Genomic DNA, 54,341 nt, shown 5'->3' with positions numbered 1-54,341 from the left:
TTACTACTGCCTCACCTCACTCTCCTGCTCCCTGAAATAACGTTTCAAGCTAATAAGTCTACTTCTGCACTAGTGAGAAAAAATTGGAGCCTTGGAAGATTTATTAGCATCAAACAAGGTAGCTGGACAACGGTGCTGGAGTTGTAGGGGAATATTTTGCAATCATCTGACTGCTGTCCCAGGAGAATGGACTGGTCTTCACAATGGCCTTACCCAGCTGTGCCTGAGGTTCAGGAAATGGCTGTGTCCCAGTGGTTTGTCCAAACCCTCCCTCACTGTTATGTCCCTATCTGTTGTGATAACCGTATCTGCACAGGATGAGCAAGGATGCCTTGGTCAAAGAAGGTTAGTGTCAAACTACATGTGTAGGTCAGGGTATCATGCAAGTTGATTTCTACTGCAGTAAGCAAAGCCAGGACACAACAGGAGCCAAACCCCTGGTTAAAATAAAGTTTTTCCTGAGTAAAATTTGTAGTTCAGGCTTTTAATACAAACCAAGAAAAATATGTTTGACTCAGCACTAGGCTAGCTATTTTAAAAGCTTTGAACAACACCTCTGATGTGAGTGACCTTGAAGAAATTTTGAATTCCTACCGTGGCTTTGCAGGGTGGTTTCCTAGGAAATTTCTAGCAGTGGTAGCAAAAGCAGCAAAAGCAATTCAGATAAGCAAATAAGTAGATACAGACCTGCCTTTTTCAGAGGGAGTAAAATGTAGAGCCAGAGAAAGAATGGAAGAATTCCATGTTACCTAAATTATAGTACTTATTGATAGATAAGGTATCATCAAGACATTATTAATTTCTGAGGGACAATAGTGTGTAACATTGTTATATATCATAACTATAGTGTATAACAACCATAGCAGCTTTTGCTGATGGGCCTCAACTTGCCACGAGGACAGGCAAGGTAGCCAGCTGCTTTTTATTCTCTCCCTCTGCAAGCACATTGCCACAGACTTTCTCCACTTCCCACAGTGATGCAGGTTGCTGCCCTCCCTCCTGGCCAGGGCAACCATCCACCGTCCTCCCCAGCCTCCTGCCACTGCAAGGTTTGGGTTTCTCTGATCCTGCTGCTCACTCCTCACCTCACAACTCTTTTGATAAAGTCCCCAGTATATCACCTTGCAGCCACTTAATAACCTTATCAAAATGGTGTCTTAAACATACCTTTGTATAAAGAATAGCAAAGAAATATTCAGGGTTGATTCCACCTCCAAAGCAATTTTGGAAAAAGTATCTGCAAACACTGGCAATATCCACTTAATGGGTTTCTTTTTGGACTCATTGTCACAAAAGTATTTCCTTCAGATACTCCTGCATGAGCATGTCAAATTTTGGTAATGCCTTAGAAAGTGCGGGAATATTTCTGAAGGTTTGCTTCATCCTCTTCCTCCTGCGGCCGCCCCCGGTGCCCTGTGAGCCCCAGTGCCAGCGATTCCTGACGGACTGATAGGCAGTGCAGGAAGCCCTGAGGGAGCCTGAGTTCATACTGATTCTGGGCCTTCTGGACATTTCAGATAACCTCACCACAAGCTCGAGCTGACTTTTCTTTGGTGGTGGTGGTGGTGTCCAGCAGTCCACACTGCTCAGCTGTTATCAGTTCTGCTACTTGATTCGCAGGGTGATTTACAAACTTTATTCAGCATGAGGAGTATGACTGATAAACAGATGGGGTCAAGGGTCTCTTAAAGAGACATGATTATAGCCCCGTGACAAAAAGTTGCAGACTTTTGAAGACTCTGAGGTATCAGATGTCATCCTAGGAACATGTTGACCTGCTCATTTTAAGAGATGCTGTCAATGAAAATTAACTACCTGATGCTTTTCCTTGTTCAGTGCTGTAAACATTTCATATTCATGGTTCATATTTTCCTGTGACCACACATTATACCTCCTTAGCAGTAATGAACGGCACTTGTTGCATCCACAGCCATAGGGCCTCAGAGCTTTTTCAAAGAGTGGTATTTTGGTTGATCTTCAAAATCCTCTAAGTACGGGATCTGTCTGCAGCATCCTTTAGTTTAATACATCAAATATGAGGTAAGAGGCAAAGGCACTGACTGGAAACTGGAAACACAAATATCGGGGTGCCCCATTTTCCTTTTTAAAGAGGTTTAAACCCCTCTTGGTTTCTGCAAAGGTTCAGGGATCACACCACCTCTCTCTGCAAGGCCTGAATGTGGCAGCTTGTGGGATGGTATACGGGCCTTAGAGAGCGCCGTCTGGGGAGGCGCAGCTCAAGCCCTACAACAGGGGAGCAAAGGGGCTCCTCTTCGATGTCCTTCACGTTTTAAAGCTGGCTTTTGTGTGCACTGGGTGCCATGGCCTCTCCCCTGGCTGCAGCAGGGCCGGAGGGCCAGCGCATCCCCGACACCACGCTCAGGGCAGCGACCAAGGCCAAGCTGGACATCTTTGAATGCGCGTGTGCCCAAGACATGGGAAAGAGAAAGTCAAAAGAAATGCCTGAGTCAAAGGTAGATTGAAATTCAGATACAGAGGGGGTTTAGAAGAGAAGGAAAACAAGAAAGATGAATCATTAAATGAATAGCAGCACACAGAAGTATCTCTTTTCATGCCCCACTTACCAAACAATGTGATTTTCTAATGAGAGATCATGGGACAGACCAGAGGCGAGCCAACAAGTGACTTACATAATAAGTTTACATTAAAAGATGAGATGCCAAAACACCCTGTAACAAGGATACTAGAGAACAGTTTTAATAACATATTCCAAACTTCCTGAGGTTGTTTATACCTTACTTCAGACTGATTAAATACTTTTTCTTACATGTGGACTGATGTGAAATACCTTTCAACTACTGCTAAAAGATCTGGGTTTAGAACACATACTTTTTCAGCTAAGAAGATTGTTAAGCACCTCAAGAAAAAAGCCAGTCAATTAAAAGATTCAGGTTATATTCCAAAGCATTTCCTTCTATAAATTACCATCTCAAACAGGAAATTAACTATTACTTTTAGAATAATTTTATGGTATATTTGCTCTTCTGCAACTTTTTCTTTCTCAGACATTAGAAGTGCTCTGGAGATCAATGAAGATCATGAAAGTAATGTCTGACCAGAAAGAGGGACAGGTTCAATTCTGCATCCAGATGTATCCTCATGCGAACCCTACTGACAGTGGCATGAAGTTCAAGAGTTACAACTAATAATCAGACACAAAGTCATTAAAACTGAAGCTAGTTACTAATGAATGATTTGTTTGGTAAGCCATATGAAAAAAGATGGTGTTTTCAGTACAGATCCTAGAAGACAGATGTCCACATTTCAGAAATTACTTCCAAACTGGTGCTACTTGGCACTCTCAGAAGAGAGAGAAAAAAAAGATTTGAAAGAACAGTCTTCATCTAAAAACGTGTTTATGTCTGAATTGTATTTACCTACTATGGCCTGTGAAATTTTGAAGGAAAGAATCAGTTCTGCATATGTGTTGTTGACTAAGGCAATCTTCAGACCTCAGAAATACTTGAATGCATCTCACCTGAACTGATAAAAGCCAAAAGAGAATGCAGCTAGTCTTAGTTTTAATTCTTCTACAGAGTGCTGCAGCCCTTTACCCCTGCATCTGTCCACTTCCTTCCAGCTCTTCTGATTAACTGATTTTCCCCAAAGTTGCCAGGTGAGGATGCCAGCACAAAGGATTTAAAATGTCCCCTGCAGGCTCAGGCTTCTTTAGCACTTTTCATGGTCCTTTGCACAGCTCAGAGACTGGAGAAGTTTCCACACCCAAAGGGGAACTCCACACAGCCTCAGGCTTGGCATATATTCAGAGTGAAGGAAAACCCAATGCTGCCCTGCTTTCCTCTGTACAAGGAGGTTCGTAACTGTGCCCCTTCCCCAGGAGACTGTCTCATCCTTGCAAACTGTTACACAGCACTGAAAGGCTTTAGCCACCTCTCCCCTTGGTGTGGTCTCACTTTGCACACTACATTGAACGTGAATTGCTCCAGAGGGAGAATTACAGTGCAGTGACTGGGGCACCCAGGCGGGAGCTGGGACACAGAGGACCATCAGTGCTAATAAATATTTAATCTTTGTATGCAAAGTGTAACAGCTTCATTGAGAGAGACTCTGCACCTGCCAGCTCTGCTCAGCCCAGAGCCTGCTCAGCAAGGGCTGCAGGAAGACGAGGCTTGAAGCAGATGGCAGAGTTGAACTTGGATCACCCAAACCATAAGCATGTGCTTTAGTCAATCTGTACATTCAGCCCAATTAGTGAGTAGTGCCAGATCTGCCAAAGCCACATTTTTCTCACGATTGATCAAAACAAAAGAAAACATCTCACCCAGGCTCACCAGTCAGTCTTGCTGCTGATCACGGCCCCACAGGCAGTGCCAGTGTTTCACAACAGTCGCTTTCTTCAGCTGTCAGTGTGCATCCTTTAGACATCAGCAGGAAATAAAGCACAGAACTGGAGACAGGAAATTGTTTAATGATAGAAATTGGCAAAGACAGGTGTAATCCTCAAGCTACATTTAGCTCATTTTAGGAAATACACAGGTATCATTTTGACAGCACATTTTTAACAAAAAAAAAAAAAAAAGGTAAAGATTTACATGGTTAGATGTTCTTTTCTTAGAGGACCCTGCCCTCATTCTGTTGGTAAATTGATTGCCAGTCAGCTGGGATGTGAGTTCTTGTGAAATCAGCCTAGAAAAGGACATTTTTAAATCAGCTTTCAGTGCCTTTTAATACTGTTGTTGAACGGCAGCTATGGTGTGGTACAGATTGAAAGAAGTCTGTTAGTACCTGCCCTTGATTTCACAGGCTCTGCATAAACACCACGTTTGCCTCTGATATTGGCCTTTCCTTATCTACAGCTGCTCTGTTGCTGCAAACTTTGAGCCAGGTTTAACTTTGGTTCATTTAATCTCTAGCATCTTCCCTGTCTGTGGACTTGTCTCTGCTCTTTTCCAGCCTCTTCTCATTAGCCCAAGACATTCAGCTTTTCTTCTCAGTTCCCCGTTTCTCATTAATTTATTTTCCAAGAAGCAAAAAGTGAAAATAATTATACAACGAAAACTCCAGAAGTACCAAATTAAAACCAGGGAGCTGATTTGTGTCCTGAGAAGACTCCAAGGTCACAGTCCTCTACTGCTCCTCATTGTGACCAAGAAGCCTCCTTGACAGCTTCGATGCACAAAGAGAGAGCAGCTGTAGGGAAAAAAAAAAAAAGGACAAACATCACCCCTCTCCAGCTGTGCCTTCACATACACAGACAAATCCTGCTAGGAAATGACAAGGAGCAGCTGAAGGAAATGGACTTCAGAGATACAAAATGCTCATCACTGCCTCTCTTGGAATGGATGAGATGAAAGAGGAAGCGTCAAATCCAAACCAGACCCTGCATGTACACCTGTGCTTGTGTACACACAGCCATCTGAACCTGCAGAAGATGAAAAGCAGATGAACAACTCAATTTGATAAGGGAATATAGCTATTTATGTTGTTACATGCTAATGACTGCACATAGGACAGAGTATAAACCTGACTTTTTGGAAATTAGAGAGATAAATAGAAATTAATCATGGCTTTCTTACAGTTCTGCTTTATGTGTGTGAATATCTGAGACTGAAGGCAGTGCCTGAATATCCTATTCAGTATAACTCCTGAACTTTCTTTCAACTTTATTCAGATTGCTGCTAGTTATTAAAGCTCAACTGGCATATTCTAGAACTATTTAGCAACAGATTCTGGGATTCTCATTTTTTTCAAGTTACCTGCAAATTGAAAAAGAAAAGAGAAAGGATTTTTTTTTTTCCCTGAAAAAGCATGTGATCAAGTATACAATTCTATTTAATCAGCTCAATGCTGGTTGTTTTCCCTCAGAGTGAATTTCTGGAGAAGCCCTGTAACCTGTGAGTTCCCATGGACTTCTGGCAGGATAGTAGGACTGGTGATGGGCTGTGTCAGATTCCTTTGCGATGGATGGTGAAGTCCCAGCTACTGGAATCACAGATTGTTCACTTCCATTGCATTGCTAGCACTCATCGTTAAACAACATCATGTGAAACGAGCACAAACTTGAAAGTCCACCAAGTGGAACTGAGAGAGCCCAGCATGTTTTCTCTTGATTTTAAATCTTGCCTTGGAGGATCAGCTTATGACTCCTGTTTTTTGGTGAGGCAGTGCTTCAGATTTTTTCTTGAGCACCACAATAATTTTGCCACCTGGGCATTAATCAGGGCTAATAAGGTCAGCCAGAAAAGAGCAGATTGCCCACTATGTAATCAAGACAGACTTTGAGTCAAAATCTTTCTATGCCAGTAAGAATATTTCTAGACTTGTACTAGAAGATGAATGGAGATAAAACAGCAGATGAGGACTTTTAAAATAACTCTTTGATAATATTTTTGAAGCAGAGATGAAATATGCCTTCATTTACAAAGGATTGTAGAATAGTCATGAACTGAGGAACTGGAAAGGCTATTGGGACACTGGTGCATATTGTCCATTTATCGTTTTGGTAGTATGGTTTCTCTGCTTTGTCTCTTCTCCAATTGGCACATCTTGCATCAAAATGCATATTTTTAAAGACGCAATCCTACTGAATTCCTCCACAATTACTGACATGTACAGCCCTTCAAAATCTGTAGGTTTTACACCCAAGGCCAATATGTGATTCAAAGTATTGCAGTGAGCATGGAGCAAAGTACCTCAGTGAGCACTGAGCAAAGCATTTGTGTCCTCCGGAGCAGTGCTCAGACAAATGACTCGCAGCACCTGCAGGGAGGGAAGAAGGAGTCAGATTGATTTTCCAAAGTACTGACCACAGACATGTCATGGGGGTGATGTGGCCCTAAGGGAGAGGAAGGACAGGGAAGGGCAATAGTGTTGTTAGATTGTGGCTTCCATAATTATAATGTTTGCAGAATTAGGAGGCAGGGAAGCAGGGAAGATGAGTATTTATCAGTTGCCACTTTCTGCTTGTTGCAGGCTAAAAAATATTTCTGCTAATTTCTTTGCTAAACGAGCTGAGCTTGCTGAAACCTAAAGTGAGGGGATTATATGGGGACAGGACATGGGCAAGCCCACACACTGCCCAGGTAGCATCCACTTCTTCAGCTCTCCTGGGACCTTCTCTTTACCTAACATCCTTTGCTTTCATTACTCAATCCAAAACAGTAACTGCATTTTCATGCAAAATGTTCTCTGCTGAGAAACCCTTTTGAGCAGATATATTGCTTTACATTCACGCATTTAGCAGAATTTGTTATACAGAATTACTGACAAATAAGATGACATCCAAAGGTTGATAAGCTAAACCTGCATTTCAACAAACCATTTTTGATGTTGTCATGACAATGTATTGAAAAGTTTGAAAGATGTACAATTTCTGTAATAAATGAATATTCACTTTTGTTCTGAAGTAGTAGTACTTGTGCCTAGACTTTGAGTGCTTCCAATCACAGAACTACTAAAGCCAGAAGAATTCATATGGTTAACAAAAATGGTGTGTCTTCAAGATATGCCTGCTGTACTAAAAAGATTTGATCTTAGCCTAGGCTGTGGGTCATGTGAGATAGATAATAATTGATTTTATTCTTTGTTTTATTTATTCCCTTTTTATATTGTTTATATATTTTTAATTTTTTTTTTTACTATCTTCTTTTTTCCAAATTCACTAAAAAATTAGGAACTTGCAAAAATTCCCAAAATTTGGAGTGCTTGTCTATTCAAAGAGAGAAGATACAGTTAAATATATATAAATATGGACAATCCAATCTCATGACATTGCATCAAGTTCAACAATATAATGATATAAATATAATAATCTGACAGTATTTTAGTTGCTGCGTGGCTACTTGATGTAAAACTCTAGGTTAAATGAAGAATGAGTGATTTGAGGACTTGACAGGAGCATCATTTGTCAGCTGTTCACATCTAGCCCAGGCTGCCAACGGAGTAGGGGTAGTAATGGAACTATCACTGCCATTACTTTCTGGCAGCTGTTTGATTGGAATAGAATGAGACAGTGGCCTACTCCCTTTGTTTTAGGTTACCCATCCCTCTGTTCTCGAGACAGTGCCAAAAGAGGTCTCAGACTACTCCCTGTAAGAAAGGTGTTAATGTACAAATCTTGGCGAGGATGTCTCGAGTGATGGTAAGCACATCTAACCAGATTCAAGCCAGAATCACAACATCCTCTGAGCCCTAAAGGAGCCTCCTTCAATGCAGTGGCTTCTTTTAAAGGGTCTTGGTGATAACCTCAAGGCTAAATCCTTAATTGTCCCTTTTGGTGATCCAGGAGTGTCACACTTTTGACTTACTAGTCTTGATTAGAGTCTTGCCCAATGTTCCAGTGGGAGTGGGAACAGAGATGCTTTGTCCTGGGCAAGGTGACAGGGTTTAATCCCTGCTAGCACTCTAGGGTGTGCCATATTATGATGTTTATCCTGTCTAGTGCTTACATGGTATGGCTCCCTCTCCTACCACCTACAGCTGTACAGGGGTCCTTCTACCTCCCTCACCAGCAGCAGATCCTGTTATTGGAGAGTTCCTGGAGCAAAGCTACTGTTCCCCCCACACCATGAATCAGACAGGTCTCAGCAGTAGGGACAGCAGTATGTGTGTGGCTGAGAGACCTCATCAGGAGCCTAAGGACAGCATAATAGACAGGCTGCTGGAATGAAATATATAGTATGGGAGAGAGAAGAAGACAGGGAAACAGTTTGCCATGAGCTCCATCACCACTGCTTAGCAGACTTGTAAGAAAATTCTTTTTTTTCTACTGACTCAGTACTCTCATGCGCCTCCTGCTCACTCCCTGGTGAGGGAGAAGAAGATAACCTGTGCAGTATTGTGACAAAATTCGGTGCTGACGCAGCTGAGCTCCCCTGGCTGAGATGGTCTCAGGATTGATAAGTGGCAGGCTGACGATGTCTTTTATGAGGCCCGTCCACATAGCTGGGAAAACCAGGCAGCGCTGGAAGCATCTCTGACCGGTGTTAAGTTTTAAGGTTGTGGTGGGGCTCAGAGCCCTCTTTCACATTACTCCTGAGCCCTAAAGGTGAGGTACCTGTGGGCAGGGAGCAGCTGGCAGGCAGATCCGTGCCCACATACAAGCGTTCTGCTCGCACGTTTGAGCGCTTGTGTCAGGGACCCTCTAGGAAAAGAAGGCTCTCACTGGCTCCCAGAGCCGACTGCCACAGGGCAGAGCAGGGGAACAAAATGCATCTTTCACACTTGGGTATCCCTTATCCACAGTCTGAGCAGCAACCCAGCAGACACTGCTCTCGTGCCCCTGTCCTCTCCCAGCATTTATTTGGATCTGCAGGAGGGAGGAAGTAAAAGTAAATTTCAACCGGGTCAAAAAAACCCAATAGCTTGCTTTTTAGTCCATAGCAAAAATGGAATTTTCAGGAAAAAATCTGAATACCAAAATATTCAAGCCAAAAAATAAAATTTTTAATTTTTGGCAGCTCAGGACAAGTTTGGGCTGCTCAGTTTTTGACAGTAAAGCAACATATATTCGCACCATTTTTTTGTCTTCTTTTACAGTATGCTGACATTTTCAAATGCATTTTCTCTCAAAATGCAGTTTGTCTTGAACATTTTCAACAACGCTTTTTCACGGTATTTAATTCTCAGGGTTTCTCACTGCCAGGGGAACAGCCGAGGATCCAGGGAGGAGCCGTGGAAATGCATTCGCTATGCCAGCTCTCCAGAGCAGCTTGAAGTGGCACTGGACCACTTCAATTCTGGCCCTTGGCAGCAGCTGGTGTTGTGCAAGTTTGAAGTGGGGCAGAGATGTAGCAGAGCTCTCAGCCCACCTCTGGGGGGAAGCTGAAAAGGGTAGGCACAGGAGAAAAGAGCCGAGTCAAATGCACCTCTGATCACAAGGTGCAGTCTTAGCAAGACAGCCGAAAAAACAGACTGTGTCATGCCCCAGCATTGTCTCTCTGCTTGTGCCAAGCCTTGCAGCCGAGAGAGAGCATCTCCTGACCAGCCCACAGCTGCAAGAGAAGCATGGACACCCCTCTGTACTTGCAGCCAAAGGCACTGACAAAGCCTCCGTGTTGCTACATTACACTGTAGCTGGAAATGCTATGCAGGGTCCTCTATACATTCCTGCTTTTGCATACATAAAAACCAAGTGCAAGCAGCTCTGACCCAGCCCAGGAGGGGTTGGCAGTCATGCCCCTCCTGCTCTTCACAGAGCAATCTCTCTGAGCCAACCAACAGGGAGACACAGTTCAAAGAAGCCTGGGAAGGTCCCGTGACAGAGTGGGAAAACACATTTAACTGAATTCACCCGTATGTTTTTACTGAATAGAAGTGTTACACCATTTTTTTTTTCCCTACAGGCATCTTTGCTCCTTCATGGCAGTCCACCTCCATCAAGTTCTAGCCAGAGGAGTTTTCTCTTCATATGCAGGGCATCAGAGCATTGCACACACATAACCGGAACTGCCACAGGCGGACACCAGGAACTACACTAAAAACAATTGAAATATGCTGATGAAATATCCCACTTCCCTGCTCATCCAGGCCATCAGACTAGAAATGATGGGGTTTCTGAGCTCCTCTGAGCAAACAGTGTGAAAATATAAGTCTTGGTTTGGTGCATGCCCAGAGTATTGAGCTAATAACACTTGTCTCATATGTAAGCAGCTGCAAAACCTGATATTTACACAAGGATTCACAGAGATGAGAAAAGCCTGCTTTTTTTTTTTTTTTTTTCCTAGATGGCAGGCTCTGGTTCAATTGGGAATTAATTTGGGAAAACCCTCTGGTTTGTATCATACAGCATGCCAGGTTAAATGACTAGAGTAGACTCTATTTTTTGTATAATTGAAGATGAGCTTTAGAGCACTGACATTGTTCCCACATCAGTATAACAGCATTTTTACCTACCAAAACACCCATCATTTTGCATGTCAAATAGATTGTTAAAAAAGGAGAGCTCTACCTCTAAAAGCACTCAGTGAATGAGATCACAAATGCACTTGGTATAAATGCAATTACACCTGTATACGCTTACTGGCAGGAGCCACTATTTTGCAGAGCTGTCTCTGGGAACCCACACATACTTGGCTTACCTTAGACATGGTGGCTGCAATTTCAAAGCTTAGAGCTCCCTTTAAATAGGCTTTTCTTAGACTTGGGTATCAGCTGGCACATGCTTCTGCTGGCAACACAAAGGCTGTTGTCTCAGCCACTCAGAAGTAACATGCAAAAGACGGCTTTTATGAAACCAGTTAGTAGAGCTGGAAAACACAACCCAGGATTTAGCTACCCAAGCCCTGCCTCAAGGGCTTGAGTATCTGATGTTTCTTCTCATTTTTTCATATTTATCAGGTGTTCTAATAAATTACATCCTCCTTCTTACAAAGCTTGCATCACTTTTGTGAGAAATGATGAAGTGGGCCATGCCCCTGCTGGCAGAGCACAACAGGGCTAATGGCAGGGATACATTGGATCCCTGCTGCAGGGAATAGCTTGCAAACTAACCTCCAACCCCCATGCCTCCTGGGGCTTACATTTTGGGGATCTTGGTTCATATATTAGGCTGGTCCCAACTATTTTTTTGAGTCTCACAAAGGCACATGAACCTGGTCCTCAGTTCAGGAGTGCTTTTAGCTCCCCAGCTAGCACCAGCCCAACACTAAAGCAACAAAAGAATGAATGCAGAGAAACAGACATCGTCTCGGGTGATATTAGGATATCTAAGGTCTCACTTCTTTAAATCATATTTTATTTTAAATCCCTCCTTCTCTCTCCACAAGAAGTAATTTTTTTGAGGCAAAAGACAGAGTGCGCTTCAGCCCTGTCAGGGATAGCAAGGCAGTTACTAGTCTTATCCTGTAAAAACATACAGTTATCACAATTGGTTCAAAGTTCTTCCAAACAAAACAGCTGGACCTGATGGACACTGTGTGTTCTTCCTATTGCTTTAAGAGCTCCAGCTGCTCTGCTTCTGCAATGGCAATACATCTGTGTTCCTGTGCAGCAAAAACAGAAAGGGTGAGGAAAAAAGCAATTTCACATATTTTTGTCTGTTGCTTCCATCTTGTGGCCAACTTAGAAAAGAGAAATTTGGGTCTTTATTTCAATAAAGTTATTAATAACAAATGAAAGGAAATGCTGGAATTTTTAGAGGTGGTTCTAATCCTTACCTCCAGTTGTTTGGATGGGAATGAACTGGGAATGGAAGTCAGGTCTTCCCTTTGAAAGGCATTGAAGATCAATGCCAGCAGAAGAAGGGGTTGGTGCCTCCTCTGCCACACACTCTGTTTTGGTATCATACGAGCTGCTGTGCCAAGGGATGCAGGACAGAGATGGGGTCAGGAGCGCAAGCCCATGAGTGCTGAACCCAGCCCCTCACCTTGCTGGAGGCAGCAGTGACAGGACTGTGGCAGAGTATGGACTCTGCTTCAGCTGCTGGCTTCATGAGCTACCCCAGATCCATGAGGTGACTTTCTCTCTTTGTTTTTGAGCCTACAAAGTCTTTTCTTTGTTTCCTTTTCATTTTTTTCTGGGGATTATACCAACAAACAGTCCCCACACCACAAGACCTCTAACAAGGGGGATAAGTTGATGGAACACAGTGATTTTGCTGAGACAGTTGCAAAGGCACCATGCCTCAGGTTTCCCGAGCCATGGGGAGGATCTCATGGTGGCTGGCTAACTTCTTTATGGCTCATGAAGCTGCTGCTTTTTGCACCACTCATAGCAATACAGAAGTTCAGACAAAAATCCTTTAACCTGCATAACCTAAGGCCATTCTCTTCCTATCCTCTTGGCCAGAAGCCTGCCCTTCTCTGCTCCTGGCACAGTGCTGCTCTCTCACAGATCCTCTTTCCTGGGCAGACTGCCTCTGCCATGTGCCATTGCATGCCCTCAGCACATTTCCAGCCAAATATTTACTGAGGCCTTGAGACAGGGAGCAAGATGCTGTGCAGATCTCATGTTGGACCCTCAGTCTGGTGGAGCAAGGGGCTAGAATTTTTCCCAAAATGGGTCTACATCAGCAAGAGGTGAGAAACTCACTATCCATGTTCCCTAGCATGGACAGATATGCTCACAGGCACACAGAGCCATGCCCTGTGCTTGGGAGAATGCTCTGTAGGCAGGCTCTTGCACAGAGAGAGATTTCAGCACCCCCACCCTTTACCCCACACAGCAGAAATAAAGACTCCATTAGTCCTTATGTCTCACACAGCTGCTGGGCTTCCAGAAGAGCAGGTGCACAGCTGAGCAGGATGTAAGGGCACAAGCACTTCCATGACTCTTTCCTGTCCCCCTGTGATGACAGGAAGTGGTGTGTGTCTGTGCACTGTTGCAGGATAAAGGCTCCTTTCTGCAAGGACACACAAGGGAGAGACAACCTACTGTAACTCTTATCTAAGACGAGGGCCCAGGAGGCTGCACCCCATTTGAATGAGGAGGGGGAGATGTTAGATGGAGAGTTTGTCTCCCAGCAAATTCACAGCAAGAACAGTGACCACCTCGAGGACAGAAGTTTGCTAACTTACCCATTCACAGGGCATTCCCAGAGCCAGCCTTGCCTGGCTCCCACTGGAAAACCAAAGCAGGCTTTTGTGCAGTAAGTGCAGCTGTCAAGTTTAATTCTAATTTCAGGTAGAAATCTTGCAAATCTTCTCAAATTCACATTCAGTTACGTACACTGTATAAAAATGATTATGGTGGGAGCACAGAAGAATACTAAAAATCTGGTCTGGTTCACAAAGGAGGTGAGTTCAGCACAAGTTCAAAAAACTGTTGCCAGGGGCCTTTCTGGAGTGTGTGCAGACCAGTAGGCATCAACCCCCAGCACACATGGTGCCAAGGCCAAAGGTTTCATCTTGTGCAGGGAGCCCAGTGCCCACCCACTCACCTATCCAGAGCTGCAGCACCATACCTGCTGTGTTTTGGGAGATGATATGGTTCCCCACAGATGTCACTTAGTATCCCGGTCATTTCCTGCCAGCACTTCCTCACTATGCCCTCTGGAAGGGCTCGGAGACATGCTTGTCATTACTGCCTGATAGCTTTGCAGAGAACTCAGAGACTTCTTGAGAGAAAAAATCCCTGAGCAAGACTTATTCTTTATAACCATATTTCAATAAGTGAGTATAGACCCCTCACATATCCTTAAATTATATAGCATTTATTGAAATATAGAGATCTTAATTTACAAGATTTTTTCAAAGACAAAATATCAACAGGGGCATTTTTGAAATACATTTTGTGCCTACCATCACTTTGCCCTTCTTCAAACATTTCACAACAGCCATCATTTTGGAAACACTTCCTTTTTTATTATTCTAAAATATAGCTTTTGGACATTCAAAGTGCAACAGTTAACGTGCCTGTGGAATATATCACAGTAAAAAACATATAAACAAAGGCAGTGATATAGCTGTCATAAATGTTTTGGCAGTATTCTAGAAGTCTATATAAAAATACTTATATACATATTGATGTATAACATCATCATATCTCACGTCCTTCATCATGTAATAGGACCATTTTGTACAAGCTGCAGACCACGCTGTAAGGAATTGGTTGGCCATTCCAAATCAAAAGCTGCATTTCATAGGATAACACTGATTGTCATTATACAATTACTGTAGCAAAAGGTTTGGGAATATCTCTTCCAGTGGCTTCTCAAAAAGTAAGCCATAAAAAAAAAAAAAAGTCCTTAATACTGTTAATATTGTGAAACTAAACAATTCATCCTCTCACACTTCTCCCTCTCAAGTAAATTCCTCTCTCTTCCTCTCCCTCTCATTCCAGTTTCCAGGCCAGCTTGTCTGATTCCAAGCCTGCGGTGAGCTGGGTTTGGCTAGACCCCTGCCACAGATGCCACTGATCTGCACAATGCTCATGAAAAGATGGGAGTCAACATTACTGTGTACCAGAAAGTGAGCCAGCTCTGGTTCACCGTTTGAGTCTAGCCTGAGATGCACTGTGAGATACAGAATGAGGCTGGTGAGGGGAAGGCAAATCTGCATGAAAATGTCCTTAGATTCCAGTAACTGATATAATAAAACATGCTGGAGCTGATTTTCAAACCCTGAAGAACACGAGGCCATGTGCAAAAATGCAGGTGAAATTACTTGCCTAATTTGAACGTGTAGTTGTAAAGACTACCTATGCAAATTAAGGCACATGTCATCTCAAGTGGCCATTCAGATATCTGGAATATCCATAGACAGTTTGTGTTTCCTCAATTCATAGTTCGTAACTGGAGGGAGATTTCACACCATCTCATCTGTCCTGGCTATATCAAGAGTCCATGTTTCACAGTTGTCCCCATACAGAGCTCAGTGACATGTTTGGCAAAAGCATGGTCCCAGGAAGACACTTGTTCTTGATCTGTCGAATGCAAGAAGTAGAGAAAGCACCATCATTCACCGTTCCTTCTGATTGTCAGTTTCCATCGGGATTGAGAATGTGGGGGCTCGCTTCAGGTCCTGTTTTCACATTTGCTGTGACCTTGTGCATGGCCTCAGCAAGGTGACGGCTTCAAACCCAGACCCAGAATTACTTGCCTGTGCAGTGTCCCACACTGTAACACTGCCCATATTGCATTTGCTTTTATTTGATCTGTAACTGTCCATAAGTGAAGTCAAGGGGACTTAACGAAGATTTTTGTAGGGCCATTTGAAGGTAAACTGTAGTTTAACATGGCAGCATGTTCTGTCAGTCACTCTTTCACACTTCCTAGGAAAATACTGCAACACAGGAATGAGTTTGCACCACATTTGCATTGGTTATGTCGTAACAGAGGCTGGGCATATCCTATGGAGTGCTTATTGCACTGAATTAAGGCAAAGTTTGAAAGTTGAGTACCAGAAAGGGTGGAGCCCTTGGCAGTGATATACTTTCTTCACACGTAAGTCTTCCAAAGCATCATATCTCAATAACACATTGTACAGTGATAGCAGTAATCATAATACTTTGTTCATGTAAGTGGTGTCAAAAACCAACAATTGCAGGCTGAGAGCAGGTTCATTTTCATGCACCTTCTTCCAACAAACACTCCTAGAAGCATTTCCCTTTTGTAGTTACTGTCGGCAAAGATAGTAGAGTATTCTGCTCCTGTTTAAACTTGAAAACTAAAACAATGTTTTCTGCATATTTATTTCTGCTTATTTGAACTCACATTTCAGGCTAGGAAAAATGTCTATATTCTTTGAACAGTTCAAATATCAAATTAAATCTTCACAGCTAATCTCAGGATAAGATTTCTTTTGGGTACCCATGAAACACTATTAACGGGGCATTATTGGTGGTTTATCATAATCTTTCATTCTCCAACATCTTGGAAATCTGGCGCTTTTTTTATTATTTAAATTTTTAGAACCTCACTTAATCAGAGGAAAACTAATTGTGTCAGTATCTCTGATTAGAAAAGCTACTCAGCTCATGAAAGAAAAAAATCTTTTTTTTTCCTCTATTTTAAAGTAGTTTTAGCTAATCAGTACAATTACCATTCTGTGTAGATTAAAAAAAAAAAAAAAGGAATTGTTTCATAAAAAATTTTGGGCTGGAAATTTCTCCCCTGCACTTAAAAAAGTGTTTTGATATTGTGCTTTTACTGAAGGACAATGGATTGTAAAATATACATTTAGTGTTACTGAAGACAGTAGTAGTATTATCTTGAAAACAGCTACCTTCTATGGTTAATAAAGACTTACTAGGTTCTAACACCTATTATAGACTGACTTTTAATTATCATTATTATTATTATCATTATTATTCCCCTTTACTTGCATTAATGGTAGAAAGTAATATGTTTCATAGTACCGGTCAGTCCCTGGTGGTTTTAGACCTTTTTGGTCCAAAAGTGGTTTTTGCATGTTCTTCAATTCACATGATAGTTCAACAGCAGCTGACATTGAGATTGAGGGAGGAATACACAAAATTCATGAATGACCTCTTCTAAAATCCATGGCATGTGTTCAATGTGCACCTCAAAAGATCCTTGAGTAGACAGTTATTTACATAATTACAATGGTGAAGTATTGCTGCAGTGAAAAATTGATCCATCAAAGTCATATGAATGCCCTTGAAACACAAAACTTGTCTGTTTGTGGCCTTTCCCTTCATCCTCCTACCAGTTGGAATGGCAAACAACATTGAGATGCTACTGAAGTACTGCAAGAAGCAACACTAAAAAAATCCATCTTCAACATGTCTCTTTCATTTAGGCCGATTCCTCTGCCCATTTCTGGGAGCTCCTTTCTACAAATCCACCTCTTCTTCACATCCTTGACGTTGCAATAAAGTGGTTTTCTCTGTGGAGTAGAAGTCCATAGACAACACGGGAAGCTTCCCTGTGTGCAGAGCTGGCAGGTGTCTGTGGGGTTACAGGAAGCTGTCCTCCACCAAGTCTGAGGAGTCGATCCCAATGTCATCCATCATGTCAATGTCCTCAATGGTCTCGTCCTCTCTCTTGATGAAGGTAGAGCTACTGGAGCCAGTTTCAATGGCACTTTCTTCAGATGTCTGTGAACTGGAAGAGACAAATATCTCAGAGATAATGTACATGGTGACTGTGGCTGGGTAAATACTCCAGTCTCTAGCAGAACTGAACACTTTCTGACCCACAGTGCAATCTTAGGTGACTATGACCGCCAGTTTCTTAGGACATGACATATCTTTTATATCAGAAGTAGTGAACCACCTTGGAATCAAAGGAGCATGCGGTTCTTATGTTCCTCCAAGCACTCTCAGCCAAACACTTGTTGGAGAAATAGTTTTATGACACTACTGTGATGATAGGTCACAGGTAAATCTAGGGAAGTCAAGTGAAAATAAGATAGCAATAACAGACAGTAACATAAGAATAACAGAGAGAGATAATATGTCTTAATTTTGAAAGTACTTTTAGGGACTTCTTTCTTCCCTCTCTTGAATAAAGCACAAAAATATACCAAAAAATAAAAAGATATTTCTAAGTTGTTGAATCCATATACTATGAAATAAGTGCTGAATTAAACCTGCACCATTCACAATTAGGGTCACACAGTGTTGTGTTGTAGTGGCATTGGTCACACAGATTGACAGGAGAGAAGTAAAAAGTTCTGGACACCCTGCTTTCATAGAAAACTATACCATAGAAGATATTATCAACAACTTCTCCCAATTTCTGGAATTTGTCTCATACAAAAAAATCAATCCTTTGAGATTTCATATGAAGGTCCAAGGAGGCAGGATGTGTTGCAAAATGTGCCCACAGATCCACCACACAACCACTGTGACTTGACCAAACTATTGAAGGAGTCCCAAAAAACACACAGAAGTACCCTACCAGCAGTCACCTTTACCCTGGCAACCACAAAACAGGCAAAATTAATTTTTTTTCCCATTGAAAACACTGTGGCCAGTCATACTACCATATTTATAAGCGACTCCCCCAATAAGTAGTTTCAACAAAGCTAAGGAAACCATCTGCAGAGCATGATGTTGTGAAATGTAAATGGACATTGCCAAACATGACCCCAAATGGTAACCATGGGCTAAGGGATCTGTAAACTGCACCTACCTGTGTCTGTTTCTTTTGCCAAGCTCATCTTCAGAAACAGGGTCAATGTCAGGCAGGGGAATGATGTATCCACTGTCAGCACTCAGCCTCTGCTCATCAAATCCACTCTCCCTGTCCTTTAGCTTGTCTTTGTTCTTGTAGGTTACACCAATGTAAGCATTGTCACAGTCCCCTCTCATGCGTGTAACAGCTGGGTGATCACTTTTCAGGAAGTCCAGATGAATCTTCTCATAGCTCTGAAAATATTCATTTCAACCCCCTCATTAGATGCTATTCACTAAGGCTGCCTTTCTTCAGATAGTCCTAGCAAATATTCTGTCCTATGAGCCAGAAACACTGAATAGAGAAGTCCAGAATCTTGCTTTCAAGGGAGAAGTGACACATAAGTTTTAGATTATGCAGAAGCAAAGCTTTGTGGCAGCACAAAGCAGACAAATAGATGTGAAAGAAGGATAGGGAGAAGGGATTTAAGATAGATGGGAAAAATGAAATACTGAATGATGGGGCAGGCACAACTTGTCCAGAGCTATCAGAAGTATGAGGGGAAAACTTGCTGATGTCAGGGTCCAAAGAAGGAGACAGGGAGATAATACGCATGGGCCAAGAAGTGCCTTTTATAGAATTATTTCACAGCCTAGAAAATCCCATGAAAATATACAGAACTAGTTCTCCAGTAGAAAAACTGAGTTGTTAGGATTTAATTAGACATGAAGAGTTCTGCTTCACAGTTAGTACTGCAGAACTGCTTCTCTCAGCAAGCTCAAATGAAGAAACCAAACGTGCAATGTCCCCGTGCTAATCACATAATTCACATAGGTTGGAATGTGTCAGTTCAGTGCTCATGGCTCTCATGGCTGGAACAATGCTTACAATTCCCTCTGATGCAGTATACAGAAAACATGGGGAAAATTACAAAGAGCAAACCTTTTTGTACTCTCCAGGCAACAAGCTCTCCACAATTTCACTCAAATGGTAGAAAGAAGGTCTTTTCTCCGGTTCACTGTTCCAGCACTTCACCATAATCTCATACCTGCAGATAAGAAGGAAAACATTTTAACCAGATGGTAGAGGAACATAATGGATCAAACAGAAACTAAAGCCAAAATTCTCTGGAGACTGGGCAGGTATGGAAAAGCCAATTGCACACATACACTTCATTAGTAGCATGATCGGGTTTGGCCATTCGGTATCCACTCTTGATCTTATTGTAGAAAGTAGAATCCACCATCATGCCAGGATATGGTGTGCCACCTGCAAATAAAAGAGAAGAAAAATACTGCTCTGTACTTGACCATGAATGCAGAGTTCCCAAATACTGTCTTCCTATTCACTCCATGAAATGTTAACACTATAATTTAACATGACATAAGAATGATTCTTTCATAGCCAGCGTTTCACATCAGAGCTATTGTCTTGATGACATTAAGCCTTTACATGAAACGCTGGCTAGGAAAGATTGAAGTAGGTACTAGTTAGAAGAAACTATCTTTACCATGTTTATAGAATGTATTGGGGACAGAGATTGAATGATACCTGGATGAGATCATCAGCCTGCATTTGGCATGGCTGAGGTCATGGATCTGCCCTGCCCATGCCTTTCTGTGGGAACTTAACCCGGATACTTGCAGTCTGGCATTATTGCCTTTGGAACCTGTAGGACCACTGAGAGTGACACAGCCTGAGTAACATATCTCATCCTGACTGCAAGGCCAAAGCCTCGGTGTAAGTCCCCTCCATAAACCACTCGTCCCAACTGGGCAGCTGGCCTTAGACAGTAGCTAACACATCACATGCGTGGGTTGTCAAAGTCTGGACTTGGCCCACACGGGCACAGGTAACTGCTATTCTGGGGCTGCAGCACCGAGACATCATTGCACTCATGCTCAGTTGTTGCTGATGTATAAATGGGTAATTCAAGCTGAAGTCAGCATGGTAGCAAGATGTTAAAATCGACCTTCTTAACAAATGTTGCAGAGGATATGCTTTGCTTTCCAAAAAGGAACAAATTTCTCAGATGGAGGAAGCGTACTATAATATTGCTTCAGAACCCTCTGCCCTTTCAAAAGAAGGATGTCCACCTAAAACTGAGCTTCAGGACCTTTACAGGTAGAGCAGTGATGTGTACTGCTTCAGTTCCTGAGCTGTCCAATCCCTCCCAGGGATATCAGGGAATAGCTATTTACAGGATCCTGTGATGCCCAGAGATTACAGGAATCAATACCATAAATAGTGGTGCAACTGTTTTTTTCAGAGAAGCAGTTATGTGACAACTTATTCTAGCAAATAATATTAGGCTTGGGGTTGCCATGGGGCAGCCATAGATACCACACAGACATGAGTAATTCTGCTGGCAGTAAATTTGGGCAGTGCACGCTTGCTGAAGCGGGCCATCCACCCATCCAGGAGGCTAATTAATGAGGCTGAGGAGAGAGCCAGGCTGTTCCCAGCTGGGAACTGTACATTGCCTGTAACTGCTATATATTGTCATAACCACTTTATGCTGCCATAAACCAACTGTGTGAACAGTGTTGACCTGGAAATGAGAAATCAGTGTCCCAGAAGATTGACATTTATTTTCATTCTGTAATGGGACTAAGACAGACTCTTTTGAAATGTGTATGAAAAGTGCTCCAAAGCAGCTGCTGAGCTGGGCTGCAGCCCTAGGCACCCTGTTGCAGAAGAGAAACATGTTCCTTCTCATATTAGACAGAAAATCAATCCTGTTGTGGCACACCAATACTTTTCCACAAAAGATTTTCACACAGTTTGTTTAGTTTTACAGAAAAAAAGTATATTGCAAAAACAAACAAATCAAAAACAAAATCCCCAAACAAATGAACAAAAAAATCCATGCCAAAACTAAAGAGAACTTTGGGAGAGTATTTCACTTCATGCCTAACACTGGAATCTGAAATCCCATACATGAGAACAACAGTGGATTTCACACATATATTTTTATATGCAGAATTTTAAATACTTCATGTAGAACAATTTGAATTGACAAAACTTAATCACTACACATAGGAAAATATTCACAGTACATACCAAGAGAAAATATTTCCCACAGCAGAATGCCATAAGACCAGACATCACTTAATGTTGTGTACAGGTTGTCAAAAATACTTTCAGGTGCCATCCATTTTACTGGGAGGAAAGTCTGTAATAAAAAGAAAGAAAGCCCAAACACACAAATTAAATAAATGCTTACCATTGCAATTGTTGTTTGATAGCCAGGAATAACATCTCTCTATAAGAAAAGTTGTGTTAACCTTGCTAGTGTTTATTTTAAATTCAATTTAATACAGAAGTACCAAGATTATAAGCAATGCTACTTGTTTCTCCCCACCAAAACTAGTTAAACCATAACTGTATTCATTTCATTACTAGCAAATGACCAGGTAGCAAATGATTGAGGGTATGATGCAAAATCTGGCACTGCTGAACTATGTCTGGTATGTCATTTTTTGACAGTTCTGTAAAAATTTATCCAGTCACAAAACCTGCCATTTAAAACTATCAGACTGTGAAGTACTAAATGTGTACTTTTTAGCTAGAAAATAGAGCTAGAAAAGTTACAGGAATTAATGATCTGAAGATAAATTGTTCTGAGGAGCATTCATCCCAATGGTCAATTGCTGTAACCAACACTGAATGGCAAGAACATGAGATAGCATTTAAAATTGACAATCTTTATTTCAGTTAAAGCAGAGCTCCAGAGATTAAATACATACACTGCCTTTGGAGACATAGTTGGAATCATGCATGATGTCTCTAGCCAGCCCAAAGTCACAGATCTTCACAATTTTTCCTTGAGCCAGAAGGACATTACGGGCGGCCAAGTCACGGTGCACACACTGTATGGAGAAAAATCAATTTGTTCAAGGACATGCTTTTTCCATGACTGCCACTGCCCTTACAAAAGGGCTGACTTTCTAGGTGCAGTGCTAACAAGGCCTTCTACTGAACAAGCTCCTGCAAAGAGGAGCAGGAAGGCACCAGGCCTCGGGACCAGCAAGGTCTCACACAGATGCATTTTAGGGGGGAGGAGGCAAAAGTGAGGTCACCCTTTCCCATTCTACCCATCATGTACTAATGATATACCTGTGCTTCTGACCATGCTGGTTTGTGACTGCATGGACCCTTCACCCAGACTCTACTTTGATCCTTCACCATCTCTGGCACCCTGACTGCAGCAATGATGCAGCAGGGGAAAGCAACTGACTGCTGCTTTGATTTTTTTCCCACCATGGTGGGCTCTATTTCCAGGTAAGTGAGAAACCTGTCCATATCTCCTATATTGTGACATATGTTCAAAATCTAAATTTAAAACCATAGCTGCCAAAGACACTTTTACACCTTATTCCATTTTGCTTACTTTTTCATTTACTTACATTTTTAGAAGCCAAGAATTCCATTCCCCGTGCCACCTGGTAGGTGAAGCTCAGCAAATCCAGCAGGCTGAGGCCCTCTGAACTGTCATCTGAAAGAAGGTTTTTGACTTCTGATTCTATTGAAAAAAGAAGAAAAATATGGTTTTGCTGTGGAGTGTGAAAGTAGCATCCATCGTCGCCTACCTATCATTATTCTGAGCTGCTAATTTTAGCAGAGTACCATGACCAAAACAGTCTTTTCATAGTAACTATTACCACTTTTAATGTCTGCATCAGTCACTGACACATACTGCATTTTTAAAAACAACCAGTATTAAATAATGGTTTGGGGTTTTCTCCTGTCTGTAATTTTTTCCCCTGGGAACAGTAGGAAAAAGTAAAGACAAAAAGGAGTGTTACTGGACATTACTGGACTGTCACACGGGTTGTTTACTCAGTGTGTGGTACAAAAATATTTCTTTAGAGGTGATGCCTTCATTAGGGCTTTGTGCATGCATGTACATTCTTATCTGTTTACTTTTGCTGAACGCTGTTGTTTCCCAGGAAGTATTCACTGGGACTAATCCAATACCAGCAAAAAGGGTCAGTAATTCTATGGCAACAGTTCTTATTTCATTTATGAAAAATGCCAGGAAAAAAAAAAAACACCAAAAAAAAACAGTCAAAAATCAGTGATTCATTTTCTCTGACTGTCCTAGAGCATGTGAACATGAGTCTGCCATGTAAATCTGGGACTGGATATGGTTCAGTTTCCGAGGCCTGGAGGCAGAAGTGATGGTGTCTGTTTTTAAACAAAAGCATATTTGGTTTCTGAGAACAGGCACAGGGAATAGGATGCATTCATTATGTTCATTACATAACCCAGGAAAATATTTGGGAGTGTTCTGCATTTGCTAAGTGTCAGTTAATGCAAAATATAAGTGGAAACAATACAATATAAACTACTATTATTATTGGTCATTGCTGTTGCTGAAAATCCTTTAAACTACAAGACTGGTAAAATCACTGCTTCCAAAGAGTGCCTACAGCCCCATTGCAGAGCACAACCACACAGCACTTCAGCACAGAAACAAATACACAACTGAACCCCTTTTGCTCCAGCAACATGCACTCCTACACCCAGAGCAGAATGGAAGGACACAACCACAAACTTATAGCTTACAGCTTGTGCTCACACTCTTGCTGAACAGAGTTAAACAGTTTGAGTGCATTTCGAGGACAAAAATAAGAAACGTATTTACACAAAAGTCATTTGTATTAGTATTTGTATTTGATATATGCAGAAGGGACAGTTCTACGTTACCTGACATGGATTTCTTCTTATATGAAGCTGGCCGATCATACACAGATCTCTGAATATCAGAGTATTTAGAGCCCTCCTTCCTTTCCAGCATTGGCACATACTGAGTGGTATCAGCTTGTTTCATGTCCATGTACTCTCCCGTGTTTTCAAATGATAGTATCACATAACTGAAGTTGGAAAAGAATTCAAATTCATCAGCTAGTGACTTCCCTGTCACAGCATGTGCATATCTAACTATTCACTTAAGGTGTACCATTGTATTGCTGTGAAATTCAATAGCTGGCTTCTTGTTAGGGAATATATATATATATATATATATATATATAAAAAGATCATTACCATATGTCTAACATAACCATCACGTATTAAGACATGTTACTGTGCATTACTGTAGTCAAACACAAGAGCTTCAAACTTAGGCTTTTGCCAACAGTCAGGTATGTAGCCATGCCTTATTTCCCAAAATCCCACTGAACACAAGTATCAGTACCTAGGGCTTTTAGCTCAAGGTATTCCAAATGGTATGTGTAATTTATTCACCCAGAGAGTTTGCATCAAATCCAGTCCTGCTGAACAAACCCATGCACAGATGAATAGTACTGGCTTTACTCAGCTACCAAGTCAGTTGATCTACTTGTCTGAGTGATTTTTTGAATTAAACTCTGTTCACATTTTAAATCCTGGCTCATTTTATGGCATTACATTATTGCTGAATGTATGATGATAACTTTCTCAACCACCGTCTCAAAAAAGTTCTGGGATGAGCATTAACCATTAGGACATTATTGAGACTGGCTAAGCCATTAGTAGAGAAAGGAAAGGACTTTAGCTTGGAGAACAAGCTCTGACAGGTTGTTGAAGAGAAGGAGTTTTAGACAGTGGAAATTCCCCTAGCATGGAAACAAGGAAATAGGTAAGTGCACTTTACTTGTAAAAGTTTTTGGTGTGTAGAGCCAAAAGGATGTTTTTGCCTTTTTTTTTGCCTTTTTTAAAAATAATAATAATAAACACTGGTTTGTGATTTATTATTAAAAATCTTTGGAATGTCAGGATATCTGTGGAGAAACCACAGGGGTCTTCAGACCGCAGGCATGTCTACACGCAGGAAACACAAACGTAGGACACCTGTCAGGGAGCTTGAATAATGCTGAAACCTTCCCTGAACTATGAAACCTGACAAATAAAAGTCTAACAAGAAAAATTAGGGAGGATTTTAAACCAATGAATCAGAATAATGCAATAAGGGTAAAATAATGACTTAAGTCTTTAAGTTGCAGGTCACATATTTCTTTTTTTCTTACCTTCTTGTGCTTTCATCAGCGGGGTTCATCCCAAAGATATCCAAATCTTTTTTAGGCTTTTCCGGGTGTCGGTTCAGGAAATTGTCCCTATTCTTATGCAGGTAGTTCACCAAATCACCATAAAAACAGTATTCAGTAATGATGTAAATAGGACCTGTTAAAATAAAGTAAAATTATGCATTGGTGAGTGGGTTTTTGAAAAACAGAAACAAATACAAAAAGATTCCAAAAGTAGTAGAAAATAGAGTTGTGAATTAATACATTTCTATCTGCTAAGTTATGACTGCAACTATTACCAAATATCAAGAAGTTTTCTGAAAACCTATATTTGTTTATATTTATTGGTAAATCCTTTACTTGAAACCTGTGTTGATGCCTGGAAATAGAACACAAACTTTTCCAAATAACATTAGAATGGTAGCATAAAAGCCTTCAGGTACATAATATGGCAAAAAATCCCATGCTCCAAATTAAATTTGTACGGTCTTATAAAATAGGGCAATTAGAATACTTAGCCAATATTGTCCAATTAGAGGAGCAGTTGGTTAGCTAACCTCTGCCCCAGGTTCTGCCCCATTGGAGCTTTACCCCTGATCTCCTACCCTACCTTTATTCTGTCTATGATTACATGGTGCAAAATAAAAGGTCCTTAGTGAACTAATAGGCAAAACTAGATAAAATTCAAGGAGCATGTCAATAAACATTTGTTTTCTGTGGGAAAGAAAGCTGGAAAAGTACTAGAAGTTATACCTAGGCATTTAAGAGTCTACAAAGCTACAAGTACATGAAGATTACATAAAAAGCTAAAACTCCTTAGGCATCAATGTGCTTGTTAAATACTGAATGATGACCTCACAGCAAAACTTTAGTTTGTCACCAAACTCACCTGACTTTGTACAAGCTCCAAGCAGATTCACAATATTCAGGTGGGGGCCAAGATGTGTCATTATCTTCAGTTCAGACATGAGTGCCTGCTTTTCACTGGATCTAGCTGTAGCTGCAGGAAAAAAAAAAAAAAAAAAAAAAAAAAAAAAAAAAAAAAAAAAAAAAAAAAAAACATTAGCCACTCAGCGGGAGCAGTCACCTTTTTCATATTAACAAAAAATTTCTCCTTGCTTGCCTCATTGGAGCATTGCTCCTTTACTTGATATGTGCCTTTCTTAATACTTGGAGAGATGCCACAAATGATTAATAAGGGATTCACTTGATAGGGTTCAGTAGCTGACCCAGTCTGTTTGTCCCTCTCCAGGGGTGCAGTGGATTGCACACATGGCACAGAAGCACTCTACAAGCTGCTCATTCAATACAAGCAAGCTCACCATGGTTCCTACAGAATCATTGCATCAGATTCTCAGTTCTCATGAACCACAAAATCTTCAGTGAACTTAAGATTCTTATACAAGACCTGCCTTTTTCCCCTTGTTGTATAGCTCTCTTTGCTCAGAGGCATTCAAGGTTACTTTATCTTTCTCAATATTTGTTGAGTTATTGTAGCTGTTCAGCTAAATCTAAACTTGGGATATTTTCAAAAGCCTGGGTACCTTCAGACTTGAAATGCCATAAAGCAATCTAATATAATTTTAAAATCCAGTAATTTCACCATTCATTTTCAACTTTAGATAAGAAGAATTAATTTATAACAAGCAGTGTTTGAATAACCCATGGAAACCTGCCCTGCTTCGCTTGGGAAATGGAACCATGACAACTTACGTTTCAGCATTTTCACAGCTACTTTCATCACCGGCTGAGAGCGACTCAATCCATATGCAGTCCCTTCAACTACTTTTCCAAATGCACCTGAACCAAGGATCCGACCTGAACACAAGGGAGAGCATTATTTATTTCAGAAAGTAACAGCAATTCAGTTCCTTTCCTGTCTCCATTCTTCTATAAGTTGGTTCTTTTGTGGAAAGGGCGCATTCCCTTAGCCAGACTACTGGCATTATTGCTATTATTGTTGTTTTTAAGCAGAAAAAGCAGATACAAAATGCTGTCATTAAGCACAATTCTTAAAAGTATGAAAGCAAACATCAAGAGCACACCTGCATCTGGAAGCTCAGCTCATTCAAATTCATCCCTTCCTGTGCTCTGCCATCTTCACTTTATCCTCTCACATCATGGATTGTCCTAGGCTTAAGCTGACCTCTTTGCCTCAGTCAGCACCTGATTAAAATGCAGGTGTGTTCCTGACTAACAAGTCTGAATTTGTCCCTCAGTAGTTTTGATCTATTATATAATGCTAGATACGTCCAACAGTTAAACAGACTGAAGCACATCAACAGCACATTCAGAAACAGGCAGCACCATTTCAGATCTGCAAAAAGCTGAAATAACATGTTGATCACACATGAGGGGAAACTTCTCTGAAGTTTAATGTACAAGTGTATTTCATCTGCTGGAATAAATTGTATTGCAAATTTCCAAGTGCTGTAATGGAACAGCTAAAATTTATAGACTCTTTACTCTTCCCACAAATCAATTTAGACAAAAATTTGGGATTAATATATCCCATTTTCTAATATGGATTCAGTCTCCAGAAAAATTTTGTACAGATTAAGATTTTAGAGAAATATGACCTGCACAAACATGCTCCAAAGTACTGTATTTCATAGCTACTGCATTGTAAACCAAACTCATCAAGGGAACACTTAGTGAACAAACCTGCGTATGTGGTCCAGATGCCAGAACATAATCATATGCCTGACAAGCTGTCGCTTTGATTTTATGTTACTTTTTAACTCTGAGCACAGAAAGAATAAGTAGTGAGTTTTGCTGTGGAGATACACAGCATTTTGTCTTTGACGTTTGTTTGCAGTTTGAACTTGTCACCTTTTACGCTTCTGAAGGTGTTATCTGGCACGCAACGCCATATGTTTCCATTATTCTCTAGCTACTGCCCCCACTTTTATTGTACACATGCTTTTGAAAGAAAATTTCCACCCAAACAATATCTACATCATTAACAAGCACAAGAAATGGTTAAAGAATGCTTAGTGGAGTTAACACTGGTAAACCTCTTCAAGATTATGACAGCATAGTTCGTCATGCCCACAGAAGCTATGTGATTTCTTTTCAAGATTCCCGTACTCCAAAGGCTATCCTTCCCAATCAGGATGCGAGAAAGCTTCACACTAAATTTCAGACTAATTCAAACAACCTGAGTTTGAAATTTGGCCCCTGAAACTTTACAGACTGAAGATCTGGGAGCCATATGGCAGGATGCAACCCTTCAGAATGTGATGGCATTTGCTGATGCTCCTTGATCTTCTTGTCTTCACAAGCCAATTCCTCCCCAAAACCATATTGTCAGCTGAGCACGAGGCACACATCTCCCTCTCCATCACCTCTGCTGGGCTGGAGTGCATGTGGATACAGTGAGAGCACTTCCAGAATGGCAGAGAGCCATCACTGCTATTTCCCCTTTTCATCCTTCTCTGCAGATGTAGCCCAAGCCTCGTGTCTTTTGCATTTGAAATTTGGAGCCGGGAGGGAGCTAACTGCCCAAGAACTGGAAGCAGCTGTAATGCCATCATATTCTTGATGAGTGCTTCATTGAAGCTCAAAATGATAGTGTGACTTTACTTTTCAGTATAAAGGCACTGCTGTGATCTGCCGATCTGCTCGCTGAAGGAGTAGTGCTTCACCACCATGTAGGGACTGTGCAGACACAGCAGCTGCTCAAGGACCCTCACACTAGTGGAGGAACAGCAGCTAATTCAGCCTCTGTACCCATCCACGGAGCTTATCTGCTGTGCCTGCCAGAGAGGTGCTGCTTTTCTGCTCAGAAGAAACAAGGGTGAAGTGTGTGAATTGGTTCTAGGTGAAACCACCTCGGCTGGATGCTTCTTTTGCTAAAATTGTCCTGGGATAATCAACCCACCCCAAATGAAACCATAAATCTCTTGGTATATATTAAAAGCCAAACAAGTGTCAAGCTTTATAATCTTGTAATTTATAAAGTTTCTAGACTCATGAAATTAGGTGCCACGTCTCTGACTGTTGTGTGACTTGAATCTTAACTTGCAGTTTTCAAATGGGCATGGGTCAGATTCTGTGTCAGACCAGCATTTCATTTTATTAAGGTTCACCAGAATAAATAAGTGGCTTGCTGGGAAGTGCTGAGAGCAATTCTGTCTCTGTACAGCCACCCTGGTACCATGAGCTGCAGACCCCTACTCAGACCCCATGCCTCAAAAGGCGCACTCAGACCCCATGCCTCAAAAGGCGCTGCTCTCAGCTCTGTCAGCCAGATGAGGAGGTCCAGGTCCTGCTGGGACCTCACTAATTCCCAGCAGAGCCAGGAGAAGTCAGTGGTGTTCAGACAGCTCATGGCATTACTGCATTGTTCCTTCTGGTACACATCTCCTGGACTTGCACCGGTTTGCAAGCCCTTTAAACAGCACTGCACGGCATATACTGCAGATCAGTGATTGCAAAGGGAAATTTGCCATGTAACCCAAATTTATCGATTGAAGCTCTATCCAGCTAATGTTCAGAGTTGGCATTTAACACAGCACTGCACTCCAGACACTACTGGCCAGAAAAAACAAATGAATGCCAGCTGGCTTACACAGCTAGGATGGGAAATACTCATCTGGTGGAGCCAAAATGGGTTTGTAACCTGCTTCAGAGCCTCCCTGAACTAAAGGTGTAATTGCTTTGCTGTCATCTCCCACTTAGATATGAGAAAATCCACACAAATGAAAATTGTCAGACCCAGAAACAAAAGAGGGTTCCCCCTCACCAGCAAGAATTTAATATGGCAAAAGTGCTGGAGGGTAAGTGTGTCAAGTAGATCAGTTGTGCATTCCAGATTGCCAAAAGGATATGGAGCACTGGGTTTTAAAGTTACTGACTACTCTGGATACACTTGTAAACAAGAAGGCGTTGAAGCAGGCTAGTGCTCATGAGTCAGAGGGAGACAAAGTCACAGTGGTGGTCTTTAACAACTCAGATCTGACAAATCCTATTTAGGCATATAATTAAAGTCTGGTTCATAATAAAATAATTCCATAAAACATTCACCCTCCTCTAGTCTTCAATTAGCAACATGAATTTAATTAAAGGATATTGTTCCTGAACCAGAATTTTTTCTCTTGCTTTTTTCAAGAATTAACTCTTTCTCTGTGATGGTGAAGAACTACACCAGAGGAGTTATGTTTCTTGAAATCTCCCAAATAAAAGACACATTTTATCTTCTTCTCCTGTGTTTTGCAATACAATTTGGTCCACAGATATCTCCAAGAGAGGAGCCATGTATGTTTAAAACACTGTCTGGATAGAACATTAATATTTTCTATAGTCATTACACTTTCAATTGATAAAAATGAGAGATTGGGCCAGCCTTGAGGAAATAATTACGACTGAATTCTGTATGAATTTTAATGAGGGATAGCAAAGCAAGAAAGCAGAAGGGGAAGGAAGAAGAAAGAAGGACGGTAGCACAATAATATGCAGCTACACAGCACTGATATATGCATGGCATGGATTAATAGTTTGAAAAATATTTCTAATAAAACTACATGACTAGTTTCAGATTTACTTGGCCTCTGCACATGAATTTCTTGCAGATAAGAAATGCTGGCATCCTTCTTGTGGATGCCTTAGCAGAAGAGAGGGTCGAAAAGGGTATTTAACACTGAGAGAGTCCCCGGAGCCATGTAGGGGTGGACACTGCACACAGGGCATGTGGAGGAGAACTGGAACGGAGGCACAGGAGGCACTAACACAAGGACCTCAGGGCTGATGCCAATGTAGAAGAGCATCAGGAAGGAGAACAGAGGAGAACAGACAGGGAAACTCTGGACTTTGTGACCATAACTTCCATTGCAAATCCCACAGAGACCCCAGAATGGTCGCTGAATGTCTTTCTCTCAAAAGAAAGGTGAGGCTAGTCCCTTGCTGAAAACTTACCAAGCACTAACCCATCTCGAGGAAACTCCCATCTGGAGTCATAAGGCAGTTGCATTGGGTCCACGTAAATGTACTCATGGCCGTCAGGGCTGATAGACTCAATGACTCTCCATCTAATCTCATACCTTGGCTTCTGCAGAGCACATTGAATGCAAAACCAAGCATTAGTCCTGGACATGACTTTAGACTAGATCAGAACCCAGCAGGGCTCAGCATCCAAACGGAAATACTTTTCTACATACCTGTTTCCATATGATGACCAGGACAATCAGTGAAATTATCACAATCACTAACAGCACCAAGACAGCAGCAGCCACCGTTAGCTCTGATCTCAAGGCTGTGAAATAAAAAGATAGACTGTATTTTTCTCATGAGCCATGACGAATGTCACACACGTATGACACCCACCTCCCCTATCACTGCAGTTCCTGTGTCCTGCAAAAGTGGCAGTTCCTGAGGCTGGTGACTATAACGTCTTTCCAAGCCCAGAGCTGCTCTGCCATCTTACTTCAAAACCAAATGCAGATTGTCTAGAAGAATGTCCCATTGCCAGTACTAACAAAATAATAAGCAAAAAGCAGATGCAGCATGAAGACCTGTAAAATGCCTCATCCTCAGAAATACCGGGGTTGAAAAAAAATCCACTTTAATTTATTATCTACAACAATCATATTTTTGGGTGAGTTGGGGTGAGTTGGAGCAGGGTCAAACTGGCTGTTTTAATTGCGTAAAAGGGCAAAGCAAACTCACTGGGAGCCACAAGCTTCAGTTCTCGAGTAACGGCACCAAGGTCATTTCTTGCCACACATCGCACAGCCAGAGTTTCCTCTACCTTCTGAAAGGTCACCTGGCTTTCCACCATATTTTTCTCATCCAGGTGGGCTTCCATGTGTATATCAGAGATATTGTTAGTCAAAAGGGTCCATGAGGTGTCATTGCTGCACCTGCAGAGAAGAATAATGGGGGAAATTGGCATTGGTTGTAGATATGGATAAGTAAGAGTGAACAGAACAAGAATTACCTTTCCCCTGCAGATTTCTTCTGACAACAACACATTTAAGGGTCAGAAGGGTCTTAAAATTGCATCTCTGAAAAACATGCACCTTTCTTCCTTCAAAATAAAAATACTCCCTGAATGGAGGGACAGCTACTTCTCAAAATCCTTACTCAAGCCTGGACTGTGAAATCCTTGGAGTAGGTTTACTGAACAGAAAGTTTTTATGAGAGAAGCCTGAACTGATGCATTGTTTTGTGTCCCACAGGATGTAAGAAGGGCACTGACAACTTCTCTTGAAATATAAGCAATATGCCTCTGAAACAAAATAAGAATCATCTGAAACTTACTGGCTCTTGGAGGAAAACATGGCACAGTAACTAATTATATTAAGATAATTGAGGATACAAGTAATATTTCAGGTAAGAAACCACCTTCTCCTCTTACTTTTTAATGTCCTTGCAAACCAGCCATTCCACATCAGGAAGTGGGGTCCCCTCTGCCAAGCATCTCACTGTCTGCCCACCTGCAGAGCCATGGTGATCATCCACGAGGGCTGAGATCAGAGCTGGAACTGGGAAGGAGTCAGGAGTTTGTTAAAATATTTGTCAGTGCCTACAAAAAAGAACAGCTTCAAATTTCAAAGCAGGCCAGGTGTTGTTTGGCCAACACCTTAGCAGGGGCTACAGACAAAGACTCAACCAGGAGGCGCTTATCTCCTGCAGCACAGAGTGGATTCTAGGCTAGAGCAATGAGAAGGAAGTGCTGCAGTTGTGCCACGTCTTCATGTCATGTTAAATGAGCTATCGTCCTACTGTCAGCTGGAATAACTTAGCTGGGTGGATAAAGTTTCTTTTTGGCTCAAGGCCAGTGCAGAAGTGAAAGCCAGAATCAGGCTAGAAAAGCTCCAGAGACTAACACGCACGCACTCCTCCACTCACCCTGGTTCATGCCTTTCATATATCCATACTCCAGACAATGCAGTGTGTAAGTGGATCAAGTCTTTGCTGTGTGCCATGAGTTCTGGTGGGCAAGGCTTTGGGGCTGCTTACCTTGTATTAGCAATGAGAAGGTGTATCTTTTAATCTCATCTTCATTTTCAGCAACCAAAGTATAGTATCCACTGTCTTCCTCCTTGGCCCGTATCAATTTTAAAATACTCTGAAACCTGCAGAAACATAAGTTTTTGTTTATATTTTTAAAGCAGGCAAAAAATTAATTTTGGTACCGCACGTAATCTGGGTGTGTTGCGATTATAACATAGTGACATTTAGCATTTCTAGCATGCCTTTAACTAAGTCATTACTCAAGTAGTAAATAACTACCAACATACAACTGAGGAAGAAGTGGCCTTAGTTAGTTTCTGCAAGGACCTGGCAAAGCCCTGACTTTACTGGAAGCAGCCAGAAATTATTGGTGTTGAGACACGTTAAATTATTGGTGTTGAGACACGTTAAAGGAAGCAAAGAGGTTTCTTGCCCAAGAACCTTGATGGGGTTGATGTTCCAAAGGTAGTAAGAAGAAGTAAATTAGGCATTGCACTTTAGAACAGAAAACAAATAAACTGTGTTTAAATGCCACTCAGGAAGAAGCAACAAACTGGGGTGTAAAGAGTGAGCAGGAGCAGTGCCAAGGTTTATGGAGGAGGGACTCAAGCCAGTATGGCAAAGTAACGGTCAGAAGGTTTTTTACCTCGTTTCCTGGACTCTGTTGGAACTAGTAACGATCTCCGTAAGATTTTCAATCAGAGTCACATTATCCTTCAACCAGTACATTTTTGGTGCTGGGTAAGCCTGGACATCAACAACAAAGTTTTTGACTTCGTGCAGGTTGACAGCTTCCAGAGGGCTAAACTGAGGCTCCAGGTGAACAAAGCCTTTGTCTGTAAATGAAAAAGCCTCGTGTAAACAACACTATGCAACATTTTTCAAGAATGGTGTTTTCCAATATGGTAATAATTTTGGACACAAAAATCAGACTATACCATGAACTGTAATGACTACTTTCTTATTTTCCTTAACCTCCTTGGTCGCATGCCGAGCAGTACATTCATAGTCCCCTGTGTCTTTCACTGATGCCTCAGGAATGGTCAAGGTGTAAACCAGCTTCTGCGATGGGACTTTGATATCATCAAGTTTTATCAGACCTTTTTCTTTCTGTAGTTTGGAGAAGGGAAAAAAAACCTTGCTTAAGTAACTGAGCTGAAAGTACATCATTGAGGATCTTTGATACCCCTGAAATGAGAGCAAACATCTAAATCTTGTACGGTAGAAGACTTGTTTATTCAATTAAGGATGCCTTTTTCAGCCACAATAGAAAAGCTGTGCCTATAAAAATACACCCTTTTGAGGGTAGGCACAAAAGGTTCATGTTTTGTTTACAAGAAACAAATACGTATGAAAATTTGGATAAGCAGCTTGACAGAGTAATTCACTCTTAATGCACTACTTTTTCCTCAGATATAAAAGCCACTTGAGCCCCCTTTGTTCAGTGTCCATGAAGTAAGATGAATTTTATCCCCTTCACCAGACAAAAAGTAACCACTTAAGAGATGCTATGTTCTACCTCCTCTCAAAACAAGAATAATTTACTGCTAAGGAGAAAACTCCTGAGAGTAAAGGGATAGTGAAAATGACAGACCATGTTATCATGAGGGGCTGGTACAAAAATAAGCTGGGGCTAGTTTTGAAAGGTGGCATATAGCAGAGACTATATTGATGTGTAAGATGGAAAACAAAACAAAACTTGCTCAAATAATTTTTCCTCTTGGGCTCTTAACTTACTTAAACAAAAGGTGGGATTTGGAGTAACAACTAGGTGCACTTTAATTACATCATTCCTTCAGCAACCAGACTTTTTACATAGGATACTCTGAAATTGCCTGGGACTGGCCCTAGCCAAGTTTCACTGAGTAAAACTTTTCACTGCAAAAGGATGTTAAAGCAGTTTGAAAAAATTCAGGTTTCTACAAAAGTTTCAAGATTTTCTTACTAGATGTTTCTCATTAGTAAGTTCAGTGACAATCATTTCAGTTTACATCTGCATAATGAAGAACACTTAAGATTATAGACTTGAATTTTCACTGTCTTTTATTATCCCCAAGAACCAGGACTTAAGAGAGTTTAGAGCTCCAGACCTTCAGCAGCAGAGCTCTGCTCAGATGTCCAACATACCTAGATCGTTCTATTTTCACAACATTTCTTTTTTTGCAGCAGCACAAGACCTGAGAGACAACATTCCTTCCTCACCTTCTTCTCATGCTTTGCTTAGTCACTAACAACAAATTTACCTTTTGGGACTGACTTTCTTTTATGGTAACCTAAAAATAAAAGAACTTACTTAGTTTTCTCTCCTCAGCTGTCCTCATTCAGATAAGAGAGGAATATTTTACAACCCCACTTGCTTACCTAATAAGTAACTACAAACACTGAGGGGAAAAAAAAAAAAAAAAAAAAAAAAAAAAAAAAAAAAAAAAAAAAAAAAAAAAAAAAAAAAGAAAAGGGAGAGAGAGATATTTACCACTTTCCCAGGATAATTCCACTGTAAATTAACCACCTCATTGTCAAAGACCACACAAGTCACTACAATGGTCTCGCCTGTTTTGTAGACAGTTTTAAGAGCTTCAATTTCAACAGGCAGCTGTGAAGTAGCTAAGAGAAGAGAGAGAGAGAGATCTCGTTTAGTTTTTAAAAGATTACAGTATTCACATTGTGCAGTTTCAGAGGAAGATTTCCATTTCATTTCCTCTTCTGATAAATCACCTTGAAAATTCAGTAAAAGTACTGCTGATCTATACTAATATAAACAATTTGTATTTAAAGCATGAACTGCACAGGCATTGAGTTCAATCCCACAAGAAATGATCCACGAATAAAATTTCAATTAGACGTTCTTATCTCAAATCCCCCTGTAAAATGGCATTGGGTATAAAAGCAGTTTCCCATTTTGCTAATCAGTGACTGTCTTTGAGAATTCCTTGATGGTCAGGAAAAATGTTTTCAAAATAACTAAATCATTATGGTTTTGGGGCTACCTGGAGTTCTACAGTCCAAAGACACTGGGAAACACCAGCCTTTTAAGTTGTGTTTCAGCAAATAGGATGAAAAAGCATGGACTACAAAACATTTTTCTGCAATAATTTTGGAGAGAAGACAGTTAGGGACACATTATTCTATCAAAATTATAAGTAAAGTTGCAACTAAGTAACTGGCAGTACTGCCATAGGAGCAAGGAGCTCATCATTGGAGACATATCTGATATTGCCTCATGATGCTGGTGCTCTTACACCCTGAAGAAAAAACACAATCACTTTTTCTTTTTTTTCTTTTTTTTTTTATAATGAACAGAAATAAATACCTCTTATAATATAGATGAGGAACTCATCAGACTTGAATTCCACGCCTTTAACCATTGTTTTGCATGTGTATGAGCCCGCAGGAAAATTCCCTATGAAGCCTTGTTTGGTGTCATATAACGCATACACAGACTTGTCTAAACTGTTAACTAAAGTCACTTGAGCATCTGGGTCACTTGTCCGACAAGGGATAACTGCAGGATCACCTTCTTCTACTAGGATGAACTGGTCTTCTGGTATAGAAGGAACAAAAGGCATGTCTGGGTCTGTAAAAAACAAGAGGCAATCTTACACTTCCTTCTTTGTAGCAAGTCCATCTACAAGAATTGCATATCAATGACCACTTATAGGTCATAAGTGAAACTTGCACAGTTCATTCTCCCAGTGTTTCAGATATTACAGGTAAGGTTTGCTAATTTCATGTGTTGTCTCATTTCAGCTATTTGATGTGACACATAAAGAAACGTTTCTCCAAAGCACAAAACAGGAAAGGACTTTGGTTCCTTTATGACAATTCAGGATGCAAAATAAAAAAGACAAAAGATCCTCCCTCCAAAATGCTAAGTGTTATTAATCACAACTCACATGATGTTTTCCCCATTTTTTATTAGTAGCTATCTCCTAGCCAATATATAAGCAGAGGAGAAACGAAAAATAAAATTTTTTAAAAAAAAATTATATTCAAAAATATTCAAGAAAAATAAAATTAAAAAAAAAATCCAAACACTTTCCAAGTTAAAAAAAAAAAAAAAAATCAGTTTCATGTTGTTTATGTTGTAGACCACTAAAGCCACATTTCATCAAAAATAGTTCAAGGTACTTATCTTCATGTATTTCTAACATGTCCGACATTACAGTTATGAGACATAGTTAATTATGGTCACAGCATGTGGTTTTCAAAATATGGTATCCAACTAGGAAAAAAGCAAACAAGGACCTGGTAGTTTTATTTCTTTTAAAGTCAACAAAACACATGCCAACATTCCTACCCAGCCAATCCAAAGTCTGAGTTTAAAACATAATTGCATAACATTATGCACAAAAAGTATAGCCCCTGAAATCATCTCCATTTGGCCATTCAGAATAAACAAATAATCCCTGCTAGCCTGAAGCTTCTGTGCAAAGCTTTATAATAAAATTTAATAAATAGCAATCCAAATCCCTCCAACAATAGACTTTCTGCTGCACTGGCAGGCTCTTTGTAGCAATATTCCAAACACAGCATTCTGTCCCAAAAATGCTGCCAACTCCATGTATTCATTTTCCCACTGTACTTTAAAACAGGAACAAGATTCACCTAGTTCGGTTTTCTATGTGCTGTTAGTGAAAATAGGATATTGTGTGAAGTCCCAACGTAATCCTCCCTGGCTGAAGTGGGTTGCTGCCACCCATTGCCTTCCTAATTCATTGCAGGGAAAACAATTGTAAAGACAAAGCTTATAGTGGAAACAGAGACATTCTCTATAATTTGGAGAAAAGGATATGTTTCTGCATTTATGACATCTTGATGGTTAGCAAGTGGAAAAAATTACAGGGTGTCTCTGCCCTGCAGATCTGGTAGGCTGATGTCTAGAGGCTTTTGAAAACCAAACCAAAAAGTCCTCTTGAAGAAATCCTCCATCTCTTGTCTTTATATTCTTCCACTGGGTGAGTTGTAAGACTGCTTAATGTAAACAATGTCTTCTGGTAATTTGGTTAGAACTGCTTGGATATTGAGATGTATGTGCCAAAGCTGGCAGCCTCTGCTGAAACATCTTGCTTCAAGAAAAAACGCAAACACTTTACATTTGTTGTGGCAAATGGAAAGTCTTGGAAGAATCACTGTCCTAGAATCACACGCTGTCAACAGCAAAAGCTTAATGCCACTGGAAAATAGCCTTTAAAACAAGTCCTGTTATTGCTTCCTGGCTTTTTGCCCTTCCAGAATCTTCCTTGCCATTGCAGACATCATCTCCTTCAGGACATGCTGCAGTTTTGCAGGATGATTTGCAATATCTTCTTCTGTCTTTTGTTCCCTGTTCAAAATATTTACTGCAAATCCAGTGGCTTGATCTCTTCTGGCCCTGCAGTTGTGAGCCTCACCCCCTGAAGCCCAGCCCATGCCAAGGAAACATCCAGACAGCGCTTCACAAAAGCAGTCAGTCGTGCCTCAGCCTTTGGTGCCTATCTCAGCTATGACAATAAAGATTTTCATCCCATAGAGATTGTGGAAAGCCTTAAGCAGATTTCCAGTCAGAACAAGGGGGTGGGAGGGCAAAGCTGGAAATAGGCACTTCCAAAAAGAAGGGATGCCATTTCTTCCGAGTCCAACAGTTTTCCACCACTAAAAAGAAATGCAACACAGGGCCTGGGAAAGGCTGTGTTTGCCTTGAAAATTACAGGGCACACCACAGTAGCCCCCGTGTGTTTAATCTTGCATTGGCCAGCAAGAACACTTCTTTCCCCTCATTCTGACAGCTACCTCGAAGACATCTCCATTGCTTTATTGCTTCCCAGTGCACACATGAACTTTTTCCAGTTCTTAGTTCAAGCCTAATTCAGGTTAAGAACAACATACGGCCTTGCTCATCAGGCAGCAGCTTTAGCATCATACAAAGCACCGGTTTGGTCAGTACACGCCCCAAAATATCCACCCAAGTGTCCCCTGAAAAGACTAACATCTCTGTTAGTCACTACCTGGAGCCAGGCAAACCTGAAGGCGGCACGTACTCCCACAGAGGAGCCGACCTGGCCATCAAGGTCTCTCCAGCTCCTGATGGTCAGAAGACCTCAGCTCTAAAGTTTTGAGCTCATCTCTTCATCTGAGTTCAACTCTTCTTGAGAACTAAAACTCTTATCAAAAAGTGAAAACCAATAGAAAGAACGAAGAATATATCCATAGATTCACAGGGGCTGGTCTTGATTTACACGTGAGGAAATGGCCCTGGTGTTATTTCTCTTCCTCTGACAGTAAATTGCCACCAGCAATTCACCTCTTCTGAACATCCACGGCTCACCACCTCCACCCAAACCTCCAGGTACGGCTGTGGCATCCCCCACTTACCAGGCACATAGATGTAGATGTCCTTCCCTTCCACTTCCCCATCCTCCACCTGTGTGTGGTTGTAATAGCAAACATACAAGCCTGTATGAGCAGCCGAGGCATTTCCTACTTCAAGCACTGTCACGAAGAGGCCACTGTTGTTTTCTTCATGTCTAATGTCTATCCTGTGGTTTCCCTCCGTCACTGGGTACTGCCAGCTCACTTCACTGTCTCCAGAGCATTTGAGTGTGAAATTGGAATTCAACTGTACCACCATTTCGTTCCTGTTGGGAACAATAGTTGGCAGAGGAAGCTGGCAAAATGTTAGGAGTGGTCCTGCAAAAAGACAAATAAATAGTGTGTGAATACACAAAACAGCCTCAGCCCAGGCATGTGAAAGGAAGCAGAGAGGATCCAGAGCAGATTTTTTTTCTGATTATTTCAGATCTACTGATGTCCCAGGAAATTTGCCCTTGTTAAAAGCTGAAGCTTTGCCCAAGGAATAGCAAATGGCTTTCCTTTGAAATGTTAAGTGTTTGCTTACTAACTTCTGTTTGCGAAATCAAGAGGTGAAAGACAGAGGTGAAGTTAGAGATAGCTCCCAATCCACACAACAGCTTTAGAGCCCCAAAGATGTATACAGCTCTACTGCAGACCAGTGAATTCCACACCCTGGCTGCTGGGTCACAGGCATCTCACACCTTCTTACAATCATGGTCAGGAAACCAGCAGTACTGTCAGCCTTCAAGTAAGCTCACAGCTGAAATTTGGAAACCATTTCCAAAGACTAAAACCAACATTTTACTTCTGAGTTCAGTTTCTGCAAAGGGCCAGAGCAGGAGCTTGTACCTCAGGTCTACCTCTAGCCAAAATGTACAGAAGGCTTGTAGCCAAATAAAACTGCAATTCACTGAACTAGATATTGTAGATGGCACTGGTTTCCAGACGCAATCTCCAGTTACAGGTTCAGTTTTGCAAGTCTAGGTAATTTGCAGGTGGGTTGGTGCAGGTCCAACCCTCAGAAGTAAAATTAGAGGATCCAAACCCTACAAAATGAGGAACTCACCAAGGAAATATGTTTGTGGTTTCAGTCTACCAAATGTCTTGTACAATAAACAAGCACCTAAGCCCACTGAGTGAAATTGGCACTCTCTGCAATAAACCAGCACCAGGAATTCAGATCGTCTTTGAAATAATTTTCCACTCCTGCCCAGAGTTACCTGGCTCTGCAGGCCCTTTCTATATTTGGCACCCTGTGGCAGAGCCTGCCCTGCGGCCCCTTCGCCGTTCATTTGGCAGATGTTGGGAGGTCCGGCCGGCAGCCCCGGTGCGGCAGTGCGGTGTGGGAGCATGCAGGAGCCCACACAGACTGCCTGGCCTGCCCCGCACAGGCTGCCTGGCCTGCCCCACACAGGCTGCCTGGCTTGCCCCACACAGACAGCCTGGCCTGCCCCACACGGGCTGCCTGGCCTGCCCCACACAGGCTGCCTGGCCTGCCCCACACAGGCTGCCTGGCCTGCCCCACACGGGCTGCCTGGCCTGCCCCACACAGGCAGCCTGGCCTGCCCCACACGGGCTGCCTGGCTTGCCCCACATGGGCAGTCTGGCCTGCACTGCACTGCCGGAGAACTCCCAGTGGGGCAGGCGTGGGGCAGCTGGGGCTGGGCAGGCTCACCTTCCCTGCACACTCAGACAAGTCGGGTGGGAGGCACAGCAGCGCAGGAGAGCCAAAGTGGTCAATACAGGCCAGCAAAAGTACTGCCTTCTCAGTAGGTCTTGTCATAGCCTACCGGAGGGAAAAGCAGAAAAACCAGGTCTGCGACCAGCTGGCAACCATGTGGTATTTGTTATTGTGGGCAGAATGAAAGCAAGTTTAAATACGAATCTATGAAGAATTAGGGGTGGGGAAGCTTAGAAGATTGAGGAACATTACCTGTGAGAAGACATCCCAAGATCAGGAACGTCCGTGGGGAAGTGCCCATAGCTACCAACAACTGAAACAGAAAGAATGCAAGAGACAATTAATGAACTGACGACTGTGTAAGACTTAGGAGGACCCCTCTTCCGCAGCACCCAAGTGCAGCTTCCCATCGTTCCACGCAGTGCCACAAAGAGGAATGGCCCAGGGACTCCAATTCACAGCCACGGCCAGCTGAGACTCATGCCACCTACTGCCAAGGTGTGTGTGGCCACAGACTGATCACAGGCAGAGGAGGCACCGTGACTCTTCCCTCCACTGGAGGTGTAAGGAGCCGAGTCCTGGTGTGAGGAACCAAGTCCCTGTGCATCCCCTTTCCAACAGCCTGCAGGCAGTTCTGCTCCCCACTGTAGCTTCTGGGAGAGCCCACAGAAACACCCCTGTACACACGCAGCACCCTCACAAGCATCAACGAAGATGTAACATCTTCCTGTAGTAAGTTCTGACCTTTCAGCTGCAAGCAGTTTTTGTGGGACAAAAAGTACATTTTAAAGCTACTCTTACTACGAATAGTACAACCCTGAGTGATATTTTTGTTTTGCCATTGTACATATGTGTATATATAGCATACAGAATACAATGTAATACAATAGTTCTTACTGCTTATTTAGCAAGAATTCCCTTGATCGAGAGACACGCTATTTAAAACACATGCTGAAATTTTCTAATGAAATAAATCCATGACAGACTGTAGGCCAGCAGTGCCATTCATAGAGCATCTATTCTCCCCAACAGTGCAGAGAGTCATAGATCACATGCAATTATTTCAGCTTTCAAACATATAATCCTAAAGCATCTGTCTCATGGAGGCAACAATAGCAATCACCGTCTCTGTAATTTTTGTGCCATGTAATGACATTTCTACATAAAACCCTCAAGCAGTGTGCTAGGTCATTTCTAAAGGAGAAGATCTTACAATCCCTGCTCCCATTGAAACCAACAGATTTTTTGTTGGTGAGTCTTAATAGCAACTGGATTTGGCCTAAATCAAATATATATTAAAAAAACACTGCACAGAAGAGCCCCTAATTTGAAACACTGACCAAGGACTAAAATGAAGGATGATGTGCCAAGACAGGGACCACTTTTCAAAGGTTCTGGAGAGTTTCTATTCATCCTCTGGTATTCAGTTCCTGATGCTGAGATATGAAAGCACGTAGGTGCGCCTAGTTATTACAACCGTAATAGTGCCATATGGGAGCTAAATGCTTACAACATGCCAAGGAGTGTTTCTGATCTAGTCCTGCTTTCCTCCTGCAATGGGTGGAGCAGATAGCACCCCTTTGCAGAGCAAAATAATTTTATACGCAAACATGAAGGTCTCAGAAGCAGGATTAGAAGACTACCTGCCTCAAAAACATGTACAAACACCTTCAGAAATTCAGCTAACAATGTTTCAGCAGAGACAAGGCATCTTTGTCTGATTCTTCAATTAGCAATAATTGCCATGTGTTTATGTATCTGACTCCCATCAATAACAGACTCTTGGATATCAACTAGTTCCCTCCATTTCAGCCAGCCTCCTTACGAATTTTTATCACATTTACATCCTGCATTTTTTATCTAATAAAGTAACCCTCTGTAACTCTTTTAAGACTTACCATGGTCTGCTTTACAGATCTGACTCCTAGTTTCCCAAGATCCACAAGACAATGTTACCCCACTTCTGCCAAGTTCCCTACTTTTTCTGACTGAAAAGGGAACCCTTGTGTTGTTTTGCCAGACTATTCAGTGCAAGTGATGGAGCACAGGAGGAGAAAAAACAAAGCTAGCTCATCTCTTGCACGCCAGAAGCTCTGCTGAAGTGAACTTACAGCAGAGCAGTGTGTGTAAGTGAGGACTGAAGCCCAATGATGTAAATAGAGGTGATGGCATTCCCAAAGTGCTACTTTGAACTTGCTGTCTTTGTCGGGCTGACACCGAAATCAATGAGTGTCTCAATGCAGCATTGCAGTTTCAAAACACAAGGACTTAACTAAATTTGCTTTCTCCATCTGGGTCTTCTTTCACAACCTAGAGCTTTGATCTTTCCTCAATGACCCGTTAATCTTATCAAGACCCAGAGCAACATTTCTTCACTGTGAAAGACAGAATAACGTATCCTAAGGATTCACCATCACTCGTATTCAAAGCCTATTTGAACTGAATTTAGTTACATCATGCATCTGACTTGAGAATGCTAGTGCCATCACCAGCATAGCCTCACACATCCATGCCAGACTCAAGGTTTAACACAGACACCATTTCACACTTACGGGCAAGAGAGTTTACTCATTCCCACGCCACCAGGCAGGTACACCTATCATGGTTTTCTTTATTTACAATCACATACACCTTTGTATGCATCTTTTAACTCCTTTACCTTCCTTATGGCAGAGCAGTCGTCTTTGTCCCCAACTATCCAAATCTCAGCCCTAGATAAATACATCAGGTTCAGTTCCTAATACTGGTCTATCAATCCATAACTTGGTGTAGCCTTGCTGAAGCCAGTAGATTTATGCAAGCTGAAGCCCAGTTTAACATGACACATCCAATGTGAGTTTGAGCAAACCTTAATTTCTTTCACACTTAGGACATTGTTAGCTAAAATAGAAACATGGATGTGTATAGTAAAAACTAGGTAATGCTCTGGGGGATTTGCCAAAATCTTTGCAGGGATTTGCCCCAGGATGAGCAGTCATTGAATTTACATAGATTTTGAAAGGTTCTGACTGAAATGCTGATATCTCTCTTGTGCACTTTAGTAGTTAAATACACACACACACACACACACACACACATATATATAAAATCAGGAAACTAATTCCGAAGAACATCAGGAGTCAATTTCCCAAACACTAACTGCCAAGCACTGGCTTCCTATAAAGAAGGGTTTCATTGACTGTACCACAAAAGACAAGAAAAAATCAATGTTCAGAAACTCAGTGGAAATATACATGTTTAGAAAATTATGATATTCCTAGGTGTCCTAAAGAGAAAGAGCAGAGGGGAACCGAGAAGAGCCAGGGGTATATGTTATTTTCTCTCTGCTGGGAATCAACTGAAGACCTCTTTCAAGACAGAGCACCAGCCCACCTCCCGGAGCACGGGAGGCGGCAGGGCTGACTTCCCTCCAGCCACCCAGGCGCTGCAGTTCGCACTGCTGGCCACTGGATGGCAATGTTGTTCCACACCACCGGGAAACATTCCTCGTCCTGCCGAAGGCAACGCTGGTCTCCAGCGGAGCCGCCTAAACCGGGTCTCCCGGATCAACTCAAAATTCAAAATTCCTACATTTTTAATTTCACCTGATTAACAAAACAAAAAGCCCAAAACAAACAAACAAACAAACAAAACCACTAACCGACACCCCCCCCCAAAAAAAAAAAAAAATCAAACAAAAAAGCAACAAAAACACCCCCACCCAACAACAACACACCAACCCTGGTCCCATTTTCTCTGTATTTACACAAGTGATAGGACAGTATTTGGACTGTAAATCTTGGCACGTAATGATATGATTATCCTTGTTATGAGAGGACTGGGTAATTTCAGTCGTGATTTTGTCAGAGTGGCAGTCTGTCCTTCTGGGAAAGCTGATCTTTTCCAGGGAGAGCTAAGGCCAGCCTAAGAAAAGACATTTCTTTCTTGTGGTATATGTCACCATCTGAATGTAAATGTTCGGACAGGACCTCCTGAAACATTTCTTAGTCCTCAGTTCCTGAACTGCAAACTCAACTCTCCATGAGAGCAGCACTGCCCTGCACTGCTAAGATGTGTGTCTAACGGTTTTGCTGGGGAAAGGTTCAAAACTCATCAATTAAAAAGACTGGCATAAATATTCTCCCCAAATGAGGCTTGTTCCATGTCCCTTTACAAATATACGATTCCAGCATAGCCTGTATGTAGAAAAACTATGCAACAAGAAAAGCTGAGCGCTGGGCTCCTGCTGAGTACTTTGGGCTCTGCTGGACACACAGTGAGGTTGCCTCCCAATGAGCCTTCTAGTCAGTCCCAATTCTTCAGCCTAACCCTCCAGGACAGAGTCCCTCTAGCACTCAGTCCCTCTAGCACTCTAGTCTAGGAGCTAAACGTGGTGGAGGAATTGCAAAGCCAAAATTTTCCCACTTGATCCAAGGGGGGTTGTCCAGACTGTCCCAGAAAACAGAAGGAGAAAGAAAAAAAAACCCAAACAGCTCACACTTCCAAGTAACACATCTTCCTTAGGTTCTCAGAATCAAACCAAAGAACACCCCAGATCCCAATTCAAGTGCTGAGAAAAATTGTGCAGAAAAAAATATCCATCTCTGTTGACCACAAGAACTAGGAAACCTAACTATTGCAAACTTTTCCCTTGGGTGCCCATGCAAAGCTTTATAGGCTTGAAAGAGATGAGTCAAGCAGGAGAGCAAGGCAAGAGGGAGAGAAAGGATCGCTTGCTTCCTTGATTTTTTTGTTTTTTTTTTTGTTTGGGTGTTTTTGGGTTTTTTTTTTTTTAATTATCAGCAATTCTCGCCGCCATCAGGAAAAATCCTCTCTCAGAGGTCATTCCTTTGTCTTTAAGTCTTCAAAAGAACAAAAAGGAAACATCTTCTGTTAAAAATTTTAGAGTTCACGTGCAAAAGTGGGTACCATTGTAGTCATAATGAAATAAAGAATCAAGCAAGGCAAGGATTATATAAAGTTATACATTTCAGCCTCCTTTTTAGACCAACTGGTATAGCTGGAAATAATCTGTGAGGTCTTAGCTATGCAGGACTTTCTGTCTGTATATATTTTACTTCAATCCTAGCCCAATGCTGTAGTACAGAAGAGAGGTATTTTATTAAAATATTTATTACTTCCTGCTTTCTTGAAACCTAATACCTATATATTACCCTCAGAGGCACATGAGGATTGCCCACACATCAACAAACTAGTAACAGCAAATACGGCCCCAGTACCTGATGGCAGCTGGACTGGCATACCTCCAGCCCCTCAGTACTGGTACTCAGTACTGGTACTCCTCCCCTGGCGAGGAGTACCAGAACAAGGGATCTCATTTAAAAGCAGCAGGAGTGTGCCTGCAGGCTGAGAGAGCTTGTTTGCTTGTGGACTCCTAAATCCCAGTGTTTTGCGAGGTCTCATTTTTCTGCAAACCTTTTTTTCCCCAAGCTTTGAGGTTGGCTAAACCGCTGTTTAGTTGAAGGCCATTCTAAAACACTCATTGTGCTAAACCCGAAGTCCCTTGCTGGGAAATCTTTCCCTGGCATTTCTACACACAGAGTTAAAAGTCGGGTCTCCACAGCTCAGATTTTGATGAGTCGATGACAGAGGAATCTTTGATGCCTGTCTCCTTGCTTTGATCCTGTGCCTTGTCCCATCTAAGGACACAGGGCTTAGTGAGCCGAGCTGGGACTCCAGCTGGGCTCTACATCGGCCCTGGGAGATGCCGAGAGCATAACAAGCCATCCCGCTTCCCTCAGTGCGTCCCGTCGGGGAGACAGCGGCCGCCTGCAGCCAGTCGGGAGTGTGGTGTGGATGGCGGCGAGAAGTTCCTTTCACACCCTCCAGCCCCCATCAGGCTGCAGGCGCTTGACAGACCCTGGCGGCCCGTGGGGAGCCCGGGCGGCAGCCCCCGGGGAGCGGGACAGCGGCGCTGCCCGACGGAGGAGCCGCTGCAGATCAAAGGCTGCCCGGAACACCGAGCCAACCTAACAGAGATGGCAGCTCCCAGCTACTTCGCCGCTTTTCTGAGAAACAATAGGAAAGGCTTCGCCAAGCCGGAGAGATGACTCTTTTTTTTTTTTTTTTTTTTTTTTTTTTTTTTTTTTTTTTTCCCTTAATACGAGGTAGCCGGGAAAAAGAAAAAGCGGGGTAGGGGAGACGGAGAGGAACAGAGCGCAGACGTGTTTCCCTAGGGAGTTGGTGCTACGACGCGACGCTTCTTCTCCAGCGCTCTCCGTCAGGCGAAGCCCGAAGCCCCAGAGCGCGGGGTCTGGAGAGGGGCGGGCGTCCTGGCGGGCACAGAGGCTGAGCCCCGCCTGGGAGCTCTGGGACCGAGAGGGAGCGACGCCCCCGCAGCCTCGGGAACGGGATTGTAGGTTCCCCTAAGGGCCCAGGCGATGCGCTGCCCTCTCTGGGCGTGCAGATTTAGGCCCCGAAGGAGTGCTCGGAAGCTCGAACATTGTCAAGAGACGCGCCGAAAATACCGTCGAGGTGCGCTGGAAACGTGCCCCCGGCGCTGCTGGGGGCCAGGACATCGCTCCCGCCTCTGGTCCGCAGCCGTCTCCCCGACGGGGCGCGTACGAGCCCCGGGGGCTGGCGGCTGTGCCCTGGGACTGCTGCTGCCTTGCTAAGTCTGTGGCTGCTGGCTCCAGAAAAAGCTGTCCAAGTCCTGTTCTCTGGAACGGTTCCTGAGCTATGGGATCCGCGTCCAAAAATGTTGAGCAATGCCGCGGACAGCCAAAAAGCCATTTCCTACTTGCTCCTAGGACTTTTCCAGGGGACTCCAGCCTGGCAGAGCCTGGCAAGTTTGCAAATCCGCGCTTGACAAAATCCAAAAGGTGGCCGCGAAGACTTTGCCCTTCCCGGGGTAGGAAGCAGTGGGGTCCAGCAGTCCGGCAGGGCATACGGCAGGGCGGGCATTCCCGTTGAGAGAGGGGCTGCAGACTGGAAAGACTCTAGGTACCAGCCCTGTCTAAATTCAGCATCTTCCCTTTCAACCGAGACACTTTGGGGAAAAAGAAAAAAAAAAAAGAAAAGAAAAAAAGACGGGGCGCGCAGGGATGGAGATCCGGTCACCTTTCGGGGGTTGTGAGCGGGTCTCCGCTCGGGATCTCGGGGCATGTTAGGCTACTGGGTCGGGGGGAGCGAGGTGAGAAAGGCGATCTAAAGGAGGGAAGGTGGTGAAAAACAAAGGGTGGGGGAAGGGACGGGAGAGCAGCGGGGTGAAAGAGGCGACGGATGCGAGAAGAGAGGGAGCCGCTTACTTGGTCGGTGCGCGTCCCCGCTTTCCCCCCTGGAACGGGCACGGCCGCTGCCCGCGGAGCCCCGGCGAGTCGCTCCCGCCCCCGCGGCAGGAATGCGGCGCGGTGGCCCCCGCCGTCCCAATGTGTTTGTCATTAGCGCTGTCCGCGCTGCTCGCCGCCGCACCCCGACGGCCGGCGCAGAGCAGCGCTGCGCCTCCACTCCCCTCCGAGGGGCCGCCAGCGCCCACCGCCCGCTCCCCGCGGCAAGAAAGCCTCCGCTCGGCTCAGAGCACCGGGAGAAAAGGGAAACAAAACAAAACCAAAACCAAAACAAACAAACAAACAAACAAAGGAAAGAAAAAAGCAACAAACAGAAGAACCCCCCTACAAACAAATAAAGAAAAACCAATAAAATAAACGAGAAAAACAACAGCGGGAGAAAATATGTAAAAAACAGAAAGGTAGGGAAAATGCCCCGCACCTCTTACCTTCTCGTCTACAATCCGCAGCCCCAGTCCTGCAGATTGTAAAACATCCAAAATATGTCCACGTCTTTTGTGACTTTCCCTGCTCAGCCGCGCTCTTTCCCTCCCGCTCGCCCTCCCTCCCGATCCAACTGTAATGGTCTCACAAACCGCGTCCCGTAATTGATTCAATGTTATAGACCATCCTTCCAAAACTAATCATTTGCTTTAAGTAAATAGCTGTCAGGAAATGAAGCCCCCCTCAGGTCCCTTCAGAATAAGAGCTGCTGGCTCGCCCGGCGCCCCCGGCCCCGCGGCCGGAGGCGGGCGCGCCGGCGGGAGGCTCTTACGCAGGCAGGGGGGCCAGTCCCTGCCTCCAGATTTCAGCAGCCTCGCAGGGGAGGGGGAGCTTGGCCATATGGCAGGGGCGAGGGGGAGGAAAGGGGGAAGCGGGGAGTTCTGCACTGCAGGGGAGAAAATAAAAAAATATATATATAAATAAATGAAAAAGACCCAAAAAAACTTTCATAAAAACTCAGAGTGCTCCCAAATTTCATGAATGAGCCTTCGCTCCTCAGACCCTCCAGGACGGTGGGTCGGGTGCCGGGCTCGATGTCCGCGCTTACAGAGTGAGTTTATGGATGGGGAGTTTGATTTGGAAACGAATTCGCGGCTTCCTCGTGTCTTTTGTACACCGCTGAGCTCGGGCTAGAGAGCTGGATGGACGGCCGTGAGCCAGCCAGGACCAGGAGACACAGAGAGACAGGGGGAGAGACGAATCGCTAACTTTTATGAATGAAAGACACAACGGAAGGCAACCTTCGCCAGGAGTCAGCCCCCCCAAAGCCCGCAGCCCCGACGGGACCAAGAATACTCTTCTTCTCTGCCTTCGCTCTGCCTAGCGCAAACAGACCTCAGCAATAACCAAACCAGGGACACGGCGGAGGCGCGGGCAGCGCACGTCCGAGCCCGTCCTGTTTGAGCACGCTCCAGACGGAGCTTTGATCCCCGCCGGGGAACCAGCGCTGGGTATCTCTGCTTTGTTGGCCGTCGCTATCGCTGGCGATAAGGGGTGGCCGAGGGAGCTGCCAGGGAGCTGCCCTCGCAGCCCTTTTGCCGCAGGCTTCGTGCGGAGCGAGGCGAGCGGGGCCGGCGGGGCGCGGCGATGCGGCAGCCGCGGGAGAGGGGGCAGTGCAGCCCCAGGAACGGAGCGGAGCGAGTCCCTGCCCGCCGCCTGCCTTCTGGGGAGGGCACCGGCCCCACAGCTGCGTGCCGGGACTTCTCCTCCCCACTCCAGCACCACCGTCACCCGCACCTCTTTCTCCCATTTAGTATGAAACAAAAGTTCGTTCTCGAAGTCAAAAGCCAGGACCCGGTGGTTTTTCTCATTCCTAAGCGAGGGAAAGTTAAGCCTCTGAATCGAAGATGCTCCGTAGAGAACAGAGGCAGAAACGACTCCCAAGGATGCGCGCTCTGGTTAAGGTATCCCTGCCTGGGCTCTCAGGGTTCTCGGCGGCGCTCCCGGCCCCTTGCACGCCCTCCACTAGTGCATCCTCGGCTCGGGTGAGTGCACAACCCCGCTATTGCTTCCACATGTTCCTCCAGGAAATCATCGGAGTCAGATCTATGAGCAGCCCCTGGTCGGAATGCTAACAGGATACCGTAACGCTTGTGAATAAACAACGGGCTCGCAGTGAGTTTAAAAAAAAAAAAAAAAAAAAAAAAAAAAAAAAAAAAAAAAAAAAAAAAAGCCAACCAAACAAACAAACAACACAGGAGAAAAAAACCACACCGCACCCTGGAACTCTCCATCTGAGAGGGCGAGCGCACCCATCATCCTGAACCCCTCAATTTGTGGAGGGAAATGCTTTTTCATGACTTGGATTAGAGCTGCGGGCTCTCGCAAATTTAACCCCTCGAAGACGAACGTCAACTGCCTAAGCGCCGGGCGATCCTGCAGGGCTCGGGCCACGATGTACCGGCGTGAGCGTATCTGGTTTAACGTGCGGGGTGATTCCTGGTGAGATACCATCAGGGTGGGATGTAAAGTTACTCCTTCGAAAAGAAAGGAGCAAGAGGAAAGGGGAGGAGGCGCCTTCTGGTTGCAATTACCTGCCTCATTTGAATAATGCCTTTGTCATGATCATTATCGAGAGGTCGTTAACGGCTTCCACGTGGGATCTCACAAGACCCAGCGAAAAATAAAAATTGCAAACTGGGGGACTGGCAAGGCTGCCTGCTAGGCCACTCTGGCCCTTCGGGCAGGGACCCGACGGCTCTGTGGAGACAGGGGTGGAGGTGTCCCGCTGCCCAGGGACCCTTCTGGGGAACGGTGCCACTTTCCCCGACGTTGCTTTCCCTTCCCCACACGAAGGCCCCGGCCGCGCCGTCCCCACGCCCGCCACCCGAGGCGAGGAACAGAGAGCCGGCGGGAGCTGGGCTCTGCCCGCTCTGGTCCTTGGGCCGATCCCTGTCCGCAAGCGCCGGCCGTGCCTATGGATTGGTCCCGCGCAGAGGAGGTGGTAGTTAAAATAAACCCTCCGGGACGGCTGCTGAGCTCTACCTCCCGCCCCGTGTAGCGCAAGGGGGTCCCGTCCAGGGAGGCGAGGGGGACGTGGGGTTAGCGAGAGGACAGGCTGGGGGTGGGGGGATTTTTTACTTCTCCTCTCCCCTGTCCTCCCGCCTTCCCCTCCCCTGAAGGGCTGGAGCATAAAGCATCCCGTTAGCGTGTGTTTATGTGGTAACAGATGGAAGCTGCACGTCTCAAACAAAGTGCGGCGCCCAGGCTAGAGCCGCTCTCGCCTGTTTATGCTCCCAAGCTGCCCCCCGGGGTGGGCGGGGGTGTGTGTCCCCCTCCCCGGGCCCGCGGCGCCGTCAGAGTCCGGGCAGCGGGAGCGCCGACGGCTCGGGTTATTGTGGAGTGGCTCTCTCGGCTCTCAGACGTTTCCAGGGGGGCTGGGAGCCTTCGAGGCTCCTTTTCCTCCTCCTCCGCTCAGCATCCCTCTCCCTGGGGAAATCACAATTTGTTTCAAGTAATAAATTCTTTCCTGCGACTCTCTCCCAAGGGAGAGCCGGGGAGCGGTTAACTGGGTAAGCCTATTGAACGACCTAATAGGTGGCTTGTGTGGCCACCGGCGGGACTGGGCAGGCGAGAGGGGGACCCCGGCCCGGGCTCCGCGGGAACCCCCGCTGAGGGGCCGCAGCCTTTTGACTGGATGGGAAGGCATGTCTGTGTTTAATTATCGTTACCCACGTTCAGCGATGCACGGTGCAGTAGTCACCCTTTTTCCCCTTTAGAGCGGGGACCCCGGCGTGAAGACCAGCTACAGCCTGGAGCAGAGACCCCTCAAACCCCTGAGAGAAGGAGAAAGCAGGGCGGCCTCACGTCTGTCGCCTAGGGAGGAGAATACAGCGGCGAGGGCTGCCTCACCTAGGAAAGAGAGCTAAGCAGAGGACCACCAAGGACCCGAGCCCCTCCGGGAAATATGTTCTGGCGGTGGGAGGGTCTTGTGTACAGACTACAGTCCTACCAGATTTTTATTTCTTTCAATCTTTCCACAAGCACAGATTCTCTCATTTTGTTTGTTCAACAGAATTTGGCTCTGAATAACAAGGATCCCGTGTCACTGGGGGGACAGGCAGCCAGACAAAAGAATTTAACTTTGCCCAGCCTGCCCTCCATAGCCCTTTTTTGGTTTTTTTTTTTTTTTTTTTGTTTGTTTGTTTGTTTGTTTGTTTTTGGTTTTTTTTCTCTCTCTCTTTATTCCCCACATGGCTGAGGTAGCTCCCCGTACCCGTCGTTTTCCTTCCCCATGTCCGTCGTTTTCCCACCGAGGCCGCTGCTGCCACGACGTCGAGCTGTTTTGCTTTCGTTGTTGCGTTTGGCTCTTGACATTAAAAGATGCCAAAACAGCCGTGAAAGCCTTATTCTTTGAAAAACAGACTTTGTTTTTCCTTTTGCTCCCGCCCTGACTTTTTTGACTGCGACAGAATAAACAGCCCGCTCAGAAGCGGGCTGAACGCAGTTTAGAGGCGAGGAAAAGTAAGGGGGAAAGGGGCTGTTACCCGCCTGGCCCTTCGCCGCCGTCTGCCTCCGCGCTCCGCTCCGACCCCTGGGCCCCGGCGGGGAGCCCTGGCCCCGCCGCCGCCCCGACGGGCGGGGAGGCAGCGCCTCCGGGGTGCCTTCACCTCCGGCCGAGGGCGCCCGGGCAGTGCCACCGCCGCCCGCGACACTAGAGGGCACCGGAGCCCGCGGGAGCAGCCGGCCCGGCCCGGCGGGGGCACCGCGCCCCGCCAGCCGCGGCTGCCTCTGGGCTTCATTAGCCATCGGCCGGCTCGGGAGAATATGGCGAAGAAGGGCCGTCCCGGGAATCTAATGGCTCCGGCCCTGTAGGTCCGGCCCCGCAGGTCCAGCTCGGGCCGGGCTCAGCAGCTCGGGGGATGTTGTGGCACGTTGCAAGTAAAGCAGAGAGATAAATTCCTCCTGTGCCACAAATGAAAAGTTTTCCCCTCTGAAATCAAAGGATCATCTGTTGATTCAGCCCAGGTTTGACATCGGTTCCTAACTCCTGAGACCATTATCTCTGCCTTTGTTCTGTTCTTTCGAGAAGCAGCAATTAATGGATTACAGCAGGACAAAACCACAGCCAGACCAAGCTGCTTTCTTTCCGCAGCTATTTACTATTAGTACCAGCTTTGCTCCCCTCGGGCTAACTGTGCTTGGGAACCCAGCCCTGAGTTCTGCACGGGGGAGCTGGATGGTGTGGAGGCCACCCTGGATGTCGTGGTGATGGTCACAGTGACACGGTGGGCATGTGCCAACATCTGTGTCAATGTCGGTCCCCACATACGCCTGGGCTGATCGCATCCACCGTACCTTCCTGCCATGGGCGCAGAAGAGCTAAGATAGGTGAGCATCATGAAGTGTCAGACCCAGGAGAGAAACACATCTGTGTACTGAGTACCTGGAACTGGCCGTGCTTCAGAAGGCAAGGGATGTCATTCTTCTGCTTCATCCCACAACAGGTTTTCTTCTGATGCTTAGTGATTAATACACACGTTTGAGGTGATTTGCTGTGGAAATACTGGAGCTACAGCCAAGGTTTATGAATTGTAATTAGGTTTCTAAAAGGATCCCTCTCCTTGCCGGATCTTTCATGCTCCAGAATACCCCCG

The 54,341-nt window shown here is 43.9% G+C and overlaps 1 protein-coding gene across 2 annotated transcripts; it reads right to left on the bottom strand.

Moving 5' to 3' along the window:
• Positions 1-14,112: 14,112 nt before the first annotated feature.
• On the bottom strand, positions 14,113-49,360 carry PDGFRA (platelet derived growth factor receptor alpha). 2 transcript variants are annotated; one of them, XM_040065526.2, is made up of 23 exons: positions 49,191-49,360; positions 41,729-41,789; positions 39,817-40,131; positions 36,776-37,039; positions 35,939-36,069; positions 34,404-34,575; positions 34,112-34,301; positions 33,472-33,587; positions 32,867-32,993; positions 32,176-32,369; positions 31,668-31,762; positions 31,426-31,558; positions 27,223-27,327; positions 26,399-26,509; positions 25,513-25,666; positions 24,212-24,378; positions 22,909-23,024; positions 22,249-22,371; positions 21,563-21,674; positions 19,669-19,768; positions 19,442-19,547; positions 18,518-18,753; positions 14,113-17,485 (listed from the first exon to the last, which is right to left on the bottom strand). In XM_040065526.2, the coding sequence occupies exons 2-23, from the start codon at positions 41,775-41,777 to the stop codon at positions 17,338-17,340; spliced, it is 3,264 nt and encodes a 1,087-aa protein (XP_039921460.1). In that variant the 5' UTR covers positions 41,778-41,789; positions 49,191-49,360; the 3' UTR covers positions 14,113-17,337. The 2 variants fall into 2 exon arrangements, with proteins under 2 accessions (XP_039921460.1, XP_058276813.1); XM_058420830.1 differs by lacking the exon at positions 49,191-49,360 and adding an exon at positions 48,724-48,781.
• Between the last annotated feature and the right edge of the window lie 4,981 nt (positions 49,361-54,341).

The sequence above is a fragment of the Hirundo rustica genome, chromosome 5 (genome assembly GCF_015227805.2).
Source record: "Hirundo rustica isolate bHirRus1 chromosome 5, bHirRus1.pri.v3, whole genome shotgun sequence".
In the NCBI taxonomy this organism is placed as follows: domain Eukaryota; kingdom Metazoa; phylum Chordata; class Aves; order Passeriformes; family Hirundinidae; genus Hirundo; species Hirundo rustica.
This window is presented reverse-complemented; position numbering and strand designations above follow the sequence as displayed.

What these genes read in the sequence shown, in the direction of transcription:
- PDGFRA (XM_040065526.2), bottom strand. Translation starts at nt 41,777, where the DNA reads ATGGGCACTTCCCCACGGACGTTCCTGATCTTGGGATGTCTTCTCACA. An exon ending in GTTTGCAAGGACATTAAAAA is followed by an intron (nt 32,370 to 32,866) that starts GTAAGAGGAGAA and finishes TCTTCTCTGCAG; the next exon opens with GTGCAGCAATGACACCTCAT. An exon ending in GATCATGCTACTAATGAAGT is followed by an intron (nt 19,548 to 19,668) that starts GTATGTGTGCAA and finishes TCTTATCTGCAG; the next exon opens with GTATGAGATTATGGTGAAGT.